We start from the raw sequence: 70,602 nt of genomic DNA, 5'->3' as shown, positions 1-70,602 counted from the left end.
CATATTGTTTTTGCCCTGTCCGTCCGTACGTCCGTACGTCACACTTCATTTCCGAGCAATAACCGGAAAACCATTTGACCTAGAACCTTCAAACTTCATAGGGTTGTAGGGCTGCTGGAGTAGACGACCCCTATTGTTTTTGGGGTCACTCCGTCAAAGGTCAAGGTCACAGGGGCCTGAACATTGAAAACCATTTCCGATCAATAACTGGAGAACCACTTGACCCAGAATGTTGAAACTTCATAGGATGATTGGTCATGAAGAGTAGATGACTTCTATTGATTTTGGGGTCACTCCGTCAAAGGTCAAGGTCACAGGGACCTGAACATTGAAAACCATTTCCGATCAATAACTAGAGAACCACTTGACCCAGAATGTTGAAACTTCATAGAATGATTGTCCATGCAAAGTAGATGACCCCTATCGATTTTGGGGTCCGTCTATTAAAGTTCAAGGTCACAGGGGCCTGAACATTGAAAACCATTTCCGGTCAGTAACTTGAGAACCACTTGACTCAGAATGATGTAACTTCATAGGATGATTGGTCATGCAGAGTAGATGACCCCTAACGATTTTAGGGTCACTCTGTTAAAGGTCAAGGTCACAGGGGCCTGAACATGGAAAACCATTTCCAATCAATAACTTGAGAACCTCTCGACCCAGAATGTTGAAACTTCATAGGATGATTGTTCATGCAGAAGGGGCCTCCGTGGCCGAGTGGTTAGAGTCGTTGACTTCAAACCATTTGCCCCTCATCGATGTGGGTTCGAAACCTCATTTGGGGCGTAGAATTCTTCACGTGAGGAAGCCATCCAGCTGGCTTACGGAAGGTCGGTGGTTCTACCCAGGTGCCCGCTCGTGATGAAATTATGCACGGAGGGGCACCTGGGGTCTTCCTCCACCATTAAAGCTGGAAAGTCGCCATATGACCTAAAATTGTGTCGGTGCGACGTTAAACTCAACAAAATTAAAATGTTCATGCAGAGTAAATGACCCCTATTGTTTTGGGGTCATTGCATTAAAGGTCAAGGTCACAGGGGCCTGAACATTGATAACCAGTTCCGATCAATAACTTGAGAACCACTTGACCCAGAATGTTGAAACTTCATAGGATGATTGAACATGCAGAGTAGATGACCCCTATTGATTTTGGGGTCAGTCTATTAAAGGTCAAGGTCACAGTGGCCTGTTCATGTAAAATCATTTTTTGGAAATAACTCGAGAACCACTTGACCTACAATGTTGAAACTTAATAGGATGATTGGACATGCAGAGTAAATGACCCCTATTGTTTTTGGGGTCACTCCATTAAAGGTCAAGGTCACAGGGGCCTGAACATTGATAACCAGTTCCGATCAATAACTTGAGAACCACTTGACCCAGAATGTTGAAACTTCATAGGATGATTGAACATGCAGAGTAGATGACCCCTATTGATTTTGGGGTCAGTCTATTAAAGGTCAAGGTCACAGTGGCCTGTTCATGTAAAATCATTTTTTGGAAATAACTCGAGAACCACTTGACCTACAATGTTGAAACTTAATAGGATGATTGGACATGCAGAGTAGATGACCCCTATTTATTTTGAGGTCACTTGATCAAAGGTCAAGGTCACAGGATCCTGAACAGTGACTTGAGAACCACTAGGCCGAGAGTGTTGAAATTTAGTGGGATGAGTGGACATGCCAAGTAGATGATCCCTATTGCAGCCAACCATCAGTGTCTCTTTGACTTTCGCTCCTGACCCCTATTGACTTCTTGCCTATAGGACTTTGCATTGGGGGAGACATGCGCTTTTTTACAAAAGCATTTTCTAGTTCTGTTTTGTTTTTGCTATATTACTTGGTACATTCACCTTTGTCTTAGAACCGATGAACTCCCTTATGCAGTTAGACCCGTGCTGTAGACAGCCTCCAAAAAATATAACCTGCTTACTATGGTCACACGTCACCTGTCTTTAGAAAATATATGTTTTCACAAATACCGGCATTTTTCAGTCCCTAAGGGAGGTTCTGCAGCAGGGTTTGACTGTATATATATATATATAAATACCCTAGCACCCACCAATAAATTAAGTAAATTTATGTTCTCTTATGAAATAAATTGTTTTAATTTTTGTGGGTATCGTCTTGTCTATCATAACGCCTCACTGCTAATCCGCACCTGTATTTGTATTTATAGTCGTATCAGTTCAAATACTAGTCTGACAAGTTTTAATCCCAGGGGATTTTCATGGGCAAATTTAGTGCAGTGACAAGTACATTCTTTATCGGAAATCCGTAAAGGACAGATCGTTTACAAAAATTCCCTCCCACCCTTCCCATTACAGTAACTTTGTTGTTTTTTAACATATTTCTGCCGTCAAGTTTAATCTGTTTCAGGGTCATAATGGTGAATCATACTGCTGAACCCTGCCACAAAATGTACTGCTGCACCAAACATGTCACGCCGCTTCTGTAATCTATGGTATATTAGAGAACAAACTTTACAGTGTGTGTGTATAAACTCAATTGTGCTAGTATGCTTCTGTTGGTACATTTAATCATCATGGAACAATACGGCTGAATGAAACCGGTTTGAGTTTTAACTGCATGTATTCATTTATAAACATTCCGAATGTTACTATCTTTTTCTTTTGGTACTTTGTTTGTTGTTTTTGTTAATTTGGTTTGAATTTAAGCACGAAGATATCATGAATTAGTGTGGGTTTACTACACAAAGCGATAGCATGCAGGTTCGCCAGATTCTGGCATTGTATTTGCAGAAATATGAGGAGATGGTCTTAATGTCATTTATTCTGTAAAAAAAAAAACAAACAAACATAATTGAAATATTTTTGTAGGACATCGTTTTGTACATCGATTTATAATTCGATGGCAGCTCATGAACATTACCCAGTTTTTCGTGTTGTTTTAGTTCTGTTTGGCACATTTATTTTATCGGCTAGAAGCATTGATGATAGTAAATACTCGGAAAGCAGGGGGTGGAGAGAGCCTTTTCGCTGGTCAGAGCCTCGGATTCTCCCTACCTCCCCCCTCTTATATAAAAATATCATAAAAAATAGAAAAGAGTTAGGGTTGGGGCAGCCGGCTCGCAGCATACGATTAACCTGTCTTTCTGGGTAGTTTTTAGATGAAATTGAAACAAAAAATAATAATTATAATAATAATAATGCGTAAAGAAGATTAAGATAACACGACAAGTATTTGTCATATTACATATGAATTGTCCATTCTGTATTCTGTCTTACTGCATATGTTCATAAATAGTCCGGTATATTTTATGTTTCTTTCGGCATATTGATTGCTTAAGTACATGCATATTTGGAAAGAATTATGATATTTCTGTCTATATATATTTCGAAGGCGTTCTATTGATGCGTTGTGTTATTGGGATATTGGTTGTTATATGAACAGTAGTTAACCACCATCTTTGAAACCAGTTTAAATTGTTTGGTATTAGTTATATAGTAAAGAAAAGAAATAAGGCGTGTATGCGTATATAAACTTGATTTTATTAGTAAACATACATTATTTGCATTGATCTGATTTCATCAATTTAGAATTATTTTATTGTCGTGACTTAAATGGGGCTTACAAATTGTAATCTTTATTCGGGGTGTAGTAAAGAAAGTCTTCTTTATTAAAATGTTTGGCTCAAGTCAATTCTAATTTCATTTTAATTTTTGTCCGTGTTGTGAGCAATATTTAGTGATCCACAAAATATTTTATTCTTGCATACTACGGCAGTATCAAAATAAAAGCTCACTTGTCTAGGTTGACCTTCTCGTATCTGCAACCTCGCGCTCGGTTGGTCATCTCTTATTATTGGTGTTATTGGGCGGGCGCTCTTTAACCGTTAGAGGGGGCCTTGTACCATGTGGTCGGCCATTCACCTGGTCCATGGATTGACTGTGTCTTATATAAACAGGGTTGTTCAACTTATCGGCCATACGATTATTAGTGATCAGTCGAAAGTTGCATTTGTTATATGTACGTGTAGGTCCGTACATATTCTTATAATATGTGGATCACTTTGCTACAAACCTCTAACACATGGGTTATGTTGAAACAGACATGTAAATCCCCCCTGTTTTCTTACGTTTCCAGTCTGCTGATTAGCTCAGTCAATCGCTTGGATGGATTATATTATTATTGTAGCATAGTTTGCTATAACCATTCCCTCGCACCGGTCCGTTTGTTTATATATTACATTGAAACAATTTTTTCAATATTTTAATATTTTTGTGCGTTTGTTTGCTGAAGACTTTCTTGACTTACATCAGATTTTATTTTGATCTTGGTATTATGTTTCATTTCGCATTTACTTAATCTAGGAAGCATATTTTTGTTGATATATCATCTCATGTCATAGAGATCTCTGAGAGCATCTTTGCCTCGTTTCTCATTAGTGCGAAGTACTAGAACCTACAATTTCCTATTAGGTCTGGTATGTTCTGCGCTTATTTTCATAGTTTTCTGCACCTTCGCGCTGCTATGTTACTTCCAGGCATTTTAGCTGGAGCTTTGTCTTTCATATTTTCTCATCATTCTCATATATACCATGCTATATATTTACAATATGCCATAATTTTCATTTGAAAATTTACAATAAAGTCACGGCCTTATCCCACATAATTCTGTTTTGTTTTTGCTATATTACTTGGTACATTCACCTTTGTCTTAGAACCGATGAACTCCCTTATGCAGTCAAACCCGTGCTGTAGACAGCCTCCAAAAAATATAACCTGCTTACTATGGTCACACGTCACCTGTCTTTAGAAAATATATGTTTTCACAAATACCGGCATTTTTCAGTCCCTAAGGGAGGTTCTGCAGCAGGGTTTGACTGTATATATATAAATACCCTAGCACCCACCAATAAATTAACAACAAAACACACACACACACACACACACACACACACAAAAGAAAAAAAGAACTTCCATATATAAGTGGGAACAGTGTGCATTTACAAATTACACGTTTTTTTTCTACCGGAACACACCCCAGCTGACAAACTTTGAGGCGAAAGCATCCGAGAAAAGAAGACATAACAACGTTAGAATGTTACTGCACTTATATATCCAGACTTTAGGGGAACAACATTGTTAAATCAGCAACCAAAGTGCAGTTTTGTAGATGTTCAAAATGACTCATATTGTTATACAACAGGAAAGGACATGTTAATGTAAGGGCATGCAGCTGACACATCAACAAAAAATAAGAAAACCTAGACAAGTTACAATGCAAGACGTGTAAACATTTTAGCAACTCGTTCATGATTTTTTATATAAAATTAAAACTATCTCTTTTTTTTATAAAATGTCGTATATCATGACTTTTTGTAAAAACGAATCCGTAAGGAGAACCTCTGACAGTATTATATAGCATCGGTTTGACTTATTCAGATCACGGCCTCCCTTGCACTCCGACATAGTGTTATTTCCCTTTATCGGAACAGTACAATAGTCCTGGATGGAGAAGGACCAAAATGATAACAGCAATAAGTCAAGGTGTTTGGAAACATTTTACGACCATCACAAGTACTGAAAGACTGATGTTATGACAGATGTAGTAAATATGAAAGTAGAGTGCACCTAAGCTAACCAATAGCAGCTTCTTCTGATTCGAGTTGACTGGGTCAGTTCATGAGAGGTATGAAAAGTGTAACACCTCCCACGCCCACTAGAGCCAGTGAATAAATCGGAACTCTATGATCTAAAAGAATCAGAAATAAAATCTAAGTAAGGGTTGATAACTGTTCACGAGGGGTAAAAGGTATCTTGAAAAAATCTTAATCTTTACCCTGCGAAATTTCTAAAATGGACTGGTCCATGATTCAATTTGGGCAATACCATTTATTATTTTAAGGGGTGTTTACTTAAAATTTACTGACTGAATAGCGAACAGTGCAAACCATGATCAGCCTGCACGGATCTTGGTCTTCACTGGTCGCAAAGGCAGAATCACTTGCCGCCAGCAGGCAAAAGGTTAAACATAATATACGTTGGTAATACAAGTTATTTCTGCAGATATACCGTAATATTTTGGCAAGCAAAAGAGATACATTAAACTTTTAAAAAGGTATCAAGCTTAACAGTGTTGGTGCAAAATTATTATGTATAAGTTTTGAAAATCATAATGCTTAAGGCAACAAGATCTTTAAAATGTTTGTAGTCAGTTACTTTTTTGAACTGTGATAATTAATTAGTTAATATGCAGATGTTTCTAATTTTGCATCTTCGTTACCTTGGACCATGTTTACCCTAGTTTCTCATCACAGTGACATATTTTGCGTGTGTAAACAATGGAGTTACAGCGGAGAATTTGCAGTGTGTTACGTCCGTAGTGTTCTGAAATGCAAGACACTGAAAGTTATGGCGTTCCGTTTAAGGCCAGTGCCTGCTTCCTATAAATGCGAAACGCGAAGGTACGATGGTACGATTGCGGATGGCGAAGCGCGACAGTACGATAGCTATAACACGACAGTACGATGGCAAAGGGTGACAGTACCATAGTGGCAGTTCATCGTACTGTCGCGCTTCGCCATCGTACTATTTTACCTGAAGTCGCGCTATAAATAACACTGTTACATAATCGCGCTAAAGATACTTGGGCGATGCACAATGTAGTTTATACTGTTTGAATGCAAAAAAAAAAAAAAAAAAAAAAAATGACAGCCAGTCTTTATATTAATATTTTCAAAGTACCTTGAAAGTAGGCACTTTTTCAATCGAAATTAATGTCAGGCTATCGATCTTTACAACATCCAGATAGAACAGCGGAAAAAAGTCTGCCCACGTTAAACTATGATTTCACCTTCCGATAATGATACAGTTCCTGATTTTAGTTCTACATATCCTCAGATTCGATGAAAATCACATAGTCGTGATATTCTTTTGCCGATTTTGAAAGTCTATTTTGTTCATGTTTTTTTCCGGTGAAAAACTAGATCGCGCGAGCAGTCTCAAGGGAATGGCCGTCTTTGATATTATTGCATCAGTTTTGTATATATGAAAATAATATATTTGTAGCAAGGCTGTCAAACGCGACACGAAAAAGGCTAAACAGAAACGTGTAATTTGAAACATACATATAATATGGCCGAAAATGTCAAATATATACGATATTGAAAAAAAAAAGCCTTGTGCCGTTTTACATTTACAAGTTAGCATGTTATGAATAAAATATAAAAAACGTAACATTACAGATAAGGCACGAGTTTGGAATAACGTGTCCAAAACACTTAACAAAGGGACTTTCGTAGTACTACTCAAAACTCGATGTTTTAACGCAGAAGTAGAAATAATTTAGAAACTATATTTTTTTAAATAGAATTTGTACAGTACGTGGTTCGACTTGACGTAATTGCCGTACGTGTTAACGTCGTGTAAAGGGAGACAACGAGATGTTCATAATACCAGTTACTTGGTCATGAATTCATAGCCTTTAAAATTTCACATATATATATATAGTTACATTATACAGACAGGTGTGCGCGCATGTATTTTTGTTTGCTAGGGCAATGCCATTAAAATCTTCGTCTGTTCAACTGACCCTCGCGAAAAGAGTCATCCCTTCTTTAAAAGCTCCCGGCAACATCACAATTGAGAAAGATTGGCCCACTTAGCTAAGTTATCTCCTGTTTTGATCATGTCCTGCCATCACCTGTCACCCAATTATCAAAGCGCGATGGTAGGATGCCAGGGTAGAAGAATGGTGATGGCAGGAAAGTAGGATGGCGATGATAGGATAGTAGGATGGCGATGATAGGATAGTAGGATGGCGATGATAGGACAGGACAGGGAAAGTGGGATGAGAGGAAAGCGATGTTGTCTCTTGTGATAGGCTGGCATATATATCCTGCTATCCTATACTCATGCTATCGTTATCCTATCATGTTACTATCCTGACATCATATCATCGCTATCGTATTATCCTACTATCGCCACCCTGCTATTGAATTACTCTACTATCCTACCATCGGTACAAAAAAAATGTGTAATATCAACGACAGACAGAAAGACGGCAGGACGACAGGATTGCATAGTAGCGATACGGAACCAGTGAGTGTGGACCCTAGCCTTGAAACGTAACTTGACCATTTTTTAACGGAAAATTGATGAATAAGAGATAAAGGAGTGTTTAATGCAGAGATATTGAGAATGTTTTATGAATAAAATTTAAATTATTGACAACTTTATGTTGATCCACTTAAATGTACTTACAACTTGATAATTTAAAGACCTGAAATGGTTCATTTGTAGTTCTTTCAGCTCTTAAATATGTTCATCTCCATTCAAAAAATATGAATGAAAATAGCAACACTATACTTAAAAATCTTATTCTTTGAAATTGAAAAGACACTTTCGGATTAAAATCTAAATGAGGACTCTCAAGGCCACAGACTCTTGGGTTGTGGAATACTTGACCCCCTACCCCCACCCCCAACACACACACACACAACTAATACCAATCTGTACAACCTTTTTCCAGACGCAAACACTAATCATGCATCAGAGGTAAAACTCATCTAAAATCTCCACTGATGATGAAAAAAGTTATACAGGTGCGTATTAGTAGGGGCTGGGAGAGAGAGAGAGCGAGAGAGAGAGAGGGAGAGAGAGAAAGAGAGGGTGGGGGAGGGGGGTCATGTGTTCCCGGCATATTCCAAGTGTCTGTGCTCGATGCTCGGTACTCGAAGGAAAAAACATAGTGCATGTAAAAGAAGAGTTATAAAAATGACTGGACAGATTACCGTCTCAACGTAAGAAAAATCTTGCATTGACAAAAGTTTGATTTTCTTTTTTTTTTTTTTTTTATGTTTGTAACTAGACATTCGAACCAACGAATGTTGATAGAGCTGAAATATCTGGTCCCCTTTTCGGTTATAGGCATAGAAGAACTTTGGGAGCCTCCTCGTATTGAAGTACGAACTTCGAATAGTTCAAGGATCCGAGAACTGTTATCAACAAGTGTCTTTGAGTATTCGCCTTTCAGCAACGGTTGTCCAACGTACATACCAGTATACTAAACAAGGGACATACTTATTTAAAAGGCTATCAAAATGAACTTTGTTCTAGTACGACAAACTGCACGAGAATGAAAACGCTATATATTTTCAATCTATATGATTGTGTATCTCTAACTATCCATACTGGCCATTCTACGGTGTTCCATTTGGACAATCGCGTTTTTGATTTGCAAACGCCATACCGCGAAACTCAAAATCAATAATCTACGATGAAGAAAGTTGAAACTGCGATGGTGAATGTCGAAGCGATGATGATAAAAGTCGAAATTACGACGGTGTAAAGTCGAAACTATTATGGTAAAAATCTAAATCTCTGTGTAGAAAGCCGAAACTATAGTGATGAAACTCTAAAACAACATGAACAGTGAAAATTCTGTATTGATTTCAATGGAAATTTCAAAGTTAAAAGGGTATATGAGTGCAACGACGCCGCAAAAGCAAAATCGATATATTTAAGTCATATCTTCTTTATGCATGTGTAAAAAATATCTGATAGTATCGATTACTGGAAAAACGGAATGCTTTTCGTCTATATTGTTTTAATGTAGGTGCTAATTAATACTAGCGGAGAAGATGATTGTTCACCGGGAGCCCTGGGACTGAACATCTGTTTTTAATTTAATGACATTTTATTATTAATGTTAAAAAGGCATATTATTACACTAAAACAATATAGTAACGTCACATTACAAATGGAATGGACCACGAGTCGTGCCGCCCGCTCCACAATTCTGTTGAAATATGGGATTAACCCGTAATACCAAACTCTGATCCCAAAAGTAAAAATTTTAATTCAGCATATAGAAGAGTAAGTAAATGGCCAATTCTTCATAATGTGAAAATAAATAATATTACTGAATTTCTGTTAAAGCGTTTATATCTCCTGCAGATGATGCAGCAAAATTGAAATACCTATAACCCAGTTAAAAAGGGTAAAATATTGATCATGCATGATTATATTATATACGTAAATAATTTATATGACTTCAATAATAATAAATGCTTTTAACCATGTTGCCACTTCCGCATTCAATGATATGACGTACAATTTACATACGACCCACGCAAACCGGAAGACAAAGTTGACAGTTGACTTCCCCTGGGGTCTTTCTATTAAATATGAAAACATTTAAAGATCTATTAGTTATAATTATGTCCTTATGCATCATATTTCTAACACAAAGTTGTCGAACAAGATAGTTAAAGTGTACTCAGAATCAGATACATAGACATCCTAGACAACACACGAAGTAAAAACGCCAAAACAAAATAAAAAAAGAATTAGAGTTAGAATCTAAGTAAAAACCCAGACAGTTATAAAAGATATGGGAGTAAAGATAAAGACCCAGTGATAGAAGGTACTGACCCAATCTACCAAGGTGTTCCCACCTCGCCGTTGAGGCAGATTGCCCAGTTATCTATAAGAAAATAATGCCGTAAAGAAAGTAAAGTCATTCATTTTATATCTTTCTTCAATTATTTGTATAATACGGTTTGCAAGAACATGAATCTATCACTAGTCTATAGGTACAGATGGCGACTAACAGTTTTTGCGGTAACTCGAAAGCCTCATTACCGTTCTGCAGTTACTGTCGAAACTGTTACACTCGAGCCGAATATTTTCATCTTCCTTACAAACAATGTGAACAAAACCAAAAATTAAAAGTTGCGAATATCAGAGTTTGATTAGCTAATGTTACTCGTTTGAAATGGTGATCAAACAATTCAAAACAGAAGCGTTGTAAACAAACAACAATAACAAATCAATGACATTCCAAGCAACATTTCATCGATTTCGGCGCACCCGCTAATATTAATTGAATTACGCGCCACAACTAGTCCATGTTATGAATGAACTGAATGACGCAACGTGCGCATGCGCTGTGACCCCCAGACGGTCAGCTGAGTACGTATCGTTATCACCGGTCTGTTGACACAGAAATTTGTGTAAACCTTTCTTATTACATATCTTTATCTCAAATTTTCTTGTTCTGTAGTAGATTATTAATAACACCGGATAATTATGTCATGATAATTTACCCGATCCTACATGGAGACTGTAGGAAAAACGCCTCAAACGAGGTTTTCTTTGTTGAAACTGTGTTTATGTACATGTATATTTTTGAGTCAATGGGAGTGTGTCACAGCAGCTGAAGGAAAGAAAAATGAAACAAACAGTGAAAGATATCCTCTGGTTGTTTTTGATTTTGAGAGAGTGGAGCTACCTTTTGTTATCTGCTGCTGGGTCCTGATAGCAAGTTTAGCTAAAATCGGTAAGTTGTTTTTCAATGTCAAACAAATGTCAGTGTGAACTGATTGATAACTTATTTATCATAAACATATTTGTATTATTTATAAGTGATACACTTATTATGTAACAGAGATGTTGATAAAATAATTATCAAATTCATTAAGGTGATTGTAAACATATTTGTCGGAACAACATGATTTCACAACACTTAAAGAGCGGGTTATTCTGGAATTGGTCCTGCTACGTAACCGAACAGATAGGGTCATAGTGACTTTAATAATTTTAAGCAGCATGTTCGATTTTGAGTTGAGTTTCAAGTTTTAGTCATTGGAAATGGTACCGGCAGATCTGCACTCCTCAAACTTCAATATCTTATGAATGGATCAACACAATGGGTTCATCTATGAAGTTTTGCAACATGCCTGAGAATCTGTCCAGGGCCATATAAACACTGCGGGGTCTCCTATTCTTCTTCTTCATCTGTGTACAGGACAGGACGCCAAGAACTTGTTTGTACTTTGTCCACAGTTGGGTTGGGGCAAGACAGTCACATTTCTAAAGACTGTACAGTTAAAAGTTTGTCTATATACAATTAAACCTATGGTACACACGTGAGCAGTCTACACTGAGGACAGAACCTGGGCTGCTACCAAGGCATGGTTCTTTTACTAATTTAATTCAAACTATCAGCTGTAAATGTCATTGTCGCATTTAAAAATGTTTAAAGATCAAGCAGATAGAACAAAGTGTCATGAACCATGATTTGGTTACATTAGGGGAGAATATGTTTCAGGCAGCTGGTCAGCTTAGGGGCAAAGCACTCGACCTGTAAGCTACGGGTCTCTGGTTCGAGCCTTGGATTCACTGCACTTTTCACCCTGTGACATTAGGTGCCCAAAGTGGAGCCGTGGTATGTTTACTTACGAATACGATGCTTACCATATCGTATATCTCCAGAATTCGAGAACAGATTTCCAATTTGTGTGGTGTACGTCGTGGTAAGGACGTGGTAGCGTTAGGGTAGAATATTGTCAGGTGACCGGTTAGCTCAGTTGGTAGAGCACTCACCCAGTAAGAGAGGTGTCTCGGGTTTGAATCCCTGACTGACTGCTCATTTTTCTCACGCTGTGACAATAGCAGTATTAATAATTTTACAATATTTGTAGTAAATATTACAGCCTTGCCTGTTTTTCCATCACCTGCATCTTGAAAGTCCATTTTCATAATATAAGGATCAGAGTACTAGCATTTCAAGTATTTTACTTAGAACCCCTTTTTTTAGTGCCAGTGAAAGCATAAACCATTCGACGTATTGAGATGTAAGTTAAGTAATGGCCCAACCCCTTTCAGGCAGATATTTCTATAATTTAGAGTATTAACGCGAGGGGACCTGATGGGTAGCCTGTACATCCATGGCTGTTTTGGCAGCAGAAGTCACCCACACATTTTATCATCTCAGCTCTGGTATATACTGAATGTTCCTTGTCAACGACCAGTTACAGCTACACTGTAAGAAGAAGGAACAGGTGGTGTGTCATACTATTTGTTTCTTACTGGGGCGCTGTAGAGGTCACTTCAAAGTTCATGTTCAGTTCTGTTGAAGTCAGAGATTGTGAACGTACTGTACCGCATCAGTTGAATGGATCAGGGCAGCTAGAGCCTATTTGTTTAAGGCTGATGATTGCCCATTAAAAATCAACACAGATCTGAAATGGCCCCTCCTCTTCCCTGTGACCTTTTTAGCGACACTCCATCCATCTTTATCTAGGACACCAGCATTTGCATGACAGACTGGCGTGACTGCCCAGTGTCTTCCTTGCAATGCACACACCTGGAGAGGAGTTACAACTGCTGTCTTAGAAAATACCTGCAGATAAATATAATTAATATATATATATACTTATCACATGGAAATTAATAGATTCTTATCAATGAATAATTTGACAAGGGTCATCAGGGGTTTTGAAAATTGCTACTAGCTGGATAATCACTTTGTGATATTGGAGATGCATATATATACAATAATATGTTATTGGATCCTTGCTTAAACAAGTGACAGATTGAAAATAATTAAAGCACACGCTCAAAGCTGTACACAAATCATTGAACTAAGAAATATTCTTGATATAGATTGCAGCCATTTCTTATAATATTTGATTTTTGATTACATCTGTTTTAGTTCTGCAGAAAACTTTGCAGAGGTATTTTGGACATAGAAACTGTCACTTATGACTATAGATTATTCTCTACAAACAATGTTCAAAATAGTGTAATCAAGGTCAAAAGTTTCCCCTTCTTACCAGTTATCATCTGAACATTTCAATGTTGCTAGATATAATTCATTTGGATGTTTGGCCAAATACTTCTGCGTATCAATATAAGTAACATTGATTTGGGTGCCGTTTTACTATTTAATAAAAATTCTTTGATATCCTAAATTTATTTTCTGAGATCAGATATGAGCCGTGCCACGAGAAAACCAACACAGTGGGTTTGCGACCAGCATGGATCCAGACCAGCCTGCGCATCCGCGCAGTCTGGTCCGGATCCATGCTGTTCGCTTTCAAAGCCTATTTCAATTAGAGAACTTGTTAGCGAACAGCATGGATCCTGACCAGACTGCGTGGATGCGCAGGCTGGTCTGGATCCATGCTGGTCGCAAACCCACTATATTGGTTTTCTCATGGCGTGGCTCAATTATTATTTTTGGATGTATGACTACATGCATTAAAAGTTATGACAACAACGTTTTCAGATCTATATCTATTGATTTGATTACTTGGTATCTTAAGATCAGTTTTATTTTATGATATCGTTAATTGAATTTAATGATGTCTTTAATTAATTATGATATTGCATAATAAATTTTTGATAACATAAGATAGATTTTGGAATTAAGGATATTTAAGAAATGAATGACAGAATGTGATTGGCAAATCTATGAATTTCGAATAAAGTTTGAGATAAAAATATTTATTACATTAAATTATATTTCATTCCCATTTGTTATCAAGGTGTTTTAATAAATTTCACATTTTTGTGGTATTTGATATATGAATCTGTTTCCCGGTCATTCTATTCACCTGAACAGGGACGACGAAATCTGATTTTGACTTGCATGTCCGTTTTTGTCATTTGCTATTTTTTACTTGTCCGTATGATAGTTATATAGTAAATTCTGGTCAAATTTCACTTGTCCGTACAAGCTTTGGGACAACCTGGGCAATACGGACAATGGAATTTGCCGCCCCTGCTGAGAGAAGAACCACAACATCATCTAAAGCACGTTCTTCCTGACTACACATTGCTGTCATCAAAACAGCAACACGTTACCACTAAGTGGTGTTATCATAAGTTACTTTGGTGCCTCAGACAAAATGAAAGTCATGTTTTTTTTAATTGAAGAAATAGGGAAAATGTACATGTAAATAGCACAGAATACATGTAAAACAATTTTGAAATACCACAAAATCCAAATGTCATTAAATGAATTTTAGGTATCTTAAAACCAACTTAATGGATATCATTAAAATATTAAAAAGGATATTTTAAAAATAGTGTTTAGAGATATCCAAATTTTATTTTGTGATATCTTTTATTTTCATTTAAAGATATCACTTCTTGCATTTAGAGATATCATAAAAATGATGAAATGAATTAACAAAGACATTGTCAAGTTTTATTTAACCCTTATCATGCTGGACACGATTGATTCTGCCTTTGCGACCAGTGCAGATCATGATCAGCCTGCACATCCGTGCAGTCTGATCATGCATTGTTCGCCATTCAGTCAGTATCTTTTTGGTAAGCACCCCTTTTAACAGTTAACGTTTCTGTCCAAAATGAAAGATGGACACGTTCATTATAGAAATTTTAATAGGGTAATGGTTAAAGGCACCTGAAAGTGCTCCAAGGCTGTTGTGTTTGATATAACTAGGGGTTGGTGGGACGGAGCACAAGAAAGACACGTGACACGGTCGGCATTAATTCTCCCGCATTGAGTGTATGCACGCATTGAATGTATGTACTATTAAACCTATGTTAAAGCTAACCCTGACCTTCAGTCAGTGTAATTATTGTACACTCAATACATAAAAGAAAGACAATCAGCTGACCATTGGTCAAAAGTCCATTGAGAATCAATAATTCTTAAAATAATAATTTATTGACTGCATTTATATAACACACACAGTGACACTGTTAGAATAAAGGATGCAGTGATCCAGTGGTAACTGCGAAACAAGGGGCAACAAATTCTATCCCCAGTTCCTCCATCTGAAAAGGGTAAAGGCCAGGTAAGAGTCCTGTGTGTGGCTGCCTAAGGACCAAGAAAGCTTCTGACATTGGAGCAGCCTCGGTATCTTGCACTATCCTCCCCAGGGCCTCAGAAAGTTGTAGCCACCTTTTGAGAAAAATTGCCAATTTGAAGCTGAATTGCTGAAGTTCAGCCACATTTTAATAAAATTCTTGCTGCCACTTTCAAAAATCTACAGCCAGTTCTTTGACTTTGTTGCATTTGGCTACATTGGCAGATGGCAGAGGAGGCCCTGCTTGCACTATCCTCCCACTGATAAATACTGACAGACAAAAATAAGTCAGAATCAGCCAGACATGTTTTGTTTTGCAGACTAGTTGCAGACTGTCTTAATATTTTTTACAAATAAACAAACACAGTTTATCTTTGCAGGTGAAGAACAACAGTTTTTTTTTCTCTCAGTAGTTAGGAAATTTGTCATTCATTTTGTAAAAAAACAGATTTGGAATCATCTTGGAATTTATTGACAGGTCACTGTCTGTCAGTCAAAATAGTAATTTTCAGCAATAAGTGAAGGACAAAGTTTAACATGTTATATGAAGGGATTCTGTCACCTTGCCATGATTCCATGTTTTGCACTATTAAAAAATGTCTAACAAACACCTGACTGATAAAAGTGATAGAATATTATTATAATATCCACTAAAAATGTCTTATAGTCTTAATATAATGAGGACCTTTGAATGCACATTAATAATTATTGGGTTTGTTAGTGACCCTCTAACACAGGAATATGTTTGGTTAGTAACTGTATGATACATAGGGGGCGAGGCATCAGTCGTTGATTCCCTATATTTATCATACTACATGTAACCCCACATTTTTCCAGGGAGGGTCACTAACAAACCCTACAATTGCTTTGTTTTATCAGCCATTTACTTGTAACTTGTCTCTTGCAGAACAATGTTTTCTTCATACGTGACAAAAAGGTGAGATGTTCTCCAATATTTTTTGGTGCCATCTAATTAACTAAGGAATAGATCTGCACACAGAGTTGCAACATTTCTCAGACAGAAGAGATCTTGCTTTGAGTTTTGGAGAAGTAGCTAGGTTTTCTCCTAAAATGTACATTGTAACCAGATGGCCTCTATTACTGTTATATCTCTATTTAATGTCTATTTTTCAGGTTTTCACCTGCACAGCAAGTTACCTACAGTGGTTCCGGAGAGTTGTTTGTTAATCGTCCTTGGTCTTATTGTTGGCTGTATACTACACTATGGTCGAGTCGCCACAACGTCCGAGTACGTCCTGGATGCAAATATCTTCTTCATCTACCTTCTACCGCCTATCATCTTCGATGCTGGATACTTTATGCCTATACGATCTTTCTTCGACAATGTTGGATCTGTTCTCTTACTTGCTGTGGTCAACACAGCTTTCAATACCGTATGCATTGGATTCTCTCTGTTTGCAGTCTCGTACTGGGGATGGATAGGTCGATCTATAAGCCTGCTGCATTGTCTTATCTTCAGGTACGTTAATAGAAGTTTCCTTGATGTGTGGCAATGACCTGTTTGTAAGTAGACTACTAGTACAAGGTTATTTTACAGGTGTGGTAAGTAATTAATAATTAGTGTCTTGGTAGAAAAGAGGGAAAAATGCTGTAGCAAAGAAAAGTCTGTATTGTATGTGGGCTTGTTTGTTAAGTATTTGCCCATTATTCAAGACATCATTTGGAATTAATTTGCACACCAATGTCTTTAATAGTTGGCAAATATTTAAAAAAACAACAAAAAACCCACATACATTTTATTTGATTGAAAAATAGTAATCAGGCACTATTTATGGGACTTTGTTTGAACATTTATTTTGTATTATTATGTTTATTGTCGGACTGTTTGTTTTTGAATAAATCCTGGTTAAAACAAAATTTTATAAAAAATTGGTATGAACATGATGGACTATTCATGGGCTTCTGGTGTTTTGTTTATACCAGGAAAACCACAAAAAGGAATGTTGGTTAGTTTGTTACACGACATATATCCTTTTTTGAAAAAAAAAGTCAGTTTATGTGTTGATTCCAAAAAAACAAGTTTCAAAGAAATGTATCAAAATGTTCTCAAAAATGAACCGAAGTACATGTATTGTTTTTTCTACATTTTTTGTACCTCATAAGAACTACAACATAACTAGGAAATCTATCCGCTTTGATACAGATTTGTCATAATTACTTCAGTATAGAAAGTAATGGACTAGATCCTTTTAGAAGTTCATCACATTTCCAATACAGAAATGACTTTCTGTGCTATTAATGGTGAGGTAATATTGGAAGATAATTCTAAGCAAACTTTGATTTAAGTCTTATATCAATACGATTATGGAATACATCAAGTGCATCATTAGGTACATTATTGATTAGAATGACTGGCAATTCTCTCAGTTTGTCCTCAGTGACATGAACTATTATTAATACCAGGAAGCAGACATTTCCTGATATGAGTTGTGGGTTTGAGTTTACCACCATTTGATACAATGGTAAATCTACAATGAATCAAATGGTTTGTTGTATTTGAGTACATAATTGCCCATATTACTATCAGTTTTTGGAAGATTTTCCTTGAGCCTTCCTTTTTTAATTCAATGTGCTTCCTATTTCGGTACTGGCCAATAAAGCTTGATATTTGAAAATAATTATTATTGTGGTAGTTTTTATTTTTAACTGAAAATTTAAAATGGGTAAATTTCAAAATAAAATATTTTAGACTTTTATTCTGTTAAGTTCAAAGTAAAATATTTTAGACTTTTATTCTGTTAAGTTCAAAATAAAATATTTTAGACTTTAATTTTGTTAAGTTTACTATGAAGGTAGATTACAATATTTAAAATGTGGTGTGGATATTTTAGGAAACTTGTCTCAAAAGATTGAAAAGTTGCACTGAATCATAGACCATGCCAGAGACATCAATCAACATGATATTGCTTATTCCAAAGTGCTTGATTGTTCGAAATTTATATAAAAAGGGCATAATATGCTATTGTAACTATACATTTTAAATAAAATAGTGTTAATAAAATCAAAATGGTGGAATTCTGATATTTTTCAGTGCCCTAATTTCTGCTGTTGATCCTGTAGCTGTGATCTCGGTGTTTGAGGAAGTCCATGTCAATCAGATGCTTTACATCATCGTGTTCGGTGAAAGCTTGCTCAACGATGGAGTTACAGTGGTATGATTTAATATGTTCTATGGGTAAAACTAGAGATTGCGTTTAAAAAAATGGTTATCTCCCCAAAGTACTTCATTTCAATTTGAAAAATATTTTAAGGAGTAAGATATATAGTATATTTATAAAAATCTGCGTATCTGACTTTTCATCTCACTGTAAGGCTTTGACCTTGAACCTTCAACCTTCATGATTGGAAGTTGAATTCAACACATTATCTTATTACGTGTATTTCAAACATTTGTGCAAAGTTCCTTCAAAGGGGTAAAAAGATAATGAGCAAACACAAAGTACTGCCTATTTGACCTTCGATTTCACTTAACTGTTAACAGCCTTGACCTTGAACCAACATGACTGAAAGCTGAGTTCTGCAGATTGTCCCTTTATGGCAAAACTTTGTGTCAGATTATTTCAGTAAACTATCCTTATAAGAGGGTAAATAGGTTTAGGTGCTCACAGCTATAATGATAGACAGAAAGATAGAAGGACAATCATATACCACAGACTGTACCAAGAATATAACCTTCAAAATTAGGGGAAACATTATTTCAAGTTGTTCTGAGGATTGTCTTCAGTAATCTTTGTACACCAGGAAGCTTTATATCATAAATTCTAAATTTCATGTGTTGACATTTTTGCTATTGAATTTACCATTCAGATTCTGTGACAAAAAGCATTTTGTTAGCATCAGCTGTATACGAATACATGTAAATGGATTTCAGAATTAAAACTTAGAAAGCATTTTATGAAGTCATTAATTTTTGTTGGGGGATTAATTCTTATCTATGTTGTTAATCAACAAATTTAATTCCCAAGGTACATGTAAATTTCCTATTAGTTTCATGTTCCAAATGAAACAGTCATTTTGACAAAGACCAATTTCAACCCTAGAAAATAAAATTATTTTACAGTAATTGAAAACTTTATTTGTATGCTTAGATCAATGAAACTGCAAAATCCATTGGAATTGGTTCACCTGTGAATATTTATGATTTGATTAGTATGAACACTTATTTGTTTGTTTTGTTTTAGGTACTTTATCACATGATGGAAGGTTTCATAGAGCTAGGAGAACAAAATATCATTGCTATTGACGTAGTAACGGGTATTGGTTCATTTTTCATCATCGCCCTCGGAGGCTCGCTCATTGGTATCCTGTTTGGACTTTTCGGAGGTTTCATCACGAAGTTTACCGATCATGTGAAAGTCATCGAACCACTGTTTGTTTTTGTCCTTGGCTACCTCATGTATCTCACCTCCGAAATGATGCATCTTTCCGGCATTCTAGCGTAAGTGTGTCAGACTGTTTTAGTTTGAGATTTGTAAACTTATCAACAGAGAAGTCACAAATTCGCCCTCAGTTATTTTCACTCTCATACGTCTTTCTTATGTTTAGCCATTAATAAATATTACTTTAATGATTATATTTCTTTTAGAAGAAATATAAGGTATTTTGAAGTTATGTTTTATCTGCGAGAAGTGAAGTGTAAATATAAATAGATTTACTTCTGTTTAACAAAATAGTATACATGTAGTTAGATTGTAAATTTGGAACAGGGATTGTTATTTAATTCAATAATTTGATTCAATTAATTAAAACTTTGCACTTCAAAATAATATCGATTGGGCTACCCACAACACAAGATTGAAGGAGTCTATCTTTTTTGTTAAAATTGCCATCTATCATGAAAGCAGTTTTATAGAAATATTAGAATATCTGGTTAAAATGTTGGTATCTTTGTCTTTAGCAGATACAGTCTGTTCAAATTGTATACTGATACTTTAATTTTTACAGATTATCATTTGGAGGTATTGTTCTTCGTCATTACATGGAGCACAATGTCTCGAAGAAGACTGCAGTCACCATTAAATACTTCATGAAGATGCTTGCAAACATCTCAGAGACTGTGATCTTTATGTTCCTTGGACTGTCTACTATTGTTGACACATTAGACTGGAACCTTGCATTTATTTTCTTTGCTTTGTTTTTCTGTCTCTTCTTCAGGGTAATAGGTAAGTTAAGTTTAACAGTTTATTCTTACCATAAAAACTGACAAAAAACAATTTTAAAGCTTAATTAAAGCCTCCTGCACCCCTGGGTGATTTTAAGAGCGGGAAATATTGGCAAGTGTACTTTTTTTAGCGAAAGTTCAGTCACCAGTTTCAATTGTACTGCCCTACTTTTAACAGGTTTTTCTTGATCAAGAAAAATAAAAATTGGGAGAGAAAGCACTGCTGCTTATTGTTAGCATACAGTGCTTGAAAATGTTACTTTTGTTAAAGAAAGATTGTAACATTCAGCTATAAACAATGGTTTTTGATACTACCTTTGTATCGAGAAATATTCTTGAGTTCTGCAGCCGAGATATTGCAATATTTTAGGAGCGTAATATTATTCCATGCAAGAAAGAATGCATATTTCTTGATAAAAAATTGATCTTTTTATCACATACATTTCTACTTTTATTAATATCATATGTCTTTTGCCAGAGTAAAATTGAAAAGATCCCTAGAACTTTTTAATGTGACATTACTTACACATATGTCATCACAGACTTATACGTGATAAAAAGAAATGTATGTTAAAAATAGCAACACATATTTTGCATTTTTTGTTTCCTATTTAGGTGTGATAATATTGTCTTGGTTTTTGAATCGCCGACGTCTGGTAAAGTTAACGAAGATAGATCAGTTCATCATGGCCTACGGAGGTCTGAGAGGCGGTATCGCATTTTGTCTTGCTCTCTCATTGGAGGAAGAATTAGTTCCAGAGAAACGACTGTTTGTCACAGCAACCATCATCATTGTGTTCTTTACAGTATTTGTTCAGGTAAATAATAATAAATTATTTTTCCTAGAAATATCAGTTATTGTCTGTCTCAAGTTTACCATTACCTTGTCATAAGTGCACTCTGATATATGTTTGTGTACTGGTATGTTGCTCCAGGACTGTCTGTAGATCTTCTGATTTCCAATTTATAACTGGAGAAAGCTTAAGCTTGTGGTCTTCAAAATTTTGTAGGAAGATTGCCTGTATTGTGTTGATAACCCCTATTGTTTTTTGGGTTAGGATTTAAAATTCAAAGGTCAAACAATAATGTTACACTGAGACTGAACATAGTTTCTGATCAGTAACTTGCTAACAATTGGATTTACAGTCTACTACAGGATTTATTGCCTGTTGCCAGTAGATGGCCTGTTTTTAGGTAGACTTTTCGAAGAAAAAGTAGAGCTATTCAGTATTGCACTCGCCCTGGCATCAGCGTCGCCGTTGGTTAAAGTTTTTGATAAAGTCAGATATCTCTGTTACTATCAAGGCTTTTGACTTGAAACTTAAAATAATTATTTACTACCAAAGTCTACACCAGGAGAAACAATCTCCATAACTCTAATGATTTGAATTTGACAGAGTTATGCCCCTTTTTAACTTAGAATTTTATGGTTAAAGTTTTATAAAGTTTTTACTTAATTCAGAGTCAAGCACTGAGAAAAGTTGAGCATGCTGTCTTATGGACAGCTCTTGTTGTTTTTTGGATTTAGTAGATCAAGGGTCAAGGTCAAAGTGACCATGACGTTGAAAGAATAGATTTGGAACATGTAGGCCTTCCTAGGGTTATCAAACTTCATGAAGTAATTGTCTGTTCAGTGTCAGTAGACAACCACTATTGATTTAATGGCCAGTAGATCAGGGGTTAAGGTGAATGTGTACCCAGTTACCTCCATCAGGATGGCATAGAGGGCAATGTTGTTATTTGAGTGTTATTTGAGTGCAAAAATGATTCCAATGCACATTACCAGGTTTTGTGCTAAGGTGACCATGTGCTGAACAAACAGTTTGTGTTACTTTATTATGTATTGTATGAGAAATTTATTGTCATTAGGCCTAAAAAAATTGTTTGTTTCCAGTATCCCTTTAACAAAAACTTTTTATGCTTTAAACATGGTCAGTGATGTTAGAAATCAACTTACTGATGCTCTAAAGGCTCCTTATTTGTATTCCTTTGTTGACTCAAAAAAAAATTACCGACCTACCAATGTTACTGGAAACAAACAATTTTTTTGTTAGGCCTTATAACAAATGTCTGTATTAGGATTAAAAGCTATTTTTTGCACTATTTTTAGGGTATATCAGTGAAACCAGTTGTAAATGCACTGAAAGTGAAAAGACAAGCAGAAGAGGATCCTAGTCTCAATGAGAAAATACATGAAACTGTAAGTATACTTGCTGTAAAAATCTGTCAGTAGTTAGCTATGTTGTAGAGCTAAGCCATTTTGAGAAAAATGTGTCACCATATGTTGTAAAGACATGCAGTATAATGCATGGGTTGTTCTTCCTCCAATATAATGCAGATTACTAGATCGTTTTAAGATGTCAGGCAATCCATTGCAGCATTGCTTATCTGTAAAAGGGGGCCTCTGTGGCTGAATGGTTAATCTTACAAATCACTAACAACCTCTCACTACTATGGGTTTAGAACTATGTTTGTGTATAGAATTCTTTCATTTGAGGTCATTCACCTGGCTTTCCGAAGGAGAGGAACCTTTGGTCTACCTATGCCATGAAAATCTAAAAAGTCACCATATGACCTTTAATTGTGTCTGAGTGACTTGAAATACAACAATAAATCTGTGAAATAAGACATACATGTGATCTCCCGCGCGGAAGGGTCAAATTCCCGATTTTTTCACCTTGCCTCCCGTCTCCCGACCAAAACCATAATTCTCCCACTTTCCAAAAAAAAAAACCTTACCGGGTTGATAATTACCGAGGAGTGCCGAACATGTTTACACAGTAAAATCAAAGTGTCACCGACTGTTGTGTCTTATACATGTTTGACACATATGTAGGTGGAGGAAAGAGTTGTTTTTCACAGGTGAATTTTGATAACATGATTAATTGTTTGTTTTGATAAGGGATTAGACTAGCAGGGCTTTATAAGAACAAAAAATGTTTATTTGTTTGAAGGCTTCCATGTGGGTTTCGATAAAGGAAAATACCATTGTCTGAAATGATATTGGTAGATATCGGCATACCTTGAAAAGCCTGTCATTTAGGGATAGATAAATAAAAAATTCCAAGGTAAACGTCACATTAAAAGAGAATATATTATATTTTGGTTCATTTTAGATGATTGATCACCTAATGGCAGGTCTGGAGGAAGTGGTATCCAGTTCATCCCATAATCTTATGAGGACAAGGTATTCCATTTACAAATGACTTTTATTTTAAGAATAGTTTTGTTACTGTGTATTAATAAACTTCAATTATGTTAGCTTTTAATTTGACAGTTGGATTTTTATGTAGTTGGTTTATTTAGCGATTTGAAAAGAACTTACTTATTTGGCTAAGGTTAATAGTACCATTGTTTGAAATATTTTGTCTAAATGCAATATGTAACAAAAGTGAAGACCTGATATACAGTAAGTGCCCATTATCGTTAATCTTAGTTTGCGTAAAGACTATGTCTGATTACCTCCCTTTGATACTCCTGCTAAATATTTGGCAAAATATTGTTGTTTTTATTTTTAAAGAGTTACTAAGATAAAAATTACACAGCATGCTACAGCCCTCCAGGGATAGCAGTGGGTACTTTTATAAATGGCAAAATCACTTTGAAGATTTTTGGCTGATGAACATTTCAAAAAAAAAAAAATCATTTCTTTTTTCAAGAGGCATATAATTGTATGCTTTTTCTGACAAATTGACTCAAAAAGCAGTTTTTCAAATTTTTTGGCTCACAGTGACTGAAATTTGCAGGAGAAAATTCGCTGTCTGAGTGAGGATGAATTCCGAATTGCTCAGGGTTTTCAGGGGTCACACTGGGAATTTTTTTCTCTGAGCCACTGCTTTTTCCGAAGATAAAATTATGAGGCCAACGACGGCGAAGCGCATAGCATTGACGTTCTTGTAGGACATTATATGTACCAAAGTACTCATACCACTCAAGAAATTAATGTAGTTATTACATATTTCTTAGTAACCCTTTAAAAAGCTATTTAGAAAATCAATTTTTGTTAACTTCTAAAATTATCAATTTTATAAACATCTACCATTTAATAAAAAAAAATCAGAACATGACATTTAAAATAAAGATGTCAAAAAAGAAGAAATTTTGTTTAAGCAGTGTCATATTTTGCACATTGCCTATTAGTGGGTGGGGTTCGACGCCTTCGCATGTTTTATTCTCGAAAAATACTTTAAAATAGGAGCTCCTTTTGCAACAGTTTTCATATTTATGCCCCCCTTTGAAAAAGGAGGGGTATATTGTTTTGCAGATGTCGGTCGGTCGGTCTGTCGGTCGGTCGGTCGGTCGGTCGGTCGGTCGGTCGGTCGGAATGTAGACCTATCCGTTTCCGGATGATAACTCAAGAACGCTTGGGCCTAGGATCATGAAAGTTGATAGGGAGGTTGGTCATCACCAGTAGATGACCCCTATTGATTTTGAGGTCTGTATGTCAAAGGTCAAGGTCACAGTGACCCTGAATAGTAAAACGGTTTCCGGATGATAACTCAAGAACACTTGGGCCTAGGATCATGAAAGTTGATAGGGAGGTTGGTCATGACCAGCAGATGACCCCTATTGATTTTGAGGTCAGTATGTTAAAGGTCAAGGTCACAGTGACCCTGAACAGTAAAACAGTTTCCGGATGATAACTCAAGAACGCTTAGGCCTAGGATCACGAAAGTTGATAGGGAGGTTGGTCATGACCAGCAGGTGACCCCTATTGATTTTGAGGTCAGTATGTCAAAGGTCAAGGTCACAGTGACCAGGAACAGTAAAATGGTTTCCAGGCAATAACTCAAGAACGCTTGGGCCTAGTGTCAGGAAAATTGATAGTTAGGTTGGCCATGACCAGCAGATGACCCCTATTGATTTTGAGGTCAGTATGTTAAAGGTCAAGGTCACAGTGACCCTGAACAGTAAAACAGTTTCCGGATGATAACTCAAGAACGCTTAGGCCTAGGATCACGAAAGTTGATAGGGAGGTTGGTCATGACCAGCAGGTGACCCCTATTGATTTTGAGGTCATTAGGTCAAAGGTCAAGGTCACATTGGCCAGGAACAGTTAAATGGTTCCTGATCTTCTTGTCCAAAACCATAGGGCCTAGGGCTTTGATATTTGGTATGTAGCAAAATCTAGTGGTCCTCTACCAAGATTGTTCATATTATTTCCCTGGGGTCAAATATGGCCCCACCCCTAGGGTCACATGGTTTATATAGCCTTATATAGGAAAAAACTTTGAAAAACCTCTTGTCCAAAACCACAGGGCCTAGGGCTTTGATATTTTGTATATGACATCATCTATTGATCCTCTACTAAGATTATTCAAATTATTCCCCAAGGGTCAAATATGGCTCCGCCCTGTGGGTCACATGGTTTACATATACTTATTTACAGTGTGCATATAATTTCTGTTCCTTGTGCAATTACTAAATGCATCAAGGGGGGCATTTCGTGTTCGACGAGCTCTTGTTTTCTTAAATGTAGTCTCTTTATTGGGTTTTTATTTAAGACTGCACTAAAAAATCTCGTCAGAAATGACCGAAATTTCCGAAAATTAAGGTCGCGAAAACGGGTGACAAATACGGAAAACGTAAGTTAGAATTAAATTTTTGATAAAATACCCATGTTTTATTGCTTTTCTGTCATCATATCTATTCAATACTTACAATTTCTGCTTATCTAAAGCATTTTTATTTGTTTTTGCCCAAACTAACCCTCGGCAACTAACATGATTAAAGATGATTTGCTACAGATTGTCTAACGGCCGATTGCTCATGAAAAGGTATCAAGCGCACAAAATAATGATTATAATTATCCAGTTTGTTAATCAATAATCTAATTATCGCCAATTTACTGCCTGGTCAAATAAAAATTTTGCAAATTGGCTTCCTCCCTTTCAATAACAGATGTCGTTTGTCTACACAGATTATCGATTTTTCACACCTTTTGGTTCCTAAAACTGGCAATAATCGTAGTTTTTGTAGACAGACGTAGCTTCGGGCCATTTTCGCCACTTAGAAAATTTCGGAGCCACATTTATTTTTTTGTCGCAAATGGCTCAAGTGGCGATCGACAGCGTGACCCCTGGGTTTTAAAAAGTATAAAAAGTTCATCTTGAGTTCTGTAGAATGCTGTTTCACAGCCTGTTATAGGGGCCTCCATGGCAGAGTGGTTACGATCGCTGACTTCAAATCACTTGCCCCTCGCTGATGTGTGTTCGCGTCTCTCTCGAGGCATTCAGTTCTTTATGTGAGGAAGCCATCTTGCTGGCTTACAGAAGGTTGGTTGTTCTAACCAGTTGCCCGTTCGTGATGAAATAATGCACGGAGGGGCACCTGGTGTCTTCTTCCACCATCAAAGCTGGAAAGCGGCCATATGTCCTGAATTGTGTCGGTGCGACATTAACCCAACAAAACAGCCTGCTGTAGCTGTATAGATTATTTTAGTTAAGGTAGTGGACCCTCGGTGACAATCGGCAATTTCCATTAGATTATATATGTTCACGTTAGGAACTTTGGCATTCTTCAGATGCTTTGTCGAAAATAACCTTATCTACATAATCAATTTGTCATATCAAGGTTTAAGTTCAGATTTACAAAGGTATAAATTGTGTCAGTTTAAGGTTAAGTAGGTTAATTCTCTTCTAAATTGATTTTAGTTTCAAAGTGCATTTGGGTTGGCCTGTATACTGTGTGACACACTTTGCATATTTAAGAAGTAAGATGAAAACCGCTAGAGACAGGGCCTAACATTGTATACAATGCCATCTTATGACTAAATAGTTCTCACAAATTCTGTTTTGTAATATAGTATTGTCATCTCATTTCATAATGAAAGTATTTATATCCTTTATACAGGTGGTATCATTGAAAAAAAACAAAAAACTTCATGGTACCCCCCGACAACAAAGTTGTAAGTGGGGGTATACTGGTTTCAGGTTGTCTGTCTGTCTGTCCGTCTGGTCGTCTGTCCGTAGACGCAATCTTGTGCGCACCATCTCTCCTTATCCCCTTGACAGGGTTTAATGAAACTTCACACAAGTGATCAGTACCAACAGTAGTTGTGCATGGGGCATGTTAGGTTCTTTTAAAAAAAAATTTGCAGAGTTATGGGACTTTGTTTTTTTGTTACTATACTATATACATAGACACAATCTTGTGCACACCATCTCTCCTCATCCCCTTGACACAATTTAATGAAACTTCACACAAGTGATCAGTACCAACAGTAGTTGTGCATGGGGCATGTTAGGTTCTTTTAGAAAAATTTTTTGCAGAGTTATGGGACTTTGTTTTTTTTGTTACTATACTATATACATAGACACAATCTTGTGCGCACCATCTCTCCTCATCCCCTTGACACAATTTAATGAAACTTCACACAAGTGATCAGTAACAACAGTAGTTGTGCATGGGGCATGTTAGGTTCTTTTAGAAAAAAAATTTGCAGAGTTATGGGACTTTGTTTTTTTGTTACTGTACTATATACATAGACACAATCTTGTGCGCACCATCTCTCCTCATCCACTTGACACAATTTAATGAAACTTCACATAAGTGATCAGTAACAACAGTAGTTGTGCATGGGGCATGTTAGGTTCTTTCAGAAAAAAAACTTGCAGAGTTACGGGACTTTGTTTTTTGTTACTAAACTATATACATAGACACAATCTTGTGCGCACCATCTCTCCTCATCCCCTTGACACAATTTAATGAAACTTCACACAAGTGATCAGTAACAACAGTAGTGGTGCATGGGGCATGTAAGGTTCTTTCAACGACAAAAATTGCAAAGTTATGGGACTTTGTTTCTTGTTAACATACTACATACATACAGTCTGCATATGCAGTCTTGTGTGCGCCTAATCTTCCGAACCCTTGCACACAATTTAATGAAACTTCACACAAGTAATCAGTGCCAACCCTAGTTGTGCATGGTGCATGTTATGTTCTTTTAGATAAATATTCTGCATAGTTATGGGACTTTGTTTTTTGTTACTAAACTGTATACATACAGTCTATATACATACAGTCAACATAATTATGCAATCTTGTGTACGTCAAATTGCAGTGTACTGTGTCAGTGCATGTGGTGGGTACATTCAACACCTTTAGTGATAGCTCTAGTTTAAAATGATTAAATAACTTATGCATAGCCTGCATTTATAACCTTTCTTAGTCCGAAATTTTAACTAAAGTTATGTCCTTTATGTTAAGTTTTAAATTTTCTGTTATTGAATAGGTGTCATTATTATCATTTATTAAACACTGAATTTTTTTTTTCTACTTTCAGGTTCCGACGCTTTAATCACAAGTACATTCAACCACTTCTTTCGAAAGAAAAGGCGAAACCTAAGGCTGCCAAGATCGTTAAGGTTTATCATGAATACAGTGAACAAGACGCTCTCAAGAATACTAATGCGTCTAACTTGAAACTGGTTGCAGGGTATGTGTTGTCATACATAGCTGGTTTATAGCAAACTATTTACCATATTTGCTCACCTATAAGATGTGGTTTTTCTTCTTGAAAATCACACCTAATTTGTTGCCTCATCTTATAAGTGAGTCAATGTCATTGACAAAGTATTTATAAAGGAGTCTGCAAAATATTGCTGATTTTGAAGTAATGAGTGGATCCCGTCTTATAGAAGGATCATCTTATAAATGAGTAAAAATGGTAGGCCAGAGAGTATTCTTAGTTTCACAGAATCAGCTGTCACCGTGGTAGATTATTGCTTTGCTGCTGAGTGAAATAAAGTTACTGTTCAATCCACCAGATCCATACTTGTAACTGCGTTTTTGTGTGAATTTGGGCTTTACTTTGCAATATTCAAATAATAGGTTTAACAGCTTTTATGGGTGGTTGTAGAATTGTTTTCGAATTTTTAAGAAACCTTTAATACTTCCAGTATTATGGCAGTAAAATTCTGACCCATGAAATATTTTGGACAAAATTGAATCAAACAGTCATATTGAAACTGTACCAACATTTGTTATAAAGGACTGAAAGAAGCTTCTGCCCATTTTCATGACAAAAAAGTTCCATGTCAAAGTTTTGACAGGAAACTTTTTGTTACACTGGTATTTTGATTTGCAAGAATAATTTGATCAGTCAGAAGCTGTTTCTTCAGTTATGTATAAAACTACAATCAGTATAATTGAGCCATGCCATGAGAAAACCAACATAGTGGGTTTGCGACCAGCATGGATCCAGGATCCATGCTGTTTGCTTTCAAAGCCTATTGCAATTAGAGAAACTGTTAGCAAACAGCATGGATCCTGACCAGACTGCGTGGATGTGCAAGCTGGTCTGGATCCATGCTGGTCGCAAACCCACTATGTTGGTTTTCTCATGGCACGGCTCATATAGTTTAGCCTCACTTGACCAGAATCTGGACTAGATAAAAAGTTACATTCAGAGGGGTTTCATGTCGTTTTCAAAAAAAAAGAAAGGGCCTTGTTCCAGAAGTTGACAATTGTTAGGCATGGATGAGTTTCCACTTTCCAGGGGGGTTTTCGCTGTATGTAGCAATCTGTATTATGAATGTAAATGTATGACATAACCAATTAAATATCTATTAATTTTGAGGATAGTAGTTCATAAATATGTCTATAGGGTTGTCAGGATGACAAATTAGTGTAATATGTAGTGCCCATAGGCTGTTTGACAATTTAATGTACTCTCATTTGTAAAAACAATCACCTTGAAATTAATGAGGGAAGTGGTAAAGAGGCTCACCTGTCTTACTGTCTTATTATAGATGATAATGTACGTGAAAGTTACACAAGATTGTTATTAATAGACAAAACTGGCAGACAGTTCTTGCTTCTTTCTTTAATAAGAGATTTTAAAGGGTTCTCCAGGTGACCATAAAAGAAAAAAAAGTATTAATATGTGTGTATATTAAATATAAAAAATTATAGATATATATTTAAAGGCAAAGTTATATATTATATATTTTATAAAAATGATATAAAATATAGCGAAATTCAAGTCATAAAAACACTCCCTTAATTTAAAAAAAATAAATGAAAAATGATATAAATATGGAGGCAGTCAAATCTATAATAATTTGCAAACCAGTCCCTTTTTATAGCTTATATTTATCACATCCCCAGGCTTTTTCTTGTCTAGAAAGCTATTTTGATATTTGATATTAAAATCATTATCTCCTTGAAAGATTTTAACTAAATGAAAACTTCAAGTCTTTGCTCTTCAAGAACACAAAATGACCCCAAAACATCAATTGAATTGATATATTTTCTCAAGAAAAAGTTCCATTATATTTAAAATAGGAATACCATAATTTAATGAACTTCTACAAATTTCAGAGACTTCCTGTGTTTCTTGTATTTGACCTAGTATAAATGAATACCTTAAATTAGAATGGTTGAGATTTCAAGATTTTTATACATGCATGTAGGAACTCTTTTATAACGGTATTCTAAAATATTTTTTGGGTTTATATCCATGTTCGACAACCACAAAAGAAAAATGGTGAATGATCATAGTTTGGCACTCTTATTCAAGTTATTGTGGTGACAGTTTTAATGATTTGAATTGATATTTTAGGTCAAGTGCCAGTCTGTATGAAGACCATAAGAGAGCGCTTATTCAATGCAGTCCCATAATGCAATCCCAGACAGATCAGGAAACAGTCACGCTGCAGAAAGCTCTCAGAGCTGGAAAACCTCCTGGGGTATGTTTGTTTTGTTTTTTTCTATTTTCAGCACACAGTCACAAGGGAAGCAACTGTGATCACCTTTGTTTTATAAATTAAAGAGAGTTACAGAATTGGATCTCTAGGGTAGCTAAAAATATTACTCCAAATGGAATGATTTAATTCAGACTTAAAGTAGTTGTTCTTCATCATGGTCAACATCATATGACAGAAATATAGATTGAGTTATGCCCCTTTTATGCTTGGTTAATGTTTGATGCATTTTCATTTTATCTCCATTATTATTACATAGATTTGACTCAGACTTAAACTGTTGTCCAGCATCATCATCCACATTGAGGAGTATTAATTGCTTTAGTGATAGCTCTAGCTTCCTCTTTTTCACTGTCCAGCATTAAAATAGTAGAGAATGCTGGGACAGCTCTTATTATGACCCTTTTGAGGCCCTATGAAACTCATACTGTATGTGACTACATGATGCTGGTTACATTTTTGGATAGAGAAGGTGCTGAAGTTACAAATGCAGTGTTAAATTTCATATAGTTATGTCAAATCATTTCTGATAAAATAACGGATGTACAGGGGAGGCAAATTCAATTGTCCGTATTGCCCAGGTTGTCCCAAAGCTTGTACGGACAAGTGAAATTTGACCAGAATTTACTATATAACTATCATACGGACAAGTACAAAATAGCAATTGACAAAAACTGACAAGCAAGTCAAAATTAGATTTCGCCGCCCCTGATGTAGATCATAGAATTTTGTTAGGCTACTGGTTCCCAGCCAATACTTACAAAGATGAAATACAGTTAACAAACTATTGAAACCACAATATGAATAAGATAGCGTTTATGATGAAAATATTTCTAATACATATTGAAACATTAGGTTATAATTTTAAACATACAATTTGAGTATTTTAGCAACTTTTACACAAGTATATACAAGGATTATCTTATTAATAAAAGTTTGAATTAATGTCATTCCGTGATGAATAAAAGAAAACAGATGTCAAACAATGCAGACATTTATCAAATACATGTACATGCATTATGAGTTTAACATACTGAAGTAAATGCATATTTTAAAATAAATTTTACAAACATTTTGACAGCTGTAAACAACAAAAAACAACACAAGAATAAAATGAAATATGTTTGGAGCATTTACATATGTTCTTAATAGGATGAGTGATAATTTGAAATACATGTATGTTGTTTAAAATTCACTGAAGCTAGTACAATTCTTCTAATGTCGCTTGTTCTCCACCTTGTGTTCATGAGAAGAAGTTTTCAGTAACTTGCTATGTACACTGGTTATGTAAACTGTCTGATGTTTATATAGCTGAAGTATTGTACTGTTTAGGAGCTGTGGTATTGTGGTTGTTGGTGCCGGCTGCTCAACCCGATGGTCTTAGGTTTGAGTTCCACTGCTGATGTCCACGCCTTCTTGTATGACATCAGGGCCCGGTTGCTGGCTGTTTAACTAACCATCAGTTAAATTTTGATTCAACAAATATAAGTTTTTGTGGGAAACATTAGTTCAATGTTTCAATTTTACTGTAAAGACTCTTAGTGTTTATAATCTTTAACTCGTACATTTGTTTTATCAAGTCTTCTAAAATGATCCTTAAAGTCAATTGACCGTTAGCTTAATCACCTGTTTAACTTCCGGACAACTGGGCCCAGTACTGGTTATTCCATCAAATCCGAGAGTGATTTCAAGTAAGCTTTCAACTGTCTCTGCAGTCAAGCTAAAATAGATGAGCCAATGTTAAGTTCAAAGAAAGGATGTGAATTCATGGATTTTCAATTTCTGATATAGAATTTGAGCCGTGCCATGGGAAAACCAACATAGTGGCTTTGCAACCAGCGTGGATCCAGACCAGGTCAAGATCCATGCTGTTCACTAACAGCTTCTATAATTGCAATAGGCTTTCAAAGCGAACAGCATGGATCCTGACCAGACTGTGCGGATGCGCAGGCTGGTCTGGATCCATGCTGGTCGCAAAGCCACTATCTTGGTTTTCTCATGGCGCGGCTCAAATAGATTAGGATACATAAAACTGTTTTAAATGCAACAAAACTAAACAAACAAAAAATACCTGCAGGACAGATGTTTGTTTGAAACCTCACCTGCTGTGTAGAATTCTTCATATGTGGAAGGCACATCCAGCTGACTAACGAAAGGTTGGCGGTTCTATCCTCATTCCTGCCTGTGATGAAATAATCACCAGAGGAACACCCGAGGTCGTCCACCACTATTAAAAGTTAAAAAAAAGTACTATATGACCCCATTCGTATCAGTGTGATGTTTAACCTAACAGATTAATTATCTCAGAATTAGAATACATTTCTACTTTACACTGAGTAGTAATGCTTTATTCTTTGTAAAGAGGCCACGGACTCTTATCTTTTGTTAAGTTTTTGAAGCTAAAATTTATACATATTAATAAGGTAAACAGACCGATGATGATTAATATGACAACTTATTGTACCCCCCGACAACAAAGTTGTAAGGGGGGGTATACTGGTTTCAGGTTGTCTGTCTGTCTGTCCGTCTGTCCGTCTGGCCGTCTGTCCGTCTGTCCGTAGACGCAATCTTGTGCGCACCATCTCTCCTTATCCCCTTGACAGAATTTAATGAAACTTCACACAAGTGATCAGTACCAACAGTAGTTGTGCATGGGGCATGCTAGGTTCTTTTAAAAAAAAAATTTGCAGAGTTATGGGACTTTGTTTTTTTGTTACTATACTATATACATAGACACAATCTTGTGCGCACCATCTCTCCTCATCCCCTTGACACAATTTAATGAAACTTCACACAAGTGATCAGTACCAACAGTAGTTGTGCATGGGGCATGTTAGGTTCTTTTAGAAAAAAAATTTGCAGAGTTATGGGACTTTGTTTTTTTGTTACTATACTATATACATAGACACAATCTTGTGCGCACCATCTCTCCTTATCCCCTTGACACAATTTAATGAAACTTCACACAAGTGATCAGTAACAACAGTAGTTGTGCATGGGGCATGTTAGGTTCTTTCAGCGACAAAAATTGCAGAGTTATGGGACTTTGTTTCTTGTTAACATACTATGTACATACAGTCTGCATATGCAATCTTGTGCGTGCCTAATCTACCAAACCCTTACACACAATTTAATGAAACTTCACACAAGTGATCAGTACCAACCCTAGTTGTGCATGGTGCATGTTACATTGTTTTAGATAAATATTCTGCATAGTTATGGGACTTTGTTTTTTGTTACTATACTGTATACATACAGTCTATATACATACAGTCCACATAATTATGCAATCTTGTGTGCGTCAAATTGCAATGTACTGTGTCAGTGCATGCGGGGGGTACATTCATCACCTTTAGTGATAGCTCTAGTTTAAGTTATGATGATGCGTAATTGTTATTTTGTACCTGGTGCAAAAATTAATAATTTTTGCTGACATATAAAACTGGTTTTGCCATAAAACTGCTATTTCATTAAAATATGAAGACATTTTAATAAATAAACAGTGTTTTAGCTCACCCGAGCAGAGGGTATAAGATTTCAGGGTCATTAAATGTCTGTCATCTATAAGTCATCCATAACTCCATTAAAGATCCCCTCCTAAACCACAAAGCCAATTTTAACCAAACACCACAGGAATGTTCCTTACTTGGTCCCCTTTTCAAATTCCTTCAAATCTAGGTCATGTACAAAATTCTGTTTGACATGGCAACCATATGGGAGTACTTAAAAATGTTCTCAGAAATGGCCCTATTTAAAAATGATTTCACAACAATGATCCTCAAATGGCCATCTACATTTTGTTTTTAGATCACCTGTCACGTAGTGACAAGGTGAGCTTTTGTGATCGCCCTTCATCCGTCTGGCTGTCCGTCATCCGTTCACAATTTCTTGTGAACTCGATAGAGACCACATTTTACAATCGATTTTAATCAAACTTTTACACAACTTGTATTGGCATAATATCTTGGTACCTTTCAAAAACTGGCCAGATCCCATCATGGGTTCCAGAGTTATGGCCCCTTAAATGGCCAAAATTTGCTCTGTTGGCTTTGGCAGCCATATAGAGACTTCATTTATGGTTTGATTTAACACAAACTTGCAAAACATCTTTAACAACAATAGATCTTGGATTCAGTGATGAATCCCTCAGATCCAACCATAGGTTCTGGAGTTACGGCCCCTGATTGACCCCTGAAAGAGTCAAAATTTGTTAATTTTTACCTTGTGAACACGATAGAAGAGACATTTTACATTCGATTTTAACTAAACTTACACACAAATTAAGTCACAATAAGATCTCTGTTCTTTTCGAAAACTGGCTAGACTCCATCATGAGTTACTGCCCCTCAGAGGGCAAAATTTTCTATTTTGGCCCTTTCAGCCATATAGAGGTTTCATTTATGCTTTGAATTGCTACAAACTTGCACAGATTGTTTATCTTGATGATCTCTATGCTAAGTTAGAAACTGGGTCATGTGGGGTCAAAAACTAGGTAACTAGGTCACCAGGTCAAATCAAAGGAAAAGCTTGTTTACAGCCTAGAGGCCACATTTTTCATGAAACTTGGTCAGAATGTTTATCTTGATGATTCGTATGCCAAATTCGAAAACGGGTCATATGGGATCACCCGGTCAAATCAAAGGAAAAGCTTGTTAACATCTAGAGGCCATATTTATGACACTATTTTCATGAAACTTGGTAAGAATGTTTATCTTGATTATTCCTAGGCCAGGTTCATAACTGGGTCATGTGGGGTCAAAAACTAGGTCACCGGGTCAAATCAAAGGGAAAGCTTGTTAACACTGTGGAGGCCACAAATCTTCATGAAACTTGGTCAGAATGTTTATCTTGATGATTCTAAGGCCAAGTTTAACAGATGAGCGATATAGGGTCATCATGACCCTCTTGTTTTAAACTAGTAGTCAGAATTACACAAGACTTGATCTGTAGTATCCTGACAAGGTCTTCACAAATGAGGGCACTAGATCTTGAAATAAAATAATCTTTAAACAACAACTTCTTTTTAAGAACCGTGATGGATCTTCATCAAACTTGGTCTGTAGTATCTTTAACTTTATAAGGTCCTCTCCCTATTATATATTTATATGGCCCCCTTTTAGAGGCCGCAGCAGCTTAAAATAGAAAAAAAAAACTTCAGGCAACTTCTTCTCATGAACTGCTAGATGGATCTTTATGAAACTTAGTCTGTAGCATGATTAAAAAGGCCTCTCCTTATTAAAATGAGGTGATTGCCCCTTTTAGGGGCCACCAGTTCTAAAAATAGCAAAACCTTCAAATGACTTCTTCTAATAATTATGCCACTTGATGGATCGTCATCAAACTTGGTCTGTACTGTCATTGTAATCTCCCAAATTTGTTCAGACTGGGGGCAGTTGGCCTGTTCTATGTAATTTACACTAAACACAATTGTTACAGTTCAGATTCAGTGTGTCATATATATTTTCAGGTGAGTGACTTTAAGGGCCTCAATGCCCTGAAAGTTCTTGTATCATGTGTGCTTTTCTTTGACTTGAATAGTATAATATATGCCAATCTTGACACATATAATGTTTTATACAGTATACTTCAGTAATTTATGTATATTTATGAAATAACAGCTTATATTTTAATCAGTAATGACTTTAAACAGTCTCCTGAGCGGTAGTTTTTCTAGTGACAAAGACAAATTTTAATGAAGAAGAGCTTTTCTTACCATGTAATGTTAAAATCATTATTTACTTTTTGAACTCAGTATTAAAATCTGCATGAAATTTTAATACAAAATCTTGTAAGTGCCTTTCAAGTGTAAGTTTAAACATGGCATTGTGACGTGTAGAAAAACTATGAAAAATTTGATGCAGAAACATGAAACGAGAAAATGCCAAGTTGGTATTTCGGATAGGTTTCTATACTTTAAAGTTAATGTTTGTGCAATTATTTTATTTGCACATAAAAACTGACCAGAAAATATATAACAGTATTGTTAGATGCAGTGTCTATACTTATGTAAATAAATAAATATAAATGCCTGCCGTATTTAGAATATGACACTTTTATAACCTTGAAAGTGACATTTTATATACCTAACTGCTTACTTTATTATCTTTCTGACCACATGATTGGGTTGAAATAAGTAAAATCAGTTAACCTTTAGCTTGCTGGCGGCATGTGCTTCTGCCTTTGCAACCAGCGCAGACCAAGATGCAGGCTGATCATGGTCTGCACTGTTCACTATTCAGTCAGTAAATTTTCATTGAGCACCCCTTTGAATAATAAATGTTACTTCCCAAATTGAATGATAGACCAGTCCATTTTAGGAATTTAGCCAGGTAATTTTGTTTGTAGTACATTTCATAGATTGACACAACCACGAAATCCACGAAAACTCCCACCCTGCTCTAAATAAATATTTCCACAGTATTATATACCAGAATGCAAATTTATTGTCCGTCTTAAAAAAAATGTTTGAGGATTTATTTTCTTATATTTTCTTTTACTTTGCTTGATTGTCAGACTTTGCACATATTTGAAGTTCTTCTTCTCCAAAGTAATCAAATTATCCAACTAAAAGAGTTGGCTGGTTTTCTGACATTATGCTTCCAACATTGGCTAAAGTGCCTGATGACATGACAAACATAAATGAACATGGCCAATTGAGTCTAAAGTTGTGACTTTTAGAACACTCCTACTTTGGGGAAAAAAAGATTTCATAAGAATTGGAAGGCAGTAGCTATGTATACTTTAGTAGCTGAAAATCCATTGTAAATGACAGAAGAGCTAATGTCTAATGATCATCAACCTTTTCATAATAAACATAAGAAAGCTTTTAGCTCGCCAGAGCACATTACGCTGTTGTGATAAAAGCGTCATCATGGTCCTCTTGATGTTAACAAGTTAGCCATTTTAATTAAGAATAAAGTTCAATGCTCAGTCCTTGAAAATTGCTTTTCAAATTGCTTAAGGTTGATGAAGTGTGTTAAGTTACCTCCCCTTAGGTAAATTCATTGCAAATCATATGATATAAATACATGTGCCAGGAGTCCAGTCCAGTAACAGTAATCATTGTAAAAATGTAGTCTTCCAAACAAAAACAATTCCTTTTTAACAGTTGGTCAGCTTGAAATTTGGTACTAATCATATAGGATAAAGTGTCAGTTGAGTAGATCAGTATAAACAGTATAAACATATACTGTAAACCTAGAAATGGTTTCATGCTATTTAAGTTAGTGACTTTCGTGGTCGGTGTGTTTCCACAAAATATTATAGTCGCGAAACAACCAGCTACTGTGAAAACATGAAAGTTTGTAGTTTTCATTGGTAGTCAGCTGCAAAGGATCTCCACGATATAGTCATATGTGTATGTTTATTTATAAATGAGGTTTTACCATGTATAATAATTCATTTAGATATATCAGCTACATATTTTTCTTACCCTTGTTATACTGCACATCTGTATTTTCACGGCAATTAACAATTTTCAGTGATGTTGTAATAAATCCTGGATTCAGTTTTTTTTTGTTGAATTTGGAACAAATTTTGCTGTTTCTGAGCTTGCAAAACCTTCGTTAGCAAGTCGAAAGAAAGTCAGAACTCCAAAGCAAAATACTGTGCAAAGGCTTCACAATGTAACTGCAATACAGCGAGATTAGTGATACCGCGAGAATAGTGATGTCCAGTATATATAAATCCCATAGGCTAACAACAGCAGTATAGTTATTCTTGATTGATAGGTTAAAATAGAGCAATCGGAAAGTCAGTCAGGTGTTGTAACGTGAGCTCTTGTCTCCTCATCGTAATGAACATATAATTCCCTTTTAATTTGTTTTTACACCTGAATTGATAATAATAGTAGACGCAACTTGACCCCGATGGTTGACCTTTGTATTATAATACATAATGAGGCACAACCTATTATTGAAAAGGAGTGTATGTAAAACACGAGCTGCATGAGAAAGTGGAAATATAAATTTGTGAAATTATAAATTAGTGTATTGGAAAGTTTTAATTGATCAAATGTAAGTATACATACTTCGATAATGCTCTGTAAACAAATTAATTACATATAAATATACATGGCTACCCTAATCACCCTTTATTTCTACAATGAAATAATCGATATGAATAATCAACCGAAGGTCAACCATCGCGGTCAAGTTGCGACTACTATATTTGATAAGGATGGGGATAAGAGGAATGGTCATCGTTTTGACACAAATCTGTCAATTAATAAAATGTAAGTTGGTTTTTTTTATTGAAAATCAGAGCTTCTCTTATATCAAGTAATAAACATTTTTATAAGGACCTTCTCAACTGACATACTATCCTAAATGATTTGTAGACATATTTTTTTTGAAGAGCATTTGTTTATGAAGTTTAAAACTTACAAAACCAAAATTCTGACATTTGAGGGACAGTAAAACAATAGCTTTCATGACCCTTAATCTGGTTAAGTTTAGTAAGTGTGACAGCTGTACTTGAATGGCATGTTTTATCAGAGGTGACCCTATTTTTGTACAACAAATACTTTGTTTATCACCTTGTTCATAGATTATATAGAGATGTGCCCAGTTTGTAATGACAATGAAATGCAGACATGAATATTTCAATGAATTTGATGATCTTTCAGTACTCATATAATCATTCATCACGCAAATGATCAGTCATCACTCAGATGATCATTCATCAGTTAGATGATCAGTCATCGCTCAAGTGATCATTCATCACTCAAGGCATCATTCATTACTCAAGTCATCATTAATAAGTTAATATGATCTCTCAACATCCATATGTTCATTCATCAATCAAATGATCATTCATCAGTTAAATGATAAGTCATCACTCAAATGATCATTCACCACTCACATGATCATTCATATAGGCATATTCATTGAAGATATAATGAAAGAATATACATAGGTGATGGTCAAATTTCTTGTAAAAAAAAAAATCCCTCAAAATGTTAACAGCATAGCATACCACCAGTTTCGTTGTTAGGTATAATGTCAAACTGACCATTAAGATGATAATGAAAGATCATGACCTCATTGTACTTTAGTGGGCATTGGTGGGGACTTTGACAAAATGGAAGATATTATTGAACAATTTCTCTTTGTTTTCCAATTTTGTTCTTTGTTATCCATCTTTTCATGAATCTTTTTTATTGTTTTTGCTCAGTGTTGAGAAAAAATCTGTAGGATATAAAAAATAAGCAAAAATAAGTGGATGTATATACCTTCCTCAATAAATTAAGTATTTCAAGTATTGCAATGAGGATTTTGTGGAGACATGCTTTTTTATGGCAGATTTATGGACCTTTGATAATTTGGTCAATGGTGTTTGCTCAGATGTCTTCTTGCGGTGGTTTAAATTAAATTAAACTGTACGGTTTTTGCTTGGCTGATTATTCCAAAACTTGAAAATAACTAAAACTGCTTTAGGTGTTAAGGCTGCATGGGTTTAAGTACTAATAACTGAGCCCTGTTTTCAATGTTCATTGATCATTTTTACGTGTCATATTCTCTCAAAATGTAATTACATGTACATCAAGTACTGTTTAGAAATTGACAAGGTATCAAATGAGCCGTGCCATGAGAAAACCAACATAGTGGCTTTGCGACCAGCATGGATCCAGACCAGCCTGCGCATCCGCACAGTCTGGTCAGGATCCATGCTGTTCGCTAACAGTTTCTCTAATTACTATAGGCTTTGAAAGCGAATAGCATGGATCCTGACCAGACTGCGCGGATGCGCAGGCTGGTCTGGATCCATGCTGGTCGCAAAGCCACTATGTTGGTTTTCTCATGGCGCGGCTCATTAATAATCATCTTCTGGAAATGTGCTTGTAGTGTAATTTGTGTAAGGAAACACTGATAAGAAAATTGATATATTGTTTTAAAAGAGGTTATCCAAGCACTTGAAATGTAAATTTATATATAAAAAAAGTTGTTGGGTTGCCTAAAAAATATGCCTTTAATATTATTAGGGTGGTATTTGCTTTTCAGAGTTTTTGTGTTGGGATTGATCTCAGATGCTGTGTTAGATATTATTATCTCCCGCCCAGCGGATATTGCTTTGGCATTGCTCAGTCGGCTGTTTGTCCATCAGAAATTGAAAATGCTTATATTTCAAAAGTATTTAAGCTAGAATCACCAAACCTCACATAATTATTAATTAGCACATGCCCTTTACTCACATTTACTATTATACACCATGACCCAGTAAAAGCAGAGTATTTCCCCTTAATTTGGTAAAAAAGGGATTTTTAACTGTATCTTAGTAACCTAAGATAGATATTCATGAAACTACACAAATTTTGATCACTGTAGGTCAGTGGTGCACATGCAGTTTGGTTTAGGATCACTTCATTAACTTTAGAGTTATTGTCCTTTAATTATCTTACAATCCATAAATTCCCATAGAACAAAGTAATCCGTTGTTGATTCTTCATGAAATTTTAGAACCAATATAGATTACTATAGGGCAGTGGTATTAGGATCTCTTCAATAACTGCAGTTATTGTCCATTATTTGTTTTAAAATTCATAAATTTCCACAAAACAAAGTAACCCATCGATGGATCTTCATGAATCTTACAAATATAGATATCTATAGGGCAGGATTTTCCCATTGGACTTTGTAAAAAATTGGAAGCAACAACTTTTGTACATATTTTGTGTGTATCTGGAAGTGGGGAATATGAATTCACTGAATTTGCTTGTTCCTTACATCTTTTTCCCTCCCCTACCTCCACTACCTATTTTTAAAAGGGAGGTCATCCTCCTCCTCACAAGATCGGCAGGAAACACATTTCATATTCTCAAATTGACTCAGTCTACGTCCCTGAAATATAATCATATTAGTGATTCCTCTGAGACTCAGGAATGTTTGGTCAATGAGATAATGATGTCAAATACTTAGCGACTGATAATGTCCTTGTTTGTAAACTAGAGGTCACCATTGTGGCAGATCCTGGTAACTTGTTTAATACCCTTTGATTTAAAAACATTACACTCAAACTGTGCCCTTGTCTAACGAAAATACCTGTCACGTTTTTGTTCATCATCAGAAAGATAATAAAGATATTTATAGATATTTTGATAGGAAAGTAGCGAAGCAGACGTTATTGTCATTTTCAAGTAGTAAAAATAGATAGATCTTAGGCATTTTGAGACTTATGTCATATACTGGAGCTTTTAATTCGTAAAGCAGGAAGGATCAGTTTAGATATTACCTTGGTTTTGTTTATAAGGTAAGATTGAAACTAGACAACAGGAAGTTTTTTCTGTTTATCTTAGGATTTAAATGTAAAGAGAACAATCCCTTTTTTCCTCGTAATTACTTTGACAGTGTTTGAACAACAGATGACGGATGTAAAATTAAGATTTCTGTCTTTGTTATTGTAATTGTACTGGTAGTAAGGAGCTAGGATAAATCGGACATTAATTATTTAGCAAACTTGGATATTATAATAGAAGTAATTCAATACAGGTATTTAAAATAAGACAAACATTTAAAGTGGATGGAATCTATAGTCTGTAGGTGTGCTGCCAAGGTAGAAATTTTTTGCATATTATATATTTTCTTTACTTAAATATGAAGTCATGAAATTTCATTGGTATATAACTCTTGTGGTTTTGCCTTCAAGATGTCAATGTTGAAAGATAAGATTTATAAGAAATAATTTTTTTTCCTTGGATGTTATTTTCATGGAAGTTAAAACCACGAAATCTACATGCAATGTAAATTATGCAGTCATGAATATTTTGAATTGTATCATAGCTGAATACCTACTTCATTAGAGTTCTGTAATGAATAAATTGTATACACTACATTTATTCCATTTACCAAAAGTGTTAAGTAAAGGGGCGGGTGAAAGTTTTTTGGATGCTTTTTCCCAGGAAACATTAGCAGAGTTTGTCTTTAGACATAACATTTACTGGAGGCAATAATAGATTGTTTGAATTGGGGGTGTCGGGAGTGTCATGTTAGAAACAGAATTATGGAAAAAAAATCGAAGGTCACTGTGCTTGTTCAGGAGTAATCTGCCCTTGAATATGCAAATTTTAAGAAAAATCCAGTTTTAAGGGCAGATAACTCCTCAACAAGCATGGTGACCTATGATTGAATTTGCATTTTTCTGTTTCTAACATGAAACTGTGTTCATATTCTAAGTTTGAAAAAATTCTATTACTGGGAAATTTTTGCCCCATCAACTGCAGCAAGTGTCTTTAAAATGGACAAAATTGTTCAAAAATTGCTGTAGGGTTTTTTTTTTTGTTTTTTGTTTTTAAGGAGACAGCAATCTTGGAACCTGCTTATACCTTCTGTCCCAGTTTTGATTGATATAAACAAAAAAAAAAATAGTTTAAAAGATACTGGCATAGTTACAGGGATTCAAGGTCTATTTGACAGTATTTGTCATAATGTTAAGCTTAACTATCACAATATTTGACCTTTCCGACCCCTAACTGCAATATAATTATACTGTCAACAAACTGATCAGCTGAATATACTTTGTAGGTTTATAATAACATATGCCAATTTTTTGTTGTTTGAGATTAAAAAAAAAAAAAGGAGTATCTTTCTCCTTGAATAGGTTTTATTGCAAATCATGATGTTTTTAAGCTCCCCATCATGAAAATCGAGGAAGGGCATAATAGTGTTACTTTTTATGTGAATTACTTAGGTTTTGATTTTGTCAATAAGTGTTAAAAAGTACGAAAATTTTGTAACTTGAGTTGAATGGATTATATTAGTGTTTCAGAATTGCATTATGTATTCATAATGACAAATATTTGTGTTAAATTGTACCATAGTTCAAATTTATAGGCCATGTTAGATAATTTAATGTCAAAATCTAGATAAAGTGCTCAAACTTAAATGTTGTTCTTTTTAAACCTACAAGGAAATGGACAAAAAATAATTTTTGGTCACTAAAATCTTTGAAGGATAGAAGCCTAAAGGTATTTGGATAACTTTATCCCCAGGTTATGTTAAAAGTTGTCCTTTTTAAGATGCATTATTAATAATAAACCAAAATACATTATACCTCATTAAAAGCATCGCCTCACCCACACCACTTCCCATGTTAATTTTACTGACAAGTCTGTCCTTTATTGTGACATAGAAAAAAGAGTAGTCAGGTCAAATGTACTGGTCTGTCATATTGTGACACTGAAAAAGAATAATCAGGTCATGGACTTTGAAACATTTATCTTCATGGTTTTGACCAAAAATGGGTATTTTGTGGAGATATAAATTCGTGAAATTTAAATTCTGAATTTTAACATGAAAAGGAATTTTACTTGTTTATTTAGATTTAATTTTGTGGATTATCTCCACCACAAAGTTCACGAAAGTAATAGACCCTCATGAATATTAACGATTTCGCAATATAATATATGTATCATTATTTACCTGGTGATATATTACCGGTACGTACTAACCCTTAATTTGCATTTGTTGATATTAAAATGTACCTTTGATATATAGCAATGTCAACACCCTTTGAGAAACTTATTTCACAATAATATGAATTGTAGTTTCCATTCTTATTAACAAAAAAACGTGGATAAGAGAAGCATCTCCGGCTTACAACAGAATATTTGAAGTTTAATTTTACTGTAAATGGAATTATAAGTGATTTTTAATTCAAAGAAGAAATGGGGAGAAAAAAGGTAGCATTTTGAGTTTTGATATTTAATTTATTTATGTGCTTGCGTTTAATATGGTATACATATATTAGATGTCTACTGACTAGTTTGAATACTGTATGAGTTTTTCAACTAGGATCGAGATATTGTTAGGATTTTTTGGAAAATGTTCAATTTAGTATTGATGTTTGGATGAGGGATAGTGACCATGTTGATGCTATAGTTTAGATGAGGTAAATTCTTGGAGACAGTTTCACAATGCTTAGGCATCTCATTAAAGTCACAAGAGTGCTTGAAGGCATTCACTACAGTTTAATTTCTGTTTAATTATGAGATGGACGTTATTTTTTGGGGGGAAATGCTGTTTTCAAGGGCAGATAACTCTTTTTCAGTACTGGTGACCTATGACTTTGATTGCATATCTTTGTTTCTTAGATCATTGCCCTTCAGTATCGAGTGTTTGAAGAAATTATTGGTAAATATTTTGCCCACCTCATATAAATGCCTTTAAAACCAGAAATGTGGTTTTCCTAGAAGTATAAGGATTGATCATTTAAACAGGTTTGGTAAGAGGAAAGTTTCATATATAAAGAAATGAAGAAAAGAAACCGGATAATCATTTCTAAAGGGACTAACCCACACATTTTAAGCGAAAAATTAGTTCTGGCAAAATCTTGTTGGAAGCTTAAAGTGAACATGTTGAAAAATTTCATCCAAACTTTGGGCAGTAGCTTTAAAGTATCTAAAAGACGTGCAGTCAAATCCGTATTAAGTAGCCAACCAAGAGTAAATAAATCTGACTGTTTAAGACAGGTGGCTGCTTAAGACAAGTTGAAATTAGAATAAAAAAAGTCATTATTTGGGAAGTTAAATCTAAGACAGGTTCAACAGTTTACATTTCTTCTGTGATAACTCATGTCAGCTCTTTATAGGCTTTACCATAACCTGTAACTTCCTTCTTTATTAAATTTCCTTTTTTTGAACATTATTGACTTTTTAAAGGAAAGGAAAACTGGATTTCTGTAATACAGGTACATAGTGTGCAACCTACTTTTTTGACCAATCAGAGCGAGTTGTTTTTCATAAATATGGCTTCTTATTCCTTAAGACCAATGTGACTGTAGCAATGATTTTCGAAGAACAGCTCTACATGCTGAAGCGTGTCGACTGAATGTGCATGCATACTAATAACCGCTCCTTCATCGTATTTCAAAGGAAGCCGACACATTTTTGTTAGTCAAAGGAAGGCGGAGAATCCAACACGACTGACTCTACAATTCTGAAAGGTCATACGTAGATTTCACACTACGTCAGATAGAGTCCATGAAGAGAATTCTTCGAGAAAAAGAAACTTCTTTTTCACGAAGAATTCTCTTCATAAACTCTATCTATAACATGGCAGTTTGTGTTATTTTTATAATTAAACAAATAGGTGGATTTGTGTAGTTAATAAATTAGTTAAGTTGTTATTTAAAGTTTTAAAAGAGGGTGACCTGTTTAATTAAGCTAATGGTGACCCGTTTATCCAGGGCCCTCATTTATTTTTATTTATGAGAGATTAAATGGTTTCCCTTTTTTTTTTAGCTCCCCTGAGCTCAAAGTCCTGAGGGTGAGCTATTGTGATCACCCTTTGCTTGTCGTCATTAACAATTTTACTGCTTAGACACTTTAGGGGTCCTAGTATTGGTTTTATCTGCTTGAAACTTCAGCAAAAATTTATCCTCATTAAAATCTAGGAGAAGTTAAAAACTGGGTCATCTGAGTCAAAAACAGGTCACAATGTCAATTAGGAAAACCTTGTTAACACTTTAGAGGCCACAGTTTCTACTGGATCTTCGTAATCTTTGTCAGAATATTTGCTTCAATGAAATCTAGGTCAAGTTTAAAATTGGATTGCTTGAGTTCAGAAACTAGGTCACAAAACAAGGTCAAATCATTGGAAAACTTTGTAAACATTCTAGAGGCCACATTTCCTACTTAATTTTCAAAAAAAAAGTTGTCAGAATGTTTGTCTCGGTGAAATGTAGGTCAGCTACACAACAGTTACTGCTTTACATGAGGTCAAAAGTTAGGTCACTAGGTGGAGTCATAGAAGAAACTTGCTAAAACTCAAGAGGCCACATTTTCCACTTGATCATCCTATCTTTTCAGAATGTTTGTGATACTGTGAACTCTTGATCAGGTTCAAAAGTGGGTACTGACTGAGGTCTAAAGTTAGACCACTACTTTAAATCACAGAAGCACCTTGCTAGCACATAGAGGCCACATGTTCTACTTTATCTTCATGTTTGACTCAATGAAACAAGGTCTCAAGGTCAAATCATAGAAATACCATGTTAACACTTTAGGGGTCATATTTTCTCCCTGATCATCATGAAAACGTTTATCTGCTTAAAATCAAGTATAAATTTGTAACAGGAACACTTGGATGAAGAACTAGGTCACTAGGTCAGATCGTTGAAGAACTTTGTTAATGATCTACCTGACTTACATAAAACAGTCAGAATGTTTGTCTGTATGCAATATTTTCAATAATTTCACAGAAATATTCTTTTGGCGGCCCATTAACTATTCTAAAACATAGACACCAGAGGTGGGTCACTTTTCATATAATTATGTATATAGTATTTCTTATTTGAATATATTCGAAACTTTAAAAATCTTCTTGTCAGAAAACACTAGCCCAGTTTCAAAAGAATTTCACAGATATCTTCCACGCACGACCCACACTGCAAAAACTGTTCAAGCAATCTGTGAAACTCATGTGAACGATCTAGGGCCATTATGGTCCTCTTGTTTTTAAGAAAATTCTTGAATCCCTGCCAAAGCCTTAATCTGATTTTAATTGTCTCAGATATGTATTTTAATGGAACTATAATAAAACAACAAGTCTTTCCAGCAGCTTTCCTATAATTTAATATTGATTGAGAATGTTACGCACAAGGATTTTGAATTTGATCTGAAAGAAGATTGTATGTTTCCAGCTCCTTGAGAGTTTAATAATGTCTTTACAGATATAGCAGAGAAATTTGTGTTTTTGTGTTAAATTTTTTGTTTACTTTAATCTTGAGGGGATTAAATATGAAACACAGTATATTCCCTAATTAAGGACCTCCCCCAAATAAATACTCCCCCCTAAATTTTCCACACAAAAAACATGAAAAATGAAATGAAATATAAATAAAAGTTAATTTAAGTCATATATTATTAAGAGGATACCAGCACTATATATAATTATGGTAATGTTATAATTGTTAAATTTCATCAGTATAAGTGACATTAAAAGTTTCTAATTACCTTTCATGACCTCCACTCCCCCCCCCCCCCCCCCACCCCCTCACCCACCCACACACCAACACACCAACACACACACATACTTTGCAAAATGTACCCCATAGGGTGTTAATAAGGGAATATATGGTATGTTGAATGATCATTTTAAAATATACAAGATTTTGTTTGAAGCACCTACATGCAGACAGAATTAAATTAAGACATTTAAACTTTTTTTGAAGCACTTTAGTGTAAACAGACTGAATTTAATTCATTTTCAAACATTTGTTTTGTTGCAGCTTTTTTGTCAATTTCAACCTTGACATGACAAAACAAAAATACAAACAAGACAAAAGAGAGAAAATCGACCCAGAACAACCCCTCACCAAATACTGATCTTAAACATTTTTAAAAACGAGGCACAGAAAATTGACCTTAACTATTGAAAAATGTACTAAAGAAATGCTACTGAATGGCATTTAACCTAGTAAGAGGAAAGTGTGTTACTTTGATTTAGTGTTTTGATGCTAAATAAGACACAGAAATACACCCTTGATGCTACCTCTCCCCACACGCTTGAAAGAAAAAAAAGAGGAGAAATTGCAAGATCAGTGTGTGAAATTTTGAATGTTGAATTAGATATTTAGTTTCTCAATTTGTAACAAAATGTAAATGTTATTTTTTGATGTTTGATCTATTTCAGTGGCAGATGAATAGACGACACACGATTGGCGAATCAGTTGAGTCCATAGATCGTGTTGTGTATCACAAGAATAGTAGAAGCAGACAGACACCTGAACAGACAAAAGAACAAACAGGACAGCATTTGAAACCAATCCTTACTAATGGTGGTGTTGCTAAAAGTAAGTTGAAGTTTTTATCAACTTGTAGTCATATTATTTTTCAGGGTTCAATTTTAAAAACAAGTTCAAAACTGCAGCATCTGATTGGTTGATTCTGAGGCTCTGTTTTGAAATTGACCAATGGCAGTGTTGGATTCTAAGACTCAGGTTTCCAAACCAAGTTTTATAAGTATTTTCATGTGAAGGGGTAGACATGATGACTTGGTCCTGGCACATGCCTGCCTATCCCTTAGCTGAACATGGTTTTGTGTTATCTTCTTCAAAAGCAGATCGACATCCAAACTTATTTTGTTTGATCATTTTTCCACAACATTTTACATATGCAACAGAGGTCAGTTAACCTTGCTCTAAACCAGTAGCACTAACAACATCTCCATGTTATTCAGAAGTGGAGCATGAATGACTTTAGACACACGTGTGTGTTTCATCAAATTGACACAGAAGACAAACTTAAAATGAGGATACTGCTCTCGACCCGTTGTGCACTCAGGATACTGAGCTAACTTTGTGAACACTTAACTTTGTAGAAACAATAAATGTTATGCCTAAATGCTAATGTACCACAGTGACTATTCTTTTGATAGAATTATGTCCTTCTGAAATTATTAATAAGCCAAGATGGCTTGCATGGGCCATACAGTAGTTGTAATAAGGATCTGTACTAAGTCTTAATAATTTTGTTAAAATTAATATAGAAAAAAACTGTCATGACTGGCATTAATATATATGTGGTCAGAATGGGCATTTTGGCAAATTCTATAATAGTGAGCATGAATTATGGCCCGTTGAAAGATTGTAGCTGTTTTCACTTTCTGTTGTTGGGAATGTCCATGACATTTTTAACTCACCAGAGCCAAAGGCTCAAGGTGAGCTTTCGTGACCGCTTGATGTCCGTCGTGCGACGTGTGTCGTACGTCAACAATTTCTAAAAAAATCTTCTTCAGAACTTGTGGGCAGATTTACACCAAACTTCACAGGAATGATCCTTGGGTGGCCCCCTTTCAAAATTATCCAAAGAATTAAAATCCATTCAGAACTGTGGTTGCCATGGCAACCGAAAGGAAAATCTTTAAAAATCTTCTTCTCAGAAACTGATAGCCGGATTTCAAAAATATTTTGTAGAAATGATCTCTAGGTAACTATCTACCAAATTTGCTTAAGCCATTCTATTTCATTAAAAAGTATGGCCGCCAGGCTGCGGGGCTTATTTTCCCTATATGACTATATTGTAAATTTCAAAAATCTTCTTCTCTGAAATCTGAAGACCTAGAGCTTAGATATTTGGTATGTGGCATTGTCTAGTGGACTTTTACCAAGATTGTTCAAGTTATGATCCCAGGGTCAATATTGGTCCAACCCCATGGTCCCTTAAATTTACATAGCGTTCTTTTGGAAAAACATAAAAAAAATGTTCTTCTCTGAAACAGAGAGGCTCGGAGCTTAGATATTTTACATTGTGGCATTGTCTAGTTGTTCTTTATTAAGATTATTAAATCATGACCCAGGGTCCATTTAAAGCCCCGCCTCGGGGTCACTTAGCTTTTATATGAGATAAATAGGAAAGAATACTTCAAAAATTATCTTATCATACTTCCTAGACAGTTTAATTATAATTACCTGATGACCCTAAGTAATTAGAGGTCTTATGACTGTGACCTTGACCTGCTGACCTACTTTCTTGTTTTTTAAGATACAGCCTTGAAATTTGGATGACGTATACAGTTTTGCAAACTGATCTTAAAACTGAATTTCAGTGGCCATGAATGTGACCTACTGACCTACTTTCTTAATATTTTAGCATCAGTTTGACATTTGAAACATGTTCACACAACGGGGAAAAGATTTCAATGCTTACTTATATTTGACTTTCTTATCTGATCTCTTACACTTGTCTATGTAGCTCATATTACTCAGGTGAGCTATTCAGGGTCATCATGACCCTCTTGTTCCTTTATACTGAGAATTGAGTAGGTGGGTATTGAAGCTTCTGCTAATCATGTTTTATGACAGTACTTCCCATTTATAGTAGTACTCTGAAGAAATCGTGCTTCATTATTTTCAGTAAAAAGCAACCAGCTTATTAGTGGCAGCTTTTTGGAAGATTTATCATCTTACGTCTGACAGTAACTGTTTCTTAAGAGGGAAAATGTGAACATAGAAATAAAAGAAAAAACAAATTATTGTATGCTATGCATGATGTATAGAAAAAACATTATCTTGACATTTGCAGTTGAAGCAAGTCTCTTAGGAGCGATACTTTTTCACAAATTTTAGTTAGATGAATTATTCTTTTTCACAAATTTAATTTAGTGCTACAAAAAACGTAAAGGTAGTTTATATGAAAGGATTAAGTACAAAAATGAAGATTTTTTTAAATTTTGGACTGCTTGTTAAGTGATGGCAAATTGTTTGATACTGGTTTGTGAAAAGTTTGTTGTTCTTCCTGGGACCTTTCCTTCACTTAAAGTTGGAAAGTGACCATACTACCTAAAAGCCAATTCAGTCTCAGCCTCTTAGTAAAAGAAGTAAACATTTCTCATGTTACAGCCATACTGTTATTAGTCTTATAGTATAAGTTATAATTATTATATTTAAAACAAGGTGATGTTTTTAAATCAAGGGTGTATTGTAGAACTGTTGTATCTGCACAAAGAAGTTAAAATACACAGAATGGCAACTGGCTGTAATCTCGCGTGAGCTCGTGTCAGAGCGTGATTCGGCGTTATCTTACTAAAAACAAACATCGGCGAGCATGGAGTTACAATTTGTACCTTTAAAACTACATTTAAAATACATGTTAGCTTCTAAAACAAAATTAGTTTAATTTGAAATGGTCTTAAGACACGAAGTACACGTGTTTTTTTTGCCATCGAAAGAAGCGTGGTCATACGGTGATAATTATTTTACCGATGAATAATTGCTTTCGCATACAAAATGGCGCGTGGAGAAAGTGCCACTTCCGGTAAACGAGATCTCGTTTTTTTGTCACGGGAGGTTGGCGAGATTTGCTCTGTGTGCCTTTCAAGTTGCCAATCTATTTATTTTTATAGCTGTTTGATCTGCATCAGTCAAAGGAGAAGATACCACAGTTTTCCGATCAGTTCTGAAATTTGATTCCATAGACACTAAGATATCAATATGTAACTAAATTTTATGTAAGAATCTTGTTATCATGCTGGACACGATTTATTCTGCCTTAGTGACCAGTGTAGATCATGATCAGCCTGCACATCTGTGCAGTCTGATCTTGATCAGCACTGTTCGCCATTCGGTCAGTATCTTTTTGGTAAGCACCCCTTATAACAGGTAATGGTACTGTCCAAATTGAAAGATGGACAAGTTCATTATAGAAATTTAGCAGGGTAAGGGTTAAATAGCAGTGGAATTTCATTCCAGGTCTTGTCTCTGTAAGGGAGTTACCTGGTATGTTTAAAGACACTTGTTTCTTTCGTCTCACTTAGTGCACAGAATTTGCAGATCTTAGATCTTTAAGAAACAGCAGTATTTATAAGCACATTTTAACTTACACAGTAGACTGTAGGTGTATGTAGATGAAAAATTGACAGACCATAATTATGTCAACAAAACCCTAAGTTGAAATAGTAAGTTAGCCATAAGCGGACAATTATTCAAAGCTACGATATAGCTTAAGCACGAATATGAGTCATAAACTTGGCGCAAAAAGGGAGTAAATGCTTCTTTGTGTTAGTGCTGTTACCCACTTATTGTGCTGAGATGATGCGTTATTCCGTATTAAGCCTACATTGATAATAAGCTGAGATGGACTAACATAGGTTGGAATTTGATTGATTTTAACGTACAATGAAACATCGCTGACGCGAGCATCAATAGCTTGAACACCCGGTAGACTCGCTTTGGCAATTCTTTTGGTCCAGGTCCTTTTCATTATATTTTCTATATGAAGTTTAAATTGGCTCAGTGGAGCACCAGTAACGCAATTGCTCAAGCATGACATGTTGTCCTTGTTCATTATTTTATTCTTTATTGTTCCTGGTAGACTTGAGCTTAGGTGTTAGCATTGTTTGGAAATTCAACAAAATCTTCATGTGTTATGAAAATCGAGATTTTTTTTCAAGTTGTTGTTTGTTTGCCAATATATTTGAGCAGCTGCTGATAGTGATATTTTTATCGATGAAAGGTTAAAGAAAAAGTTCATTTCTAAATGATTAAAGAACCATTTAAAAAAATTACAACATGGAGAGAAGATCTTAATTTGGAGAAAAAGATTAAAATGAAAATATGTTTTTAGCGCATATTGATAAAAGTCACAGAAGACAATAATTATTATATTATTTATTGATGTAACCATTTAAAATAAAGAAGTCATGATTATTTTTTACAGCTGTGTTGTAATTCCAAGACAATAATTATCAGATAACATTTATAATGACATTTGAAAATGTCACAAGTGTGCTGTTTTAGGCATCACAGTTTCCTCAGATGGTAAAGTGTCAACAAAGAATATGAATAGTTAGTTGGCCAATATAAATGTTTTGGTTTGGTAAAGGAAGCACTCAAAATCCTGGATAATGTGAACGTTTTGCTCATTCCCTTGCGACTTCTAAGGCTGGTTGTTTTACTGTGTTTATAGTTCACTTTTAAATTCTGTTTCTTTTTTGTTTGCTTTCACTATATCTCATCAAAGTTTGCCTCTTAACACCGATTATTGTTTTCAGGAGAAAAGGGACGTACTGGTACTTATATAGAACTTGAATAGCTTACGGAGTTATCTCAGAAGAAAAATAAAGGGAGTGAATACAGGCTAATCTGATGTTATTAACAGCAAATAGATTGAAATGTACATTTTGTGAACTGAAATTGTCCATTATGATGAAGTGTTTTTAGCTGATCTGAGCACAAGAGCTCAAGTTGAGCTATTGTGATCACTCACTGTCCATCATCGGTCCATACATCTGTCAAAATTTTCTTCAAACAACATCATTCTGAAACAATTTGTCGGATATTAGTAAAACTTAGCCTGGTCAAACGGTTCCACTTGGTTGCACAGAAGGACCACAAGAGCTACAAATAGAACATCTTCAAACATTTGAAAATAAGGATTTCATAATATTTTCAAATACTGTATTCAAGGTTATATGAAACTGTGATTTTATCATTTGATGACTGTTATAGTGTCAGAATGCAAATTTTTCCATTTGTTACTTAATATTATCCCAGGGATTATATCTAACCATTATGTTATCATTTGACACTGTAGAAACAAGTCGATCAGATAGTATGACATCAGACAGTGATCTGGCTGCCGTGACAATCAACTTTACACCAAGCACAAAAGGTAAACTTATCTATAATAATTTAAAATTTCTTTTTTTCATAGCATGTGACTTTTATACTGTGAAATCATTAAATTTCGTGGGCATGAAATTTCATGGTCTTGGTCGAAACGACAATTTCGTGGGGATATGAATTCGTAGATTTCAACTTTTGAACATAAAATGAATGGGAAATTTACTTGTTTGTTGGGATTAAATTTCATGGATTGACTCAACCACGAAATCCATGAAAATTAGTCCCCCACGAATATTAATGATTTCACAGTATTCAGTTTTTTAAATTATTTCTTTGGTTTTCTTTGCTTTAGATAATAGCATGATGCAAAAATGAGGAACTCTGCTGTAGACTGGGTATTATTTGCAAATAATATCCACAAAGGTAGCGACTCTGATTTAAAACTGATGTGAATTGTGAAGTATTAATCAACTACGACTGACGATAAACAACAGGTTAAACTTGATATCTCACACTTCCGGCTATCTCAAACTTCCGGTTATCAGACATTTTCAAGTCTTGTCATGAAAACAAGTGTACAAAAAATCTTTTGTAGTCAATTTTCAGTTATCTAGAAGTAGAATGCTCAATCCCTTGAAATTCGAAATGCCGAGTTTCAACTGTAGATAATTGCTAAATAAAACTGGAGTGAAAAATAACCAGTCTACAGTAAAAAAAAATATTTGTTTTAGCTTGATTGTAACTATATATAGCTTTAACATTTTAGTCATTTTTAAATCCACTTCTTTGGAAAATCAGTACACCGTGTTAAAGGTTTTAAAACTTAAGTTTGGAGACAAGTCTAAAACCCCAGCCTGTGATTGGTTGACTCTTTTGCCGCAGTCTTGAAATTGACCAGTGACATCTGAGCAGTATTTTGAGACTGGTCTCCAAATTTAGTTCCATGATCTTGGATGTTGATGGAATTGGAGCATCATCATTCTGTATCTTGCACTATCCTCCCAACTAAACAGTCTTCTTGAGGAATCGCCCATGTTGGTCACCATTGGCAATGATAAATAAGCTGAACACACATGCTACTGCTTGGCGATGTGCATTTAAATAGCAAGCAAATTTGATTTTAAAGATTTTATGACAATTTATGCCGACAACACTAACCTGTCATTTGTTTTATTTCATATACTGTAAAATCATTTAATTTCATGGGCACCAAATTTCATGGCTTTAGTCAAAATGGCTGTTACATGTGGATATAAATAGATTTTGACCTTTGAACATGAAATGCATGGGAATTTTACTGCTTTGTTGGGATTAAATTTGGTGGATTGACTCAACCACGAAATCCATGAAAATTAGTTCCCCACGAAAATTAATGATTTCACAGTATCACAGTTGCATGACCTGCGTAATGTAACACTTTCTTCTTCAGATGAATATTAATTTTACTTATAAAGGTAGACATTTCATTTTAGTATCACCCTTTATGTAACCGGAAATACCAAGACGATATTATATTATGTATGTAATATATCCCAGTAGTGTATAGTACAGGTGAATTAGTGTGTCTAAATAGGCAAAGAATTGAATACAAAGTGTGAAGTTTCCCCATTCACTGCAGAGGCTATTAGATTGCTTCATCATTTCCCTTTTATAGCAGACAAAAAATTTGAATCGTAAAGGTATTACCATGCACTTCAAGGTGATAGCGGATATTGTGAATGAGATCCAGGATTGTTATATTTCAAAGATTTTCAGTAGCTGCTATCATTTTCAAATACATTTGATATTTATCTTATTATACCATATGGACACCATATTGGAGTCACGCATATCTATTCATCTGTCAACATGTCTGCTGCACATCTTCTTTTAACGGCCGGGAAGATTTTCAGAAAACTAGCATCAATTGTTAACCTCATCAACACAATGTGCAGAGCACACAAACAAGGTCACTCTTTGAGGTCAATTGTCAAATAACATAAGTTTATGTCCACTCCGTATTGTTCAAACTGTTTAAAAGATTTTTTTTATAAAACTAGCATTGATTATTCTCCTCATCAAGACGATGTGCAGAGCAAATGATCCAGGTCACTAAGCCCAAGGTCAAGGTGACACTTGGAAGTCAAAGGTCAAACAACTCAATTTCCTGTCCGCTCTGTATGATCTATACTGCTTAAAAGATTGTTATAAAACTGGCATCAATTTTCAACATCATAAGGAAATCATGAAGGTCAATATGTTCAAGGTCATGGTCACATTTAGAGGTCAGATATCAAATAGCTAAATTTTGTGACCACTCCATGTTTTTTTAACCACTGGAAGGATTTTCATGAAATTAGCGTCAATTGTTAACCTCTTCCAAACAACATGCAGACTGCACAACACATGTTATAGGGTCCAAGGTCAAGGCCACACTTAGAGGTCAAAGAACAAAAAGCTTAAATATGTGTCCCATCCATACCTTCTTAACCACTGGAAGGACTTCCATAAAACTATTATCAGTTTTTAGAATTTTAAACTGATGGGCTATTTTGAAGGTTGCGCCATGTGATGTTGCATAATTTTATGTGACTTAAAATTTTTAAATATTTGAAATTTTAACTGCTGAATTTTATATATGAAAATCTATGGGAGGTATAGTTATATACTAAATTGATGAAGTAATGTTAGAAATTCTGGCTTACAAGACTTAGCCTGGAAGATGGAAGAAGTAAGGCTCTCTAAGACCTAATGCTAATTTTCTTGCCTTGGCCTGCGTTTTCATTTGCTACTACTTTTTTCCTGCCATTTTGCGAAAATATCCTGTTTTGGCATAAAAATACTGATGACTTTGCTTGCAAATTAATTGACAATACTTTCAGGTGAAAACGTTATAACTGTGCCATGCACTTTGTTTGCACATCTATATTAAATGATCTGTTCATTGGTATTTAAAAAACACCATTGTTTTATGCAGATCTATAGCACAACATCTTTTGAGAATTGTTCTTGATTTTTCCTTTCATTTTTGTTATTTTTAGAAGCAAATATTCTTGAATTCTACATTTTTAGCTTGACTATTCGAAGAATAGTCTAGCTATTCTACTCACCCTGGCGTCGGCGTCGGCGTCACATCTTGGTTAAGTTTTTGCATGCAAGTACATACAGCTATCATTTAAAGGCATATAGCTTTGAAACTTATTTATTCTTTTTCTAGGTCAATTACCAACCTCACTGGGTCAAGTTCCATAACTCTAACATGTATTTTGAGCAAATTATGCCCCCTTTTGGACTTAGAAAATTCTGGTTAAAGTTTTACATGCAAGTTACTATCTCCAAAACTAATACAGATATTGAATTGAAACTTCACATGTGTCTTCGGGGTTATAAAACTAGTTGATAGCACCAAGTCCCATAACTCTGACCTTCATTTTGGCCAAATTATGCCCCCTTTTGGACTTAGAAAATTCTGGTTAAAGTTTTGAGTGCAAGTACATACAGCTATTACTAAAAGGCATATAGATTTGAAACTTATTTTTTCTTTTTCTAGATCAATTACCTACCTCACTGGGTCAAGTCCAATAACTCTGACATGTATTTTGGCCAAATTATGCCCCCTTTTGGACTCAGAAAATCCTGGTTAAAGTTTTACATGCAAGTAACTATCTCCAAAACTACTACAGGTATTAAATTGACACTTCACATGTGTCTTCCGGGTTATAAAACTAGTTGATAGCACCAAGTCCCATAACTCTGACATGTATTTTGGGCAAATTATGCCCCCTTTTGGACTTAAAGAATCCTGGTTAAAGTTTTGCGTGCAAGTACATACAGCTATTACCAAAAGGCATATAGCTTTGAAACTTATTTATTCTTTTTCTAGGTCAATTGCCAGCCTCACTGGGTCAAGTTCCATAACTCTTAACATGTATTTTGAGCAAGTTATGCCCCCTTTTGGACTTAGAAAATTCTGGTTAAAGTTTTACATGCAAGTTACTATCCCCAGAACTAATGCAGATATTGAATTGAAACTTAACATGTTTCTTCGGGGTTATAAAACTAGTTGATAGCATCAAGTCCCATAACTCTGATATGTATTTTGGTCAAATTATGTCCCCTTTCGAACTTAAAACTCTTTTGATATTTAACATTTTGGGTAATAATTTCCTGCTTCTGTGACAATATTTCGAATAGTCGAGCTTGGCTGTCTTACGGACAGCTCTTGTTACCATACTGTTTGATCTCATATAGCCAAAAAATATTGGGGTGTTTTTGTATTTTTTCTCCAGATGGTGCTAAACTTACAGATTTGAATAAGAAATTAACTGTTAGAATTGAATCAATTTTTTTTTTAGTTGAGAAGTTTTCACTCTATGTTAAGGTTTCGATGGAGGCCTTGAGAAACAAAAATCAAACAACACCAAATCATAGAAAGAAAGAGTTGTTTGACATGAAAATTGAACAACATGTAAAACATGTATATTACTTTACGAAACAAGTGTCAGTATACTGATATAAACATTGAATTCCGGAAAAGGGCTGCCTAAAGGGGCTCCACTTCCGGACAGTTAAACGCCTTTAAAAACTCACCATTTTCAAAGAACAGTTACACATGTTCGTTTTGATGCATTTGCAATAGCGTGCGAGTGGTGAAATTTCGCATAACAAGGTGGAACACAGTTTTCAGCAATTGTTTATCTTTATTTCTTTACAAATGGCATTCATTTTCAAAGGGAGACAACTGTTCCCGATTATTTTAAGTACAAATGGCATTCATTTTCAAAGGGAAACAACTTTTTCCGATTATTTTAAATAATCTTTGAGAAAAAGTTGTCTCCCTTTGAAAATGAATGCCATTTGTAAAGAAAAAAAGATAAACAATTGCTGAAAACTATGTTCCACCTTGTTACGTGAAATTTCACCACTCGCACGCTATTGCAAATGCATCAAAACAAACATGTGTAACAGTTCTTTGAAAATGGTGAGTTTTTAAAGGCGTTTAACTGTCCGGAAGTGGAGCCCCTTTAGGCAGCCCTTTTCCGGAATTCAATGTTTATATCAGTATACTGACACTTGTTTCATAAAGTAATGTACATGTTTTACATGCTGTTCAATTTTCATGTCAAACAACTCTTTCTTTCTATGATTTGGTGTTGTTTGATTTTTGTTTCTCAAGGCCTCCATCGAAACCTTAACTGGGATTAGTTTGCTAGATTATAGTTTGTGTCGTTTAGTGCAGTATATATTTGATAAATGATAATACAGAAAGATTGCAATTTCGATGAATGTAAAATTAAGTGTACAAGAAAAATAAGATATAATTGAGCCGCGCCATGAGAAAACAACATAGTGGGTTTGCGACCAGCATGGATCCAGACCAGCCTGCGCATCCGCGCAGTCTGGTCAGGATCCATGCTGTTCGCTTTTAAAGCCTATTGGAATTGGAGAAACTGTTAGCAAACAGCATGGATCCTGACCAGACTGTGCGGATGTGCAGGCTGGTCTGGATCCATGCTGGTCGCAAACCCACTATGTTGGTTTTCTCATGGCACAGCTCATATTTGCTTAAGAAAATGGAACAAACAACTTCCTTTTTAGCTCACCTGAGCAATGCTCAGGTGAGTTTTTCTGATCGCTCGATGTCCGGCGTCTGTCGTCTGTCGTCTGTCGTCTGTCAACATTTAGCTTGTGTATGCGATAGAGGCTGTATTTTTCAATTAATCTTCATGAATATTGGTCAGAATGATAACCTTGATGAAATCTAGGCCGAGTTCGAAAATGGGTCATCTCGGGTCAAAAACTAGGTCACTAGGTCAAATCAAAGAAAAACCTTGTGTATGCGATAGAGGCTGTATTTTTCATTTAATCTTCATGAATATTGGTCAGAATGATAACTTTGATGAAATCTAGGCCGAGTTCGAAAATGGGTCATCTGGGGTCAAAAACTAGGTCACTAGGTCAAATCAAAGAAAAACCTTGTGTATGCGATAGAGGCTGTATTTTTCATTTAATCTTCATGAATATTGGTCAGAATGATAACTTTGATGAAATCTAGGCCGAGTTCGAAAATGGGTCATCTCGGGTCAAAAACTAGGTCACTAGGTCAAATCAAAGAAAAACCTTGTGTATGCGATAGAGGCGGTATTTTTCAATTAATCTTCATGAGTATTGGTCAGAATGATAACCTTGATGAAATCTAAGCCGAGTTCGAAAATGGGTCATCTCGGGTCAAAAACTAGGTCACTAGGTCAAATCAAAGAAAAACCTTGTGTATGCGATAGAGGCTGTATTTTTCAATTCTTCTTCATGAATATTGGTCAGAATGATAACCTTGATGAAATCTAGGCCGAGTTCGAAAATGGGTCATCTTGGGTCAAAAACTAGGTCACTAGGTCAAATCAAAGAAAAACCTTGTGTATGCGATAGAGGCTGTATTTTTCAATTGATCTTCATGAATTTTGGTCAGAATGATTGCCTTGATAAAATCTAGACCGAGTTCGAAAATGGGTCATCTTGGATCAAAAACTAGGTCACTAGGTCAAATCAAAGAAAAACCTTGTGTATGCGATAGAGGCGGTATTTTTCAATTGATCTTCATGAATTTTGGTCAGAATGATTACCTTGATGAAATCTAGGCCGAGTTCGAAAATGGGTCATCTGGGGTCAAAAACTAGGTCACTAGGTCATATCACGTAAAAACCTTGTGTATGCGATAGAGGCTGTATTTTTCAATTGATCTTCATGAATTTTGGTCAGAATGATTACCTTGATGAAATTTAGACCAAGTTCGAAAATGGGTCATCTCAGGTCAAAAACTAGGTCACTAGGTCAAATCAAAGAAAAACCTTGTGTATGCAATAGAGGCTGTATTTTTCAACTGATCTTCATGAAATTTAGCCAGAATGATTACCTTGATGAAATCTAGGCCGAGTTCGAAAATGGGTCATCTGGGGTAAAAAACTAGGTCACTAGGTCAAATCGAAGAAAAACATTGTGTATGCAATAGAGGATGTATTTTTCAATTGATCTTCATGAAATTTGGTCAGAGTGATTGCCTTGATGAAGTCTAGGTCGATTTTGAATATGGGTTATCTGAGGTCAAAAACTAGGTCACTAGGTCAAATTAAAGAAAAATCTTGTGTATGCGATAGAGACTGTTTTTTTCAATTGATTTTTATGAAATTTGGTCAGGTTGATTGCCTTAATGAAATCTAGGTCGAATTTGAATATGGGTCATCTGAGGTCAAAAACTAGGTCACTTGGTCAAATCAAAGAAAAAACTTCTGTATGTGATAGAGGCTGTATTTTTCAGTTGATCTTCATGAATTTTGGTCAGAATGATTGCCTTGATAAAATCTAGGTCGAGTTTGAACATGGGTCATCTAGGGTCAAAAACTAGGTCATGTCTAAGAAAATGCTTGTTTTATCGCAAGAGACCAATTTTTTGGTCCAATCTTAATGAAAATTGGTCAGAATATTTGTTTCCATGAAATCACTAGGTCAAACATGTTTTACACTGTTATGGAGTGTTTCTTAGGTGAGCGACCTAGGGCCATCTTGGCCCTCTTGTTTATATACAATTTATGTAGATATGTAGATAAGAGTTGAAAGAAAACTAGCTGAACTACCTGTTGCTATGGTTACTGTTTTTTCTTTTCTTCTTTTCAAATTACTATTCAGTATTATAGGTGATGCTCATTGCTCTCATTGACCACATGTTTGACACTTGCACCATTTTAATTGGATGTAATTTATTTTTTCAGATTCTGCCGTTATTGACACATCTGTACATCTATCTACTACTATCGATGTCTCCCCGCAACCCTCGACAAATTATGATATCTCCCCGATTGAAGAAACTGTGGCTGAAAAAACACTCCCCTGGCAAGACAACACAGATCCATCCCCCACCCACCTAGCAGACAGCGTCCCAAACAACGAACCTGTGATCGCCCATGTACCCACATGGGTAAATAATTTATCATACTCACATATTACAGAGACTGGATCTCCGTATGTTTCCCCACAAACGACTCTCATTCACAGACCGTCAGATTATCATAAAACGGTGTATTCTATATTTCCGTCAAATGACAGCAAAGAAGATGAAGAATCTAGTAAACAAAACGGTGTAAATTCTAGTGATTATTTTCCAACACCTTGGGGTAACCTTGAAGACTGTCCCCAGGTGTCACCTATGGTTATAGAATCTGGTGCAAGATCAGATGATTTGCTACATTCCACTCATACCCAACAAGCTCCAGATCATCATCATGTGATAGTCCCCACTATTGAACTAATCAACTCATCAAATAGTTCAGAAAAAAATGTTGCTCATTTGACTGCCGTTGCGTCTGCTCCAGATTTTCAACACTGGAAACCTCTTCAAAAAGGAGTTTTAAATGATATGGAGAGACATAACGAGTCTGACACAATGTTATCGGAACTGGCATTTGTTGAAGGTGTAAAAAGTCGTGTACAAGAATGGTTGAAACAAGCAAACGATGATGAAGAGAATGATGCAGATGAAGAAGATGCAGATACTGCAGATAATCTTGATTCTGCAGAAGATCTTGAACATGAACTAGATCTCGCCATGAACGCAAAACGATAACGTTGGATTATATTTAGGTTAAATTTCCCTCTAAATGTTGAATTTCTCAAAAATTGCCTTTTATTTCTTGATGCCATATTATAGGACACCTGGAATATGGCCTGTTTTACCTTTGTTTATCGTCTTTTATTTATTCGGTGTAAAGTAGTTACCCTACATGACCTGTGCATTGTAAAAGCAGTGATTTTCACGAAGCAGAAGTTTCATCAAATCAATTTTTTATTCACAATATCAAAATGCTAGCAGTCTGATTTTATTTTCATGTGTCTGTTTCGCAAGGATGTTAGAGATGCTTTTACATAATCACGGGGGGGGGTGGGGGGGGGTTAGAAATGAGAAATATTCGTTATTAAAACTTTATCATCCATTGATAACAAAAAAAAAATGTATTTCGCCATATCTAAAGCCCTCCCCTACATCCTTAGCAGTCCAGTACAAAGTTTGCTTCATGCCTTGTGAAAATTTCTGCTTTTTTAGCCCACCATCATCAGATGGTGGGCTATTCAAATCACTCTGCGTCCGAGGTCCGTCGTCCTTCCGTCCGTTAACAATTTCTCGTTATCGCATCTCCTCAGAAACTACCAGGGGGATTTTGACCAAACTTTGTCAGAATGATGTATTAGTACCCTAGTTATGTCCCCCTGAAAATCAGACTGGTTCAACAATTTTTTAATGAGTTATGGCCCTTTGTTTATTTCTATAATTTACATAGATTTATATAGGGAAAATCTTTGAAAATCTTCTTGTCCAAAACCACAGAGCCTAGGGCTTTGATATTTGGTATGAAGCATCATCTAGTGGTTCTCTACCAAGCTGATTCAAATTTTTTCCCTGGGGTCTAATATGGCCCCGCCCCGGGGGTCACATGGTTTATATAGACTTATATAGGGAAAAACTTTGAAAAACCTCTTGTTCAAAACCACAGGGCCTAGGGCTTTGATATTTTGTATGTGACATCATCTAATGGTCTTCTACTAAGTTTGTTCAAATATTCCCCCTAGGGTCAAGTATGGCTCTGCCCCAGGGGTCACATGGTTTACATAGACTTATATAGGGAAAAACTTTGAAAACCTTCTTGTCCAAACCACAAGGTCTAGGGCTTTGGCATTTGTAATGTAGCATCATCTAGTGGTTCTCAACCAAGTTTGTTCAAATTATCCCCCTAGGGTCAAATATGGCCCCGCCCTGGGGGGTCACATGGTTCATATAGACTTATATAGGGAAAAGCTTTTAAAATCTTCTTGTCAATAACCTACAACATTCAAATTTGGACCACATGTATGGTTTTGAGTGGCAAGGTGAACCTTGACATGTGTTGACCTTAATTTTGACCTAGTGACCTACTTTCACATTTCTGTAGCTACAGCCTTCAAATTTGGACCACATGCATAGTTTTGTGCACTGAAAAAAACTTTGACCTTGACATTGACCTAGTGACCTACTTTCACATTTTCGAAGGTACAGGTACAGGCTTCAAATTTGGACCACATGCATAGTTTCGTGTTCCAAAATGAAATTTGACCTTGATTTTGACCTAGTGACCTACTTTCACATTTTCGAAGGTACAGGCTTCAAATTTGGACCACATGCATAATTTTGTTTACCAAAACAAACTTTGACCTTTACATTGACCTAGTGACCTACTTTCACAGTTTTGAAGGTACAGGCTTCAGATTTGGACCACATGCATAGTTCTGTGTTCCAAAATAAAATTTAACCTTTATTTTGACCTAGTGACCTACTTTCACATTTCTTGAGCTAAGCCTTCAAATTTGGACCACTTGCATAGTTTTGTGTACCGAAATGAACTTTGACCTTAAGATTGACCTAGTGACCTACTTTCACATTTCTGTAGCTACAGGCTTCAAATTTAGACCACATGCATAGGATTGTGTACCGAAACATACTTTGACCTTGACATTGACCTAGTGGCCTACTTTCACACTTTTGAAGATACAGGCTTTAAATTTGGGCCACATGCATAGATTTGTGTTCTGAAGTGTAATTTGACGTTGATTTTGACCTAGTGACCTACTTTCACATTTCTCAAGCTACAGCCTTCAAATTTGGACCACTTGCTTAGTTTTGTGTACCGAAATAAACTTTGACCTTAAGATTGACCTAGTGACCTACTTTCAAATTTCTCAAACTACGACCTTCAACTTGATGCACATGCATAGTTTTGTGTACAAAGAACTTTGTCCTTGAAATTGATCTAGTGACCTACTTCCACATTTCTCAAGCAACAGCTTTCGATATACCACATGCACATGAAATTTGACCTTGAGCTAGTCAGTAAGTCTTGAAATTTGGAACACTCAAAAATGGCACATTGGTGGGCGCCAAGATCACTTTGTGATCTCTTGTTTAGAATTTAAGTTTACTTATCGGCTTTTGGCCTACCTTGTGAGGTTTTAAATAGAAAGTAATTTTTGCACCATTTTGAGGAAAAATGTATGTACAGGTTTTAAATTTTTAAGTTAGATGAAGCATACTGGTACATTTATAATGGTTGTCTTTCATTTTGAATTTATCCACTGCCAGCAACTTTTGATCAAATGAGTCAGGTATGGAAAAAAATGAATTATCTTATATAAAGTACAATATATATACAAACATCTTAATGAACTTTGATTCGTAACTTTGATTCGTGATTTTGTCACAGTACAACTCCAGCCCAAATTTCACAGGACTCACATGGACATACCGTAATTTTCTGCAGATTACCCTGTCTTGCCCTTTGACCCGCACTTACCAGAAAAAAAGAAAATATTGCGTAAAAATAAAAAAAATCACCGTCTGGTAACTTGATTATATTAGAATAACATAATGATAATATTACCCTAGCTGTAAAGTAAATAGGATTAGTTTTTGGCCTTTCACAGCTAAACAGTCCTTATTACATGATTAAAGTCATTCAGTATCCATATTTGAGAAAACTGTTTTCACAAACTTTGGTAGATACTGAATTATTTTAAGACCTTGTTAGTGATACAGTTTACAGATTAAAGATTGACACAATTCAACATCATGTCAAGCTAGACACCATCCTTGAATCCTAACATTGCGATAAGCCATAGCAGTTCATAGAGGGTTTAAAAAAAACTTGTTCAGAGTTGCTGTGAAATGGTTTGCAGTCTTGCTGATTGTAAAAAATAATTATCTTGTAGAGGGTCGGTGAAATTTGATCCCAACTTGTGCATTCTTTCCAAGAGCTATTTTCTGCTTGTCGGTATAACTGTAATATAAAAAAAATATCCTGAAATTCTACTTGTACGAATAGGCTCTGGGACAAGCTAGGCAAGTCAGACGATTGATTTCGCCACCCCTGTGTTATATTAGGAGTATAAATTATTAGACAAGATCTGGGGTGTCTGCAGGAAAATACAGTATATAAAATAATAAGGTGTAAAAAAATTGTTTGTTTCCGGTATTCTGACCTACCGTAAATTTTTGGCCTGATCCTAAATGTTTCTATGGCCTTGGAGAATTTTTTTTTCTACTTGCAAGACTCCACTTTTTATGCTCAGTGGTCAGTGATGATATAAATCAACTTACTGATGCTCTAAAGGCATAATCCCCTTATTTGTATTCATTTTTTGACATGAAAATAATTTCCGAATAGTCCCACTTAATAAAATTCCCAAAAAAATTTACCGAACTACCCACCCTAATTTTTTTTAGCATGTTACCGAAAACAATGTTTTTTATGCCTAATAAGTGTCTACAGTAGATTACCTCATATTGACTGGTCTATAGTTCAGTGCTAAATTTTGCTGGGCGAAAGTCAAAAGGTGAAAATTAACTTCTGTTGAAATGAAATAAAACACTTAATGGCTTGCCAGTCAGTAAGTATATAGTGATTTCTCACACTATGAATTTTTGTTTAGAGATTAATTATGATTTTGCATTTTTTTATAATGAAATAGATTAATGTATAAAATATGCATTATAAGCATTATTATTCATTATTTGAAGTCTTTCATGATTTTAATGCAATTCTTTTGAGTCATCTTACGAATATTAATCTTTGTATTAGTGACCCAGTCCAAGGTCTAGAAATCAATACCATTACATGTATTTTAGTTGGCCTAAACCGGCTGGTACCACCAGAGCACTGGTACCAACTAGTGTTTAATGTCTGGTATTTTTATATACATGTATGCATGTTTTTTCCTGATGTTTGGTAGGTGTTGAGTATTTCAAGTTTTATATTGAGACAATAAAATTGTCAAATTTTTATTCAGTATAATTATGATCAAATAGTCATTTTAAAACACTGTGGAACAAATGATCACTTATTTACAAATGTACTGATTTTATGAAAAAAACTTTTATTATATACCTATATAAATTCTGTAAAAAAATCTGCTTGTATTTCACAAGTAAATATGAACAGGCAGAAAAAAAGTCATTATTGTACCTTTTGTATTTTATATTACCAGACTACTTTCATTAATATGCATGACCAGACACAGTTCTATAGATAGCGCACATAAAAACTTCACTAAGTTCCATTTTAACATCGATAAACATTGAAGATTTCGTTCAGTATCAAAACACCAAACAAAAAGTAGATGTATATGATTAAATGATCATTATGACTGTAGATAGAGCTGGGATTTTGTAATCAGCTCTCATGGATTTGGCAAGGTTGGATCACATTCGGTGCTTGTGCACCTAGTGAGATCCAGTCTGGCAAAAATCCACTTGAGCCGAATACAGCATCCAAGATCAAACTACTTTTATAGTAACCCTATTGTATGGGACATGGGTATTTTATCTGCTGCCAGATGTGCAACAATATTAAGAAGTGTCAGAGGAAACAAATAAATAATCTTGTTACAAACTCAGGTTGAGGTATATTCACTGGTGTCTGGTGTAGTTTTCATATACATCAGTCTTGTTCTTTGGTCTGTTCACTTGTCCAATTTTATGTCTGGCCCATATTTTTTAATCCTTTGACAGATTTTCATGCAAGTTGGTGAAATGTTCTCCTCCAATCATTTTACAGCTCTTTATAGTTGTAAGTTGTATACATGTATAGATATGTATTATTTCTGATATAAAGTACTGTTCTGAGGAAGTCAGTTCCTTTGATATTGAACAAGATTTTTAAAGGGACTTGCTTCAAGGTTACATATGTCTAAGAGTTGGTAGTGCCCCCAACCCCTTGAACTTTTGGCTAAAAAAAAAAGATTTTCACAGAAATAACAGTAAATAAAGGGTGAAAAAGTCTTATTAGAGCATTTAGATTTACTGGTAAGGATTTTTCAGAATGGTAGAAAGGGACCACCTTTAAGACAATTTCTTTATTTACAAAGGCAAAGGCTTTTCAAAAAATGCTGAAAGACTTGTAATTTTTCGTGAATTTTACAATTTTATTATTGAAAAATACATGTGTTAATGAAATATACAAGTTTACACATATTTTAGTGTATTTTAAATACCGTGTTTGTGATAATGCAAGGGCATGATGTAAAAAGGAGTTTATATTATACAAAGAATAAGACATGGCTCCTTTTTATTTCATGTACTTATCATTTTACCATATTGCTCAGATTTTTAATTTTACTGGCCGTACATGTACGTGTAAATTGGTCGTATAGCCAGAGAGGGTTAGATATGGTATGTAAACATGTACACATATGTGTAATTTGGTCCTAATAATAGGGAAAGATCAGATTTCATACTTGTACATGGACACATATGTGTAATTTATACATAATAAGATGTATCTCCTTAAATTTGCCTGAGAAAGCTATTTACATTTAGTTCTGGTTTTGGTTTTACAAGTATATTATGAATGTTAACAGCATAAATTCTTAAATCATAATATTCTTAATTTTGACACCTCATATGTTTTCTGAAATTCGGAATTAAACCCTGCAGATGTGGGTACACATACATGTATGAAATTGCAACTCCTGTTTAATGTTGAACTGCTTAAATTTCAAATTTTGGAAGTGCTTTTCAGTAATTGCTGGCAATACTGGTAAATGTGAACAATTTAGATTGCTTTTTTGTTGTTGTTGTTCCATATTCCATTTTGTAGATTCTAAATTAAATGTTGTAAAAAACTGTTTATAACAGGATTTGAATTTGTCGTAATGAAACATTGCACATATCCCATGTGTTGTTACTGTGTTATAAAGTATTGTGAAATGGAAATAAGATTATTAATGAAAATATAATTTTGTTTCCATGGTAACAGTGTCAGTTTCAGCATTTTAAATATTACAATCTACAAATATACAGGTATTAAATAATGTGCGTTGTATTATATTTTAATTAAGTTGTATGATTATGCATTTAGATGACATTTATTGAAATGCAAAATCTGAAATATATGTGTAAAAGTATTATCCATAGCTTAGACATTTATGACTAACCTGGAGAAAAACTGAGAACTGTGGCAATAGTGTTTTAGATATAGTAGCAGTTTTAGATTAAGTCATTACAGAACTTGGCTTTCTTATAACAGTTTGAAAATTGCAAAAGGTTTCTTTAACTCTAATCATGCTGAACACAATTGATTCTGCCTTTGCAACCAGTGTAGCTCATGATCAGCCTGCACATCTGTGCAGTCTGATCATGATCTGCACTGTTCGCCATTCAGTCAGTATCTTTTTGGTAAGCCCTCCTTTTAACAGTTAATGGTACTGTCCAAATTGGAAGATGGACAAGTTTATTATAGAAATTTAGCAGGGTGAGAGTTAACTCTGTGTATTTAGACTCTATTAATAGAATCAGGGACTGCTTCCATTTAAAAAGTAGATTTCAGTGTCTTTTAAATAAACAAGAAAAGTACAACAATAATTTTATAATTAGTCGTAAAAAATTTTATTTAGAGGTACTCCAGTTGTTTGTATTTAGTCTTATAAAGGTTTGGAAAACTCAGTCAGAAAAAACAACAGTTGAGCCGTGCCATGAGAAAACCAACAGTGGGTTTGCAACCAGCATGGATCCAGACCAGCCTGCGCATCCGCACAGTCTGGTCAGGATCCATGCTGTTTGCTAATAGTATCTCTAATTCCAATATGCTTTGAAAGCGAACAGCATGGATCCTGACCAGACTGCGCGGATGTGCAGGCTGGTCTGGATCCATGCTGGTCGCAAACCCACTGTTGGTTTTCTCAAGGCACGGCTCAGTTAAGTTAACTACATACCATGACAACAAGTGTTGGAGCAGTTACCCTAAACAAACAATTTTATAGACTAATATGTAAAAGAAAACCGGAATCAAATTAATAAAATGGTAAAGAAATATTCTCAGACACTTTTATGCAGAATCCAAGCTACATTCAATATTATTTATCTGAAACTATCATTACTTGAAGTTCAAGATGTGTGTAAACATTACGATTTCATTTACTTTAATGTATTGCCTGCAAATTTTTTTTTTTCTACATTTTATTAATCAAATGTTCTAGTCTAGTCATGAAAACTGATTGATTAAATTTATG

At 35.2% G+C, this 70,602-nt stretch overlaps 1 protein-coding gene across 2 annotated transcripts; it reads left to right on the top strand.

The window, feature by feature from the left end:
* Window positions 1-10,939: 10,939 nt before the first annotated feature.
* Window positions 10,940-63,446, top strand: LOC123549035 (sodium/hydrogen exchanger 2-like). 2 transcript variants are annotated; one of them, XM_053545718.1, is made up of 14 exons: window positions 10,940-11,309; window positions 16,729-17,074; window positions 18,647-18,767; window positions 19,797-20,053; window positions 20,560-20,777; window positions 21,392-21,594; window positions 22,887-22,976; window positions 23,893-23,963; window positions 29,064-29,216; window positions 31,344-31,470; window positions 49,113-49,272; window positions 54,512-54,589; window positions 55,973-55,997; window positions 62,286-62,409. In XM_053545718.1, exons 1-13 carry the CDS (start codon window positions 11,087-11,089, stop codon window positions 55,981-55,983), a joined length of 2,058 nt encoding a protein of 685 aa, XP_053401693.1. In that variant the 5' UTR covers window positions 10,940-11,086; the 3' UTR covers window positions 55,984-55,997; window positions 62,286-62,409. The 2 variants fall into 2 exon arrangements, with proteins under 2 accessions (XP_053401693.1, XP_053401692.1); XM_053545717.1 differs by lacking the exon at window positions 55,973-55,997 and having other exon boundaries at window positions 62,286-63,446.
* Window positions 63,447-70,602: the final 7,156 nt, after the last annotated feature.

The sequence above is a fragment of the Mercenaria mercenaria genome, chromosome 6 (genome assembly GCF_021730395.1).
Source record: "Mercenaria mercenaria strain notata chromosome 6, MADL_Memer_1, whole genome shotgun sequence".
Taxonomy (NCBI): domain Eukaryota; kingdom Metazoa; phylum Mollusca; class Bivalvia; order Venerida; family Veneridae; genus Mercenaria; species Mercenaria mercenaria.
This window is presented reverse-complemented; position numbering and strand designations above follow the sequence as displayed.

Coding starts and splice junctions, on each gene's coding strand:
- LOC123549035 (XM_053545717.1), top strand. CDS start 11,087: ATGGAGACTGTAGGAAAAACGCCTCAAACGAGGTTTTCTTTGTTGAAA. Junction 20,778..21,391: donor TCTCTTCTTCAGGGTAATAG/GTAAGTTAAGTT, acceptor TTTCCTATTTAG/GTGTGATAATATTGTCTTGG. Junction 54,590..62,285: donor CTTTACACCAAGCACAAAAG/GTAAACTTATCT, acceptor TTATTTTTTCAG/ATTCTGCCGTTATTGACACA.